The 64089-nt window shown below is 45.3% G+C and overlaps 1 protein-coding gene across 1 annotated transcript; it reads left to right on the top strand.

Moving 5' to 3' along the window:
• Positions 1–20375: 20375 nt before the first annotated feature.
• stpg1 (sperm-tail PG-rich repeat containing 1) lies at positions 20376–48235 on the top strand. The gene is made up of 8 exons (XM_041212269.1): positions 20376–20434; positions 23442–23505; positions 35106–35285; positions 36541–36652; positions 40597–40774; positions 43494–43684; positions 46073–46075; positions 48189–48235. The coding sequence occupies exons 1-8, from the start codon at positions 20376–20378 to the stop codon at positions 48233–48235; spliced, it is 834 nt and encodes a 277-aa protein (XP_041068203.1).
• The last annotated feature ends 15854 nt before the right edge of the window (positions 48236–64089 follow it).

A 64089-nucleotide genomic window follows, 5' to 3' on the forward strand; every position in this document is an offset into this window, starting at 1 on the left:
ACCTGATAGTCGCCCAACCTCGGATGGCCCGCTTCTATCTCCTACCCAAAATCCACAAACAGAACTGCCCCGGTAGACCGATCGTCTCAGCTTGCTCCTGCCCCACAGAACTCATTTCCCATTATCTTGACTCCCTTCTCTCTCCCCTTGTCCAGTCCCTTCCCACCTACATCCGTGATTCCTCTGACACCTTACGTCACATCAACAATTTCCAGTTCCCTGGTCCCAACCGCTTCCTCTTCACCATGGACGTCCAATCCCTCTACACCTCCATCCCCCACCAGGATGGTCTGAGGGCCCTTAGCTTCTTCCTCGAACAGAGGCCCGAACAATCCCCATCCACCACTACTCTCCTCCGTCTGGCTGAACTTGTTCTCACGCTGAACAATTTCTCCTTCAACTCCTCTCACTTCCTCCAAATAAAAGGTGTGGCTATGGGTACCCGCATGGGCCCCAGCTATGCCTGTCTCTTTATGGGGTATGTGGAACATTCCTTGTTGCAGTCCTACTCCGGCCCCCTTCCACAACTCTTTCTCCGGTACATCGATGATTACTTCGGTGCCGCTTCATGCTCTCGTCGGGACTTGGAAAAATTTATTAATTTTGCTTCCAATCTCCACCCCTCCATCATTTTCACGTGGTCCATCTCTGACACTTCCCTTCCCTTCCTTGACCTCTCTGTCTCAATCTCTGGTGATAGACTGTCCACCAATATCCATTACAAACCCACCGACTCCCACAGCTATCTCGACTACAGCTCCTCACACCCCGCTTCCTGTAAGGACTCCATCCCATTCTCTCAGTTCCTTCGCCTCCGTCGCATCTGTTCCGATGATGCTACATTCAAAAACAGTTCCTCTGACATGTCCTCCTTCTTCCTTAACCGAGGTTTTCCACCCACGGTCGTTGACAGGGCCCTCAACCGTGTCCGGCCCATCTCCCGCGCATCCGCCCTCACGCCTTCTCCTCCCTCCCAGAAACATGATAGGGTCCCCCTTGTCCTCACTTATCACCCCACCAGCCTCCGCATTCAAAGGACCATCCTCCGCCATTTCCGCCAACTCCAGCATGATGCCACCACCAAACACATCTTCCCTTCACCCCCCCTTATCGGCATTCCATAGGGATCGCTCCCTCCGGGACACCCTGGTCCACTCCTCCATCACCCCCTACTCCTCAACCCCCTCCTATGGCACCACCCCATGCCCACGCAAAAGATGCAACACCTGCCCCTTCACTTCCTCTCTCCTCACCGTCCAAGGACCCAAACACTCCTTTCAAGTGAAGCAGCATTTCACTTGCATTTCCCCCAACTTAGTCTATTGCATTCATTGCTCCCAATGTGGTCTCCTCTACATTGGAGAGACCAAACGTAAACTGGGCGACCGCTTTGCAGAACACCTGCGGTCTGTCCGCAAGAATGACCCAAACCTCCCTGTCGCTTGCCATTTTAACACTCCACCCTGCTCTCTTGCCCACATGTCTGTCCTTGGCTTGCTGCATTGTTCCAGTGAAGCCCAACGTAAACTGGAGGAACAACACCTCATCTTCCGACTAGGGACTTTACAGCCTTCCGGACTGAATATTGAATTCAACAACTTTAGGTCGTGAGCTCCCTCCCCCATCCCCACCCCCTTTCTGTTTCCCCCTTCCTTTTTTTTCCAATAAATTATAAAGATTTTCCTTTTCCCACCTATTTCCATTATATAAAAAAAAACCCCCACTAGAGCTATACCTTGAGTGCCCTACCATCCATTCTTAATTAGCACATTCGTTTAGATAATATCACCAACTTTAACTTTAACACCTATGTGTTCTATTGTACTATTGTCGTTGACATCTTTTGATGATCTGCTTCTATCACTGCTTGTTTGTCCCTACAACCACACCCCACCGCCCCCCCCACCTCTCTCTCTCTCTATCTCTCCGCCCCCCACACACACACCTTAAACCAGCTTATATTTCAACTCTTTCTTGGACTCGAACTCAAGTTCTGTCGAAGGGTCATGAGGACTCGAAACGTCAACTCTTTTCTTCTCCGCCGATGCTGCCAGACCTGCTGAGTTTTTCCACCTTCTGTGGTGATTTTTGAGGAAAGGCTCTATATTTATTTTTTTCCTTTCTGTACCAGTGACCCTCCTCGGCTCAGGCCCAGGTTACAGACCTGCTCCTAAATCTGTGCCAATGCTATTCTACTGGAATTTGTAAGAACACTGGAATCCCTAAGATCACTGTCCTTCAACTTTCCTTCTGTCACATGGGCAGGCACACCACCCCTGCTTGGTGGCTGAAATTGGGAAGTCATTGGAAGGTTATTGATTCTGAGAAATAATAATAGCTTACAGCATATGTTTGACCAAAGTTCCTCTGGTATTGCTTATGTCTGATTAGATGACCACAGTTTGAGAGTGGAGAACTGTCACTATCCTCAGGTACAATATGATAGGCTATGTTCAATCCATGGAGCCTGAGAACAAAGAGATTCACAGGCCTGAGTACCAATGGATTCATTACATGGGAAATGCAGGAAATTATGGTAAAGTAATATTCATAATATTAGTTATAAGTATCTTTTCTGTCTGTATGGCTTGCTTATGCTTTGTGGTTCATGTCTCCACTAACCTATTGATTGAACCTCATGCTGAAAATTCTCAAGACAAAATTGTTTAATTCATCATAAATTGCTTATTTTTCGAATGTACTTTGCCTTTCTCCCCCCAAACTTGTTTTTTCATCTTTTAGGATAATCCATTTCAGATATTGTCCTCCTCATTTCACTAAACCTTTTAATGTCATGACTATGAAAAACAAATCAAAGCTTATTTAAAGTCTTTAAGTAAAAAATATAAAAAATGTTTTAAAATAAATATGGATTAGAAACTGAGGTTTAACATCAACAACCCATTCTACTCAAGAGTTCAAAATTGAAGAAAACCAAAATAGCCTCAGCCTTACACGTATGCTACAGTCTACTGCCTTTTAAAATCCTGGCTTGGCTATATACCTTCTGATTATCTTACCTTTTTTTCCTTTCTCATTAACCTTGGGAATGTCTTGTGCTATGGCCCTTCTTGGACCTCCACCTGGATTTCTCAATTCAATTAATAACTTGTTAGTTAATCTGTGTGTTCTTCCCTGTGGTTTGTCCCCAAAATGTATTTTCTATTATACCATATATGACACCATTTTTCACAGGACTGTTTTAACATTACTGGTACAGTACAAGATTACAGGTAGGTTTCCATTCTTTCTGATCTACTTGATCTATTCTTTTTCTAAAATTTCATGTATGGATTTTCACAGCAAAACATACGCCAAAAAAATACAAAGCAATGATCATGACATAATCAGAACTGAAAGAGATGGCACTGTGTCAGTTAGAATATTAAAATACTGTGTTCTACTTTCATTTACTTAGTGCTGCTTTTGTAAAAATAAATTGCACCTTCCAAATGGGTGAGGCCAGCATCAAACAGGATGTAAAGGAAGCTATGGCTGAAAGGGTAGACTCTTGAAAAGAGAAAAATAAGTCGCAAGGTAGTGATCTTGGAAGAGCACTGGTTTAATAGCTGAATGATTGCTCTATGATAGTGGATCAGAAAGAGTAGGGAATAAGCAGTAGTCAAATCAGAGAAAAAGAGGGTTAACAATTCATTCTCTCATGTTCTTCTCACTGGGCTTCCCATCTCCATCTTTCATCATGGTCGAGCAGGTGAAGATTTCCCAGATTGGTTGGAGTGGGAACAGTGAGAGATTTGAATATGAGGACAAAGGTCTTGAAATTGATTGTCCAAGTCACAGAGTCCTACTGGAAATTGACGAGGATGGAGTGAGGGGTGTGCGGGACTTTGAATGAAAGATTTAAGCACAGTGTTCTGAGTTGGCTGGAGTTTGTGAAAGATGTAGATGTGGAGGCAGGGGAACATCTGAAAGTCACACCTCAAGATGATGGATTCATTTTGCAAGGTCTATAGGATTGGTTTGTGCAAGCACTTGAATTTCACCTAGAGGGACTGCCAACAAATTAAGCTGCTCTACCCAGCAATCAAATTTAATGTTCTACAACGGGTGGAGATGTTCAACATTTTATGCATTTAATTGAGTAGCTGATCTGATCTTTGGGCCTGAAGACAACCATAAGGTAGAAGTCAAAAACCAAGATCCATCAAAAATAATCACTTCAGACTTGTCACAGGATTTGTCGAGGTTCATCACATTCAGAGCAATGCAAATCATAAGTGATATCTAAATCATTGAATAGCCTTAAAAGATTCCTGGTACTGTGATCTGTGCAAACGCCTAGGCAGTAAGTTCTGAAGGAAATTTTCTTATGTAAGATATGACATTCTTCTTGTTTAATAAAAGGTCAGTGTGAGTATGAAAAGGGGAATCCCATTTGTACTCAACTCTTAACTAAAATGATTGATGGCAATTCAACTCAATGGAGATTATATTATACACTCAGAATTTTTTTATTCATTCATGAGATATGGGTGTCACTGGCTAGGCCAGCATTTATTACCCACCCCTAATTGCCCTTGAGAAGGTGGTGGTGAGCCACCTTCTTGAACCGCTGCAGTCCATGTGGTGTAGGTACACCCACAGTGCTGTTCAGGAGGGAGTTCAGGATTTTGACCAAAGTGACAGTGAAGGAACAGTGATACATTTTCAATTTCCTCTCAACATTTAAGAAGTATGTAGGTGAGCACTTGAAACACCATAGCATACAGGGCTACGGACCAAATGCTGGAAAATGGGATCAGAATAGATAGGTGCTTGAAGGCCGGCATGGATAGGCCGAAGGGTCTGTTTCTGTGCTGTATAACTCTATGACTCTACGTTAGGATGGTGCGTGGCTTGGAGGTGAACTTCCAGGTGGTGGTGTTCCCATGTCTCTGCCGCCCTAAAGCTTCTACGTGGTAGTGGTCGTGGGTTTGGAAGGTGCTGTCTAAGGACCCTTAGTGAGTTCTTGCAGTGCATTTTGTAGGTGATTGACCTCCAACACTCAGAGTTTGATGCATTGCATAGCATTAGTATCCAAGCAAAAAGTGTTACAACACAGGAGTACACCATTGCACGACACAACACAGCAGGGCGATTAATCAACCAACTCAGAACCTAGAGGCATGTTCCAAGATAGTGATAATGAAAACTCTCTGGTGAAATGAGAAGGGCTGGAGATCTGATAGAGCAGTTATATTGGAATGCGTCCATAGCATTGTCTTACTTTCACTCATTCTTCACACATGATTTTACTGCATGGATTTACTGCATAATACAAGCAGGCAAGAAGGTGCAATGCAGGGATAGAGAGTACAAGGATATTAGTGTCCAGAATGCTGAATAGTTCATACCCTTGGCAACTATGTGCTGGATTAGCTGTTTTCAGTTCAAAACTGATTCCTTGTTTTATGTTCTGGTGGGACAAGAGTTCTGCCTGCCTCAGTTTTCTGAGTTGGAGGTCATTTCACCTACCTGGCAAGCTACCATCAAGAGAGAACCTGTGAATGCAACTCAGGAAAATTCAGTTGGTTCTACAGTGAGGCTGCCACTGTTGCAATCAGAAGGTGTAAGACCTTAAATGGGTTCAGATCCAGGTCTAAGCAAGTGAGGCTTTTGGGGCAGACATGGAGGAAAAGAAGGTCTCTGCTAGCCTTCTCCCTCCATTTTAGCCCTCTCCTTCCATTTAAAGAAGTTTAGAACTTTCCTGCTACTACTCCAGGCCCACCATAACCTTCCACTAGGCCTTGTCCATGCAAGAAGTGGTGAGAGCAGGTGAAAGAGGGCCCTGAGGCAGTAACCAAGTAACCACCACCCAGAAAAGCCAGGGGGATGGTGGGGGGGGGGTGAGGTGGTGGCAGGATGATCCAGAGGCAGTCACCACCACCTAGAAGAGTGGGTGGAAAGAGGACCTGGAGGCAGTAAGCACCGCCTAGAGGAGCTATCCAATCCAATCCAGTCTATGGCTCCAGAGTGGAACAGTCATGTTATGAGAGAAATCAAAGTGTGATATCACTGGAAAACAGAGAAGTGATTTATTGGTGAATATTTTGCTCGCTTATTTTCAAAACCCATGTAATTTATCAGTAATTGTAAGGTTTTACTAGCAGTAGTAATGGTTATTGGGAGTAGCAGTGCTTAATAATTATACATTAATTAAAAAATAATTAACACATAATAAGGATGGCAGGACAGGTGATGTGTTGTGGCTGCAGAACATGGGCTTTCCTGGAAACTGGGGTGATCCAGGGCAAACACATCTGCAGTAAGCGTCTGCGGTTTGAGGAGCTTTGGTTCAAAATCATTGCGCTGGAGGCTGAGCTATAGACACTGTGATGCATCAGGGAGGAGGAAAGTTACCTGGACACTTTGTACCAGGAGGCAGGCACACCTCTTAGGATAGGGCCTTCTGGTTTGGGTCAGGGACAGGAAGATGTGGCTGCAAGTGAGGCAGGTATAGGGAACCAGAAGGTAGGAGTGAAGGAGCATCAGCCCTTGCAATTTTCCAACAGGTTTGAGATTGTGCAGCCTGAATGAATAAAAGTGGAGGCTACAAGGTGGATGAGCAAATTGACCAGGCACTATGGTACAGCAAGCCATTCAAGCAGGGGGTGGGGTGGGGGAGTTAATAGGAATGTAGCGGTAGTTGGGGACAGTATAGTCAGAGGGATAGACATAGTTCTCTGCAGCTGAGAGCAGGAGACCAGACTGCTGTGTTGCCTGCCCTGTGCCAGGGTTCAGGACATCTGCTGGAGAGGAACTTACAGTGGGAAGGGGAGGATCCAGTGGTTGTGGTCCACGAAGGTATGAACAACATAAGTCGAACTAGGAAAGAGGTTCTGCTGAGGGAGTATGAGCAACTAGGGACTAAATTAAAAAGCAGAACTTAAACCGTAATAATCTCTGGATTACTACCTGAGTCATGAGCAAATTGGCCAAGGATAAATCAGATTAGACAGTTAAATGTGTGGCAAAAATTTGTGTGGGAGAAATGGGTTTTGAAACATGGGGCATGAGCACCAGTACTAGGGAAAGTGGGAGCTTTACTGTTGGGACAGTCTTCACCTGAGCTGTGCTGGGATGAGTGTTCTGGCAAGTTGTATATCTTGGGCAGGAGAGCTTGCTTTAAGCTAAATAGTGGGGGCAAGGAATCACGTTTGGGAAGATGTATTAATTAAATAGAGAAGACAAGGCAAAAGAGGAAAATAGGAATAAGGAAATAAACATGGCAGGAAGGGATAGCCTACAAACCTAAGAATGCGCCAGCAGATAAGGCTAAAGATTACAAAAAATAATAAGACAGAACTAAAGGCTCTGTATCTGAATGCACATAGCATCCATAACAAAACAGATGAATTGACAGCACAAATAGAAATAAATATGTGTGATCTGATAGCCATTACAGAGATATAGCTGTAAGATGACAAGGAATGGGACTTGAATATTCAAGTGTATGTGACATTTAGGAAGGACAAGAAGCTAGGCAAAGATGGAGGGGTAGCTCTGTTAATCAAGGATGGATTGGCACAATAGAGAGAAATGACCTTAATTCTGGACATCAAGATGTAGAATCAGTTTTGGTAGAGGTGAGAAATAATAAAAATAAGAAGTCACTTGTGGGAGTGGTTCATAGGCTCCCTAACAGTAACCACACTGTAGGACAGGGTATACAGGAAGAAGTAATGGGGACTTGTGAGAAAGGTAAGGTGAAAATTATGGATGATTTTAATCTACATATAGATTGGACAAATCAAATTGGCAAAGGTAGCCTGGATGATGAGTTCATAAAGTGGTTTCAGGACAGTTTCTTAGAGCAGCATGTTTCAGCACCAACCAGAGAACATGCTATTCTAGACCTGGTAATACGCAATAAGGTGCATTGTGAAGGCGTCCCTATGTAACAGTGATCATAATATGATTGAATTTCACATTCAGTTTGAGGGGGAGAGGAGTGGATCTAAAGCTAGTGTTTTAAATTTAAATAAGGGCAATTCTGAGGGCGTGAAGACAGAGCTGGCTAAAGTGAACTGGGAAGTTAATTTAGGGGATAAGCCAGTAGAAATGCAGTGGTAGATACTTAAGGGGATATTTCAAAATGCTCAGAAAAGGTACATTCCATTGAGAAAGAAAGACTCTAAGCCATCTCTGGCTAACTAAAGAAGTTAAAGATGGTATCAAATTAAAAGGTAAAGTATATAATTCCGCAAAGATGAATGGGAGGCCAGAAGATTGGATAGAATATAAAGAACAGCAAAGAATGACTAAGAGATTAATAAGGAAGGAGATTTTAGAGTAGAAGAGAAAGCTAGCTAGAAATATAAAAACAGATAATAAGAGTTTCTACAGGTAGTTAACAGGGTAAAGAATAAGTAAAGTGAGCATTGGTTCTCTAGAGAGTGAGAGAGGGGAATTAATAATAGAAAATAAGGAAATGGTGGATGAATTGAAGAAATATTTTGCATCTATCTTCACTATGGAGGACAAAAATAACATCCCATAAATAATTGTGAATCAGGAGGTGAAAGGGAGGAAGGAACTTAAAACAATTACAATTACCAAGGAAAGGGGATTGAGAAAATTATTAGAACTAAAAACTGACAACTCCCCAGGTCCTGATGGGCTTCATCCTCGGGCCTCAAAAGAAGTGGCTGCTGAAATAGTAGATGCATTGGTTTTAATTTTCCGAAACTCCTTAGATTCTGGAAAGGTCCCATCAGAATGGAAAATAGCCAATGTGACTCCTCTATTCAAGAAAGGAAGGAGACAGAAAGCAGGAAACTACAGGCCAGTTAGCTTAATGTTTATCGTAAGAAATTTGTTGGAATCTATTATTAAGCAAGTAATATTGGGCCACTTAGAAAATCTCAGTACAATGAAGCAGAGTCAGCATGGTTTTATAAAAGGGAAATCATGTTTGACTAATTTATTGGAGTTCATTGAGGAGGTAACAAGCAATGTGGATAGAGGGGAACCTATGGATGTGCTGTACTTAGATTTCCAGAAGTCATTTGACAAGGTGCCACATCAAATGTTACTATGCAAAATCAGTGTAAGTGGTAACATATTAACTTGGAGAGAGGATTGGTTAGCTAACAAAAAGCAGAAAGTAAGGAAAAATGGGTCTTTTTTGGGTTGGCAAGATGTGACAAGTGGAGTGTCACAGGATTAGTGCTGGGCCTTAACTATTTACAATTTATATCAATGACTTGGATAAAGGAACCGAATGTATCATTGCTAAAGTTGCTGATGACACAAAGATAGTTAGGAAAGTAAGTTGTGCAGAGGGCCTAAGGATTCTGAAAAGGGACACAGGTTAAGTGAGTGGGCAAAAATTTGGCAGATGGAGTAAATGTGAACTTGTCCAATTTGGCAGGAAGAGCAGAAAATCAGCATATTATCTAAATGGAGAGAGATTGCAGAACACTTAGATACAGAGAGATCTGGGTATCCTGGTACAAGAATCACAAAAAGTTAATAGTAGGTACAGGAAGTGTTTAGGAAGGCAAATGGAATGTTGTTGTTTACTGCAAGGGGAATGGAATATAAAAGTAGGGATGTTTTGCAACAGTTGTACAGGGCATTAGTGAGACCACATCTAGGGCAGAATTTTGCGGCTGACGTATGGGTGGCGGAGCCTGCATGTTAGTGCTTAAAATGTTGCGCACTGACGTCGCGCGAGCGTCCCGACATCAACTCGCGGCATTGTAATATTTAGGTGAGTGGGCGCAATGAAGCGCAATGCACATCCACCATTAATTAAAGGCCTTGTTAAAGCCCTTAACTCGGTAATTGAAGCTGATTTTGAGGAGCCCGTGCGATCTTCGGCTCGGCGCACGGGCCCAAAGGGCAGGCGGGTAAGTGATTTTTTAACAAACCTGATCCATGGGCAGGATGTGTGGGCTCAGACGGGTTGTTGATGTTTTTTCTGAAGTATTTAATGCAGAAAGTGTTTTAAACTTGTCTGTGTGATTGTTAGCAGTTCAGATCGATTTTCAATAGCTTTCTCTGTACTTTGAAGCTTCAGCTCAACAGTCTGTAGACAGTAATCTTTATCAGGCCTGCAGCTTTCTGGAGGCCTCCACTTAGCCTGGGTATGTGTTCTGACATCTCCACTGGAGGCAGCTCCTCTGAGAAGGAAGGGAGGGATAGAATAAGGAGGAGGCCAGGAGTGGACAATCAGCCTCCAGGGAGCCACTTTTGGGAGGCCAGGTGCAGGCACAAGGGGCGCAGGGCCAAGAGGTAGACCAAGGTGAAAGGGGCCGCAGAAGACGCCATTATCCTGCTGCCAGGGTATACAGGCGGCCAAGCAGCTACCTCAATATGACTGAAATGCAGTGCCGAAGGAGGCTCCGTTTGTCAAGGGGGACAGTCAACTATATCTGTCAGATGATTGGCCCTGAGATCTCCCCTAACTGTGTGGTGGACACCCCATGCCAGCGGCTCTGAAGGTCACAGTTGCCCTCCACTTCTATGCCTCAGGCTTCTTCCAGGGCTCGGTGGGTGATCTTTGCGGTGTCTCCCAATCAGCTGTCCACACTTGTGTCAAGCAGGTTACAGACGCTCTGTTCAGACAGGCATTGACCTTCATCCACTTCTGCTGTGACCAGGCAAGTCAGACACAGCGAGAGAGAGGCTTCGCGGCCATTGCTGGCTTCCCCCGCATCCAGGGTGCTATAGACTGAACACATGTGGCCATCAAGGTGCCAGCAGGTGAGCCCGGTGCCTTCGTCAACAGGAAGGGCTTCCACTCCATGAACATGCAGATAGTGTGTGATCACAGGATGCAGATTCTGCAAGTTTGTGCAAGGCACCCAGGCAGCTCCCAGGTGCCGGGGCTCTTCAGTGCTCCGACTCGGCTGGATGGTTTTCTGGTGGGTGATAAGGACTATCCCCTCAGAAGGGGGCTCTTGACACCACTCCGCCATCCAAGAACAGAAGCTGAGGAGTGCTACAATAGGAGCCAGGGCACCACAAGGGCTGTGGTGGAGAGAGCCATCGGTCTTCTCAAGATGCGCTTCCGTTGCCTGGACCACTCAGGGGGCGCACTCCAGTAACACCCAGATCACGTCTCTGTGATAGTGGTAGCATGCTGCGCTCTGCACAATCTTGTGCTGGAAAGGGGGGATGCAGTTGATGATGAAGACCTTGATACTGTGGATGAGGCTGTACATGATGAATCCAGCAGTGGCTCAGAGAATGAGGAAGCACAGGGCGATGATGAGGGGCAGCATGCCGACCTGCTATTACACAAAGGAGGCAGGGACACCCGGGACAATTTAATCCAGTGAGCCTTCAGCTAGTTCCACACATATGGATCAGCAGGACCAACATTGCCTAGGGCTTCCACACGTGGCACTTAGGTGCTACATCTTCCACCTCATCAGCTGCAACTGAAGGGCTTAGTACAGAAACATCAATGTCCACTCAAACACTCATGAGATGTCTGTGAAACATACAAATGCAGCACAAAGGAAACACCCTCAGCCACGGTCAGAAAAGTGGGCGTTATTCCCACCAAAATAAACCACAAATGTTGATCTGACGTACATAATGATATATTCCCTAATCTAGGGCCAACATAAACTCATCAGTGACAAACCTGTGGAGTGCCTAACGTGCCTGATGATTTCGTTTGCGGGTGCTACGTCTCAGTGCTGCCCCATCGCTCAGAGTGGCTTGTGAGACAGCCTGCTGACTCTGCTGACCTGTTGGCCTCGATGACCTTGGCGGCCGTCCTCTGGCCTGTGGTGCCTGTGCTGGCCTCGCCTGGGAGGGAGTGGCCAGTTCCAGAACTGGCACCTCCCCAGTTGTCGCAGCCTCAACGGATGCAACGTTGACTGGCAGAGGGGCGGAGAAGCTGCTGCCCTCATCCGGAGTGCCCTGAAAGGAGCTCGCAGCGACGACAGGCAGCTGCTGCGCCAACGTGAGGTCACATTGGACCTCCCTGCTCACCGCGGATGCATGGGCACCGAGTGGCAACACTTGGTGCCCAGAACATCTCCCACATTGGGAATGACCACCCGTGGCCATTACCACTGTGAGGGCTTGCAGATCAGAGCGTAACCCAATCAGAAGAGTCTCAATCCGATTGAAATCCCTCTCCATGAGAGTCGCCAATCTCTCAGTGGAGGAAGCCTGAAGCTCTGTCCTGAGATTCATGCCTTCACTTACACTGCCTGGACTCCTCCACCACAGAGACCAAGTGAAGCACACCCTCATGCAACCTTGCCAGATGCTCCCGCGCACCCAGCTGCTTGTCCTGCAGCTGCTGCATTGCTGACATCTCCAGAGGCACATCATCACTGCTGGACTCAGCATGTGCCTGGTTCCCTGCAGTCCTCCGATTGCTGGCGCCATCGGCACTCTCTGTCCGTTCCATCTCCTCCAGCGATTGTGAAGTGCCCTATCCACTGTGCCCCGGGACACTAGCGATGTTATATTCCCCACTGAAGTGTTTGTCTCTGTGCTGATGCCTGGCTCGCTGAAATAATGTGACACAAGTTGCAACTCTTGGCCCTCAAGTGGTGGGGGGGGGCCTCTGGACATGTTGGGGGCGGCCATGTGGTGTTGATGCTGAAATTAACAACAAGGACAGTGCATCAGTTAGCATTCAGTTAGTAACACTTTTCATCCCTTTCCCCCCCAGCCTCATAAGTCGCTCACCCTTCAAGAACCTAAGGAGATGAACATTGGTGGAGCAGTAAATAGTCAAGAGGAGGCCCAAACATTACACGCACATACAGACAGGCTGGTCAGATGGCCTAAGGAATGCCACATGGAATGTTACGTGGATAAGTGTTTGGTTAAGCACTTGGGCAAGACAAGCAAGGTACGGGAATACATGAGTAATGGTAGGACCGTGGGAAGTCACGACGATTACAGGGACTTTGCTGGGCAGACCTGTTAAGGTAGCAGAACAGGAACATAAGGCATTTAACAAGGTCGAAGCCAGACTTGCCTTTATTAGCTGAGGAATAGAATGTAGGAAAAGGGAGGTCATGTTGCAAGTGCAGAAAATGCTGTTGAAAACGCTGCGTTCAGTTGTGACCTCTGCATCATGGGAGGGATGGCATTGGAGTGGGGAGAGTGCAGAGGTACCTGACCTGGATGCATGCTGGCCTGGAGAGTTGTAGTGATGAGGAAACATTGTAAACACTTGCAACATTTGCTGTGGAGCACAGGAGATTGACAGGTCACATTATTGACCTTCATACCGTTATGAGGGGCATAGAACAGGTGGACACAAGGCAACATTTCCCCTTGGCGCAGGGATGACTAACATGGTGGCATTTATTTAAGTTGAGTGCCATGAGGTTGACAGGTGAGGTGCTGAAGTCCTTTTGGACAGAGTAATGTGGGGCGCACTGGCTGAAAGGGTGCTGGAGGTACAAACCCTCCTAAAATGCAATAAGTCGTTGGATGTGCAGCAGCAATGCCATGGCATGTTAGACCATGGGTATAGTGGTCACAAATGGGATAAGGCGACTTTGGAAGGTGCTAGAGACGCACATCCTCAAGGGGCCGAGGGACCTTTGTCTATGACCCACACGTCTGACTGTATCAGTCTGTGAATGAGCAGTGTTGCAGCATTAACGATTGCAGCAACCAGTGGCAGGGAGACAGAGTGGATGGGACTGTAGGCCTTAAATACCTGGCCGCTGCACCCCAGCCTCACCGACACCTGCCTCCTCCCCAGCTCCATGGCCAGCTCCTCATAAGTGCTGAGGTGCTGCAGCACAGCGTGCCCACCACCAGTCCACTGACACTCCTGCATATTGCTCTCAGTTTTTGCCTGCAGAACAGAGAAGAGCATTTATTGGGGCTGATCGCTCATGTACTCTGCACGCGCACACCGCACACCAACCACAGTGGCCCATCTGAGGCCTCTAGCGGCTCCTGTCCACACTACTGGTGATCAGTTCCCAGAAGATAGTGCGGCTGGACCTAACCCCCTCCCCCAATGGACATCTTGGACACATTTGGCGTCCATCACCTTGAATAACACACGGGTCTTAGCGCCTATGGCAAGGAGACACAACTAGGTGCGGCGCTGATGCCAGCAGATGGCTCTTGGCCATGACACCTTATGCTCCCCTCCCACCATCTCACCACCATCAATAAGACATGTGTTGGAGTTCTGAGTATGTGTCTAGCTGCCTCCCCTGCAGGTTGCCCCCAGCCTACTCAAATGCGACAAACACCAACATATGCTGCGGGGAGAACCCATCTGCTCCTCAACCACTAAGGCTGATGTAAGCATGGTCACTATCTGTTTGCCCACCCAGCATGCGCCAAATGCCCAATGCAATAACGACACTAAGACGTGGTGAGGGGGTGGGGGTGTGCCTCAAAGGCTAAGGCTACCTGCTGAGTCAAATGGCCAAGGCTGACATGTTACTCATCCTTCCAGAGCGCAACAAATCATTGAAGCGCTTGCAGTACTGCGTCCCAGTGTGCCGCACATCATCATGGCCGCTTACAGCCACCGCCACCTCCTGCCACGCCTGCCTAGTGATGTGGGAAGCCCTCCTCCTCCCATCCTCTGGAAACAAAACATCCCGATAGTTGGACACCTCTTGGAGGACGACAGCAAGGCAGGCATCTGAGAACCGAGGGGCACAGTGACCCCCCCTGCTGGCCTATCCTGCAGCCTGCCCCCCCTCCTCCTCCTCCTCTCAAATCATGTTCTGCCCTATGAGTGGCCATGGTGAACAGCCTAAAGGAGGCTGCTTGGCCGCTCTTTATACAGACTGCTGGTTCCCCATTGGAACCGGCGGTGTGAACACGCCTGCCACCGATTCAATTTTCCCTTTGTACACAGGAGTCGGAACGCCGCTGGGCGGGCCCTAATTGGCCCGCCCGCGTAAAATGGCGGCGTGGCCCGTTTCGGTGGCGGGGATCGGCTGCCTGCCCACCGCCAAGTCGGTCGGGCCCGCCCACCCATCAAGCGCAAATGTCAGCCCCTAGAGTATAGTGTACAGCTTGGTCTCCTTATTTAAGAAAGGGTATAAATGTGTTAAAAGCAGTTCACAGAAGATACACTCGACTGATGGGGGTCAGTGGGTGCGTTACCTTATGAGGGAAGGTTGGACCGGCTGGACCTGTATCCATTGGAGTTTAGAAGATTGAGAGGTGATCTTATTGATACGTATAAAATCCTGAGGGACTTGACAGGGTGGATGCTGAAAAGATGTTTCCCCTTGTGGAAGAGACTAGAACTAGTTGACACCATTTAAAAAAGGGTTCTCCCATTTAAGACACAGATGAGGAGTTTTTTCTCTCAGCGAGTCGTGAATCTTTGGAACTCTTTTCCCCAGAAAGTGATGGAGCCAGGGCCAATAAAAATTGTTAAGGCAGAGGTTGATAGATTCATGACTGACAAGGGAATCAAAGGGCGTTGGTGGTAGGCGGAATGTGGAGTTGAGGCCACAATCAGATTGGCCATGATATTATTGAACGGCGGAGCACGCTCGAGAGGCCGAATGGCCTACACCTGTTCCTAATTCATGTGTTTGTATGTTCGTAGTCATGGCCATTGACTAGCTGAATGACCACTGCCCTTCACAGAGTTGCATTCAATGAGCAGAGAAGTGACCAGGGGCAGTGCAGTGAAGAGAGAGAGAAATTTTGTGGGTTGATGAGTGACCTCACTTTCTTGTAGCTTCCAGAGAAATCCTATGTGATTTTGTTTGGGATAAGGCAGGAAAACCCAACCTCTAATTTCATAATGTTATCAAATGATCAGGATAATAATTTTTTTAAAGTTGTAAATCGCTTTGTTTCGACACATTAGCTATACAAACAACATTAGTACACTAATCACTAAAAATTTAAATCAAGATCTTTTTCATAATTTAAGAGTATTCTCACTTGAAAATGTGAATAAGTCACATCTAACAGCAATGGATTCAAATCTTTTGAACTATTTATATGAAGATCACACTAATGCTGAAAAAGAGGCAGCAGATTTTCAACTGCAGGCATGGAATTTGACTCTGGGCTTGCAGTTTATAAATGATGACATGCAATTACACCAGGATAAATAGTACAAAGCTCTTACTATAATCGTTCTGCATCTCCATCAATCGATGAAAAATGCAGATATGAGGTGCCTGTGCCATCATAGTCAATCTTTATTTCTTGCTGTATTTTTCTAGTTGGTGAATGGGATAGATTTTCTAATCTCTATACCTAATATTATTGCTATTATGTTCTTGTTGCACTGTAGGATGGAAATCATCAATTGTCCCTGCTTCAATACCGAGCAAGTATCAAACTGTGAGGTATGAAATTCCTGAGAGGAAGGGGTTTGGTTCTCAGGCGAGGAGGTTTGATGATGATTTTCAGGTAATAATTCTTCAAATTTCCACCAAATGATTATAACTACAAACAATTTATCTTAAAATTATTGATTTAAAAATATGTATTGTACAGATATGCTAAAGGTGAATTTCATATCAAGATAAAGGACATCAGTCGGAAAAATGAACCTTTTTTTTGCAATAGTTTAAGCATTAGACACTTCTAGCTCAGATATAGCATGGGTTAGATGCACAGTAATGGGGCTCAGTCACTCTGCCAAACTTCCATTGTGAGAATCAGGCAGAACCCACTAGACAAAAGGCAGGGATCCAGGTGTGCGGGTTGTCTGACATGTAGGGAACCAAAATTCAAAATTCTGCCCACTTTTTACAAAGCAAATGGCATTGGGCAGGAGGAAGAGACTTGCTAGGCAGCGAGTTCCCACTGGAGGCTATTTTGTCCAGTACATAGGAAAAATGGCTTCCAGGTAATTATGGAGGGTGAGAGGGAAATTCAGGCCTGGATTTCCAGATAACAGTATATTTAAAAATTCTTTTCTGTCGGGCCTTTAGACAGGAGACAAAGGGGAAATGGTCAAGATCAGGAGTAAGGTCCAGGTTACCAGATTTTTTTGGCTGCATTGGGCATGCAGAAGTTGGAAATGTGTCTGTAGTGACATGGGTGCCAGCATGCCCCTAGCAAATTAGATACGCTCTAACTGACACTACAGGCTCCAGTAGAGTCAGCATTAGTGGACACTGGCAGGTGCAAACCCAGTATAACCATCAGGATCGTGACTTTAGATTTATGGAAACCAGCTCTTGGTTCAAACAATGTGATTTAACTGCAGAAAATGTTACCAGTGGCATTTTCAAAAAATCACAGAGGAGTCATATCCTGTGTCCTGGTGATCATTTATCCCTCAATCAACATCACAAAAGACAGATTATCTTGTCATTATCGCATTGTTGTTTGTGGGAATTTGCTGTGTTCAAACTGACTGCTGCGTGATCTACATTACAACAGTGACAACACTTCAAAAAGTACATAATTGGCTATAATTGGCTATAATGAGCTTTAAGATTTTCTAAAAACCGCTATATAAATGCAAATCTTTCTTCCTTCTTTCTCCCTCTCTCTTTCTCTTTCTCTCCCTCTCGTTTTCCATACCATAACCATCCAATCTAGATCAAATTTGTCGTAAATCATGTGCAAGTGCTTGGACTCAGAATCAGAATCGCTCAGCCACTGAACACATTTCAACATATCAGTGACGTATTTCAGGGAACATATTACATTGAACAACATTGCCTGCAAGTCCACCTCCAAGTCATAGGCCATCTGACCTGGAAGTGTATCGCCAGTACTGTGGGAGTACGTTGACTACATAAACAGCAGTGGTTCAGGAAGGCAGCTCACCACCATCCTCTTTGGAGATATGGCAGTAAAGGCCAGCCTTGCCAGCAACACCTATTATTGCATAAGTGAATAAATAAAATCAAAGATGTCCAGCAGAAAGGAGACTTTAAACACATAGGTTACCTAATAGTACAACAGTCCTTGCACTTTTTCATTGGCTGTGAATTATTTTGGGATCTCCTGAGGTCATGGAAGATGCTATAGAAATGCATGTTCTTTCTGTTGAATTCAAACCTAGGCCCCAGAGAAGAAAAGACAATGTCTGGATTCTTCTGCCAGGCCCATTCCTGGGTTCTGGCTCCTCTTGAGCCAAAGGTGCACCAGCAGGGGAGGTTTTTGGGAGGCGGCCAATTAGCAGGCTGTGTCCACGGTCGCCATCCAAATAGTCAGCCAGTGTAACAAGGACATGGGAGGATGGCCCAGAGGAATGTGCAGCAAGCAGCCCCACTGGGAGAGGTGAGCACTGCTGAAGAAGAAGGAATACCAGGGGCTGTCTTCTGTTTTGCCTCTCTCTCCTATCCAAAACAACCATCCTCATGTAAATATGGCTGCCCAAGATCAAGGCCCAGAACTGTGAGAAGCCTTACAGTGGAGAGAAAACACAAGAAAGCCTGTTACTATGATTGGACCTCTTCTTGGAGCCTTGTGGATCCCTGACATCAGCATCTCATGTAGCCATCTGACCTCCCACTGAGAAGCTGCCTCCAAAACGTTGCAGGGCTCCCGACACATCCGGGAGGCCTGTCCGATGTTGGTAAAATACTATTAATGTTAGAAATTGGCCCTTGATTCAAGCCTTAATTACGTTAATTGCCTGCTTGTCTCCATTGAATGGGCTGCTGATTATAGTGCCACTCTTCCCTGGGAAATTGCCCAGAGGGAGGTGGGACCACATTAGGGAGCAATCTTATTGCAGTCTTTTGCTACTTCCCTGGCCTCCATGAACTCCAAAACAAGTTTCACACGGCCAGGAAGATTCCGGCCAATGTTTCGACTCTCATCACCCAATGCATGAGAAATGTTCATTTTCAAATTAAACAACTGTTACACTAAAGCTGTGGAGCGTTAATTCCACGTAAAACACTTTTGCCCAAACCTCAACTGAGAACCTGGGGACAAACATGGATGGTGAAAGAAAACACTTTAAAAACTGGAGTGGACTCATAGCTGGGCATTCGGGTTGAAGACCATCTTGACTGAGCTTGGGGGCAAGGTTAGCTTGGCCAAACGAAAGAACTTAAGCACCGTTCTGGCTCATGGCATTTAAAATTGCACTGCCTTGTGCCACAGACAACTTGACTTTCATCCCTGCCCACGGCCTGCTCCTGCCTCAAATTTGTGTCATTTCCGCACTAGAGCACAAAAGGTTTGTGCTACCATATAGCGCAACTCTCTTTAAAACCACATTAAAAGCTTTTCTTGGGTTCAGTGGTGTCAATCATAGCTGTAAAAAAAAAATCCCAAACTTTTACATTTCAGTTGACTCATTATGTAATATCTACTTATATGATGGCATATCCTGAGGATGTAACAACCTGGTCTCCTTGATTAATCAGATATCACATCTTTCGCATGTGCGCATCTGCAGTCTTTGAGTAGGGGACCTGTTTACACTTTTGTCAGGTTACACCAGAATTAAATGTTTAATTTGCTTACCATCTCAGAAAACTAGTGAACGCACAGATCTACAGTTACAATCATACACAAAACTATCTGTCTTCTTCTAACAATGCACAACTCCTGCATAATAACCTTCAAAGTGTGGATGGAATCAGACCTATAGCAGCTTTCTGTTTAAAAGCCTGGCAATGTATATTTCTGTCCCTGTTTTATCTTCCTATGTTCAACAACCAAAGGAGGATGACTGTCAAACAATTCCTATTGAACCCTCAGGACTGGGGAAATCTCAACACCATAAAAGTGAGGCGTCTTTTGATTACTGAGATTGGCTAATAAACTGCTTTCAATTCGTGTACTTGGGCAGGAAATGCCTAGATCTCCATTTTGTCTCAGTTTTCCTTAAATGATGTGAACACAATTTTGGAAAACCAAAAATTAAATGTTTCTAAAATAAAAGCAAAATCCGGCGGACCCTGGAAATCTGAAATAAAAACAGCAAATGCTGGGAAAACCCGTCAGGTCTGGCAGCATCCGTAGAGAGAGGAGCAGAGTTAATGTTTCGAGTCCAAGGTGAAGAGTCATGTCAAAACATAAACTGGATGCTGCCAGACCTGCTGAGATTTTCCAGCACTTTCTGTTTTTACTTAAATGTGTTTCTTTTCCAAATCCGTTGTGTGGGAAATTGGTTAAACAAAAGGCAGCTTGTGCGCTCTGGTATTCCCAGACTTCTCTAGAATTGTGTTACTTTTCAACACGAGTGCACTGCCATTTGGGTGGGCCCAAACAAAAACTTGAGCAGAGTCACTTCAAGGCGACCTAAATGCCTTCATAGTCATCTTTACTGAGCTTGTTGCTTCTTATTTGTGGTGTGGTGAAGTGGTTGTGAATAAGAGCTCAAACAGACATGGGCGGAATAGCTGAAAGATTGAACTGCAGTTGGGGAGCAGAGGAGGAGGGAGATGAGCACTTATCAAGAGGAATGGAAGGTGTGGGTTGGAAAAGATTACTGGGTGAGGCTGGGAAAAGATTTCAAAATGACGATTGAGGATCTTGAAGTTGATTTGGTGGTGCAGGGTCGACAGCGCTTTATGCGGTATGGGACTTGGGCTGCAGAATGTTGGATTAGTTGAAATTTGCACAGGCTAAAAGCTGACAAGGAGAACATTTCAGAAGTTGCACTGTGATGTGTCAAAAGAACAAATGTAGGTTTTAGCACTGATGGCAGTAAGATAGGGGGAGGACAAGCTAGGTACTGGTGGGTTTGAAGACTCAGACCAGGGTGAAATGAACCTTAAGCACTGTTGGACCCAAGTACCCAAGCATCAGGTGGAGGTTGAAGAAATTGTAGCAAGATGGCCTCAACTTTGCCATCATTGAGCTGTAGAAACTTTTAACACATCCAGAACTTGTTAGATATAAGCAGTTAAATTATACAGCAACAGCAATGGAGTGAGTAAGGTGGCAGAGAGGTAGAATTGAGTGTGAACAGTGTATTTTAGCTGACCACATGTAAATGATGTCACTGAGGGGCAGCATGTAGGAGATGAACAGAAGGGACCAAGGATACAGCTCAGGCACACAGGTGACCATGTGACCACGGGAAGAGAAAGAACTTCAAAATGTCCAAACTAAGCGTTAACCGCAGCCTTGAATATTAGTCACAATGTGCAAACAGTTCAGTTGGTTATAAAATTTACATTTGCTGACCAAGCCCAGTTGCTGCTGAATAAATGTATTTGTTCAAAATATGTAGAAGTTAATGAGTTCTAGGATGAGCCAGCAGATGGCAAAACCTGCCAGAAAAGAAAGGAATTTAACAGTCTTTTTCCAATAAAGTTTGGTTAGCCTGTGAGCTGTGCTGGTTAGGGACCGGTAATGTTTGCAATTGAATGAGAAAACATTGCTGCTAAGCCTGTGAAGCTTTTGCTAAAAATATAATCCATCCCTTTATTAGGATTTCCAGCTTGCCAATCACTAAGTGACAGAAGAGCTCCCCGTCAGATCATGACCTCTTGCCCTGGTCCCAGTTCATTTTGACACTCTCGTCTGCCTTTGAGCTCCCATTGGCAGTGTCCCTCCCCCATTCAGGTTTCACACTATCCCCATTCTGCCCTCCTCCTTCAGCACCGCCCCTGGCTCCTAGCAGCTGCCACTGCTGCTCAGAGACATGGAACTCTGTAAAATGCTGTGGGCATGATTTCCTGATCTTGCAAAGCTATCAGCGAATTGCTGCCTACGGCATTCAGCAGAGTTCCACCACCAGAGCACCAGGTGGCAGCCAGAAGCAACAGCAAAGGACAGAGTCACAAACGGTGTTGATGTTCATCTGTGAACATAACTAAACAGATATTGGTTCCAAAATACTGAATGTCATAAGTCCAATTTTAACTCTTTTGAAGAGTGACAAGTTTTGAACTGGAGAAAATGGCAGGTTTTATTCTTTCATGGGATGTGGATGTCACAGGCAGAGTTTGTTACCCATACCTAACTGCCACAACTGAGTGGCTAACTGAGCTATTTCAGATTCAGCCACATTGCTATGGGCCCAGAGCAACATGTAGGCAAGATCAGATAAGGACGACAGATTTCCTTCCTTAAAGGTCATGGTCACTGTTCTTGAGTGTAGCCATCAATTTATGAATTGAACTATATTCCTCCGACTGCAGTGGTGGGATTTGAACCCTTACCCCAGCACATTAGCCTCTGGAGTACTAGTTCAGTGATATTACCACTGTGCCACCCTCTCTCATGTGCTCATGGGACCTTTTACATCCACGTGAGCAGGCAGATAGGCCTCAGTTTAACATCTCACCTGGAAGACAGCATCTCCAACAGTGCAACACTCCTTCAGTACTGCACAGGAGTGTCAGCCTTGATTTTTACGCTCAAATTAAATCCAGGAGTGGGAGTTGAACCCAGACCTCATGGGCAGGATTTTCCCTTCGTCAGGCGGGCGGGCCCAGGATCAGCTGTGAAAGGGCCCACCGCCCGCGATCGGGCCCTGACCATGATTTCATCCTTGCTGGCCAATTAAGACCTGCCCAGGGTGAAATGCAACTCTGCACTGGCTGCCAACGGCTGTGCGGGGGCAGGAGCCTCTCTGCCATTGGGTCCAATGGCGACCCGGCGGCTGGTTTAAAAGTGGACCAGGCAGCCCCAGGAAGGCTGCCACAGAGGACGTTCCCTGAGCCAATACTATAGACCCGAGTGCTGCAGCTGGACACGGCAGGCCGGGTGGGCAAGCCGGGTGGGCACACGGCCCCCCGCTTCTCTGATGTGTGCCTTGCCATCCTCCTGGGAGAGGTGGCTGCCAGGAGGGACACCCTTGCCGCCAGGGATGGGAGCCGGAGGCTACCGCACCTCACCAAGAGGACACGGGAGGAGGTGGCAGCGCTGGTCAGCAGCTATGAGGTGCTGCGGCGCTCATGGGTGCCATGCCAGAAGTGCTCCAATGACCTGCTGTGCTCAGGAAGGGTGAGTACCATGTTGGCATGGGTCAGTTTGTATTAAGGTCTGGCTGTCCCCCGTGGACCTCAAGGGTGCTAGAATCTTGAGTGCCAACTGTCAATCACACCGGAGCTGGCCATGGGGCTGAGCCCTGGCTGCTTGGACTGAGAGCAATGCGGCTCGAGGGCCATGACTTGGAAGAGGCCTGCCAGGTGCTCCTCAGCTGAGGTTAGCCAGGCTGCAATGGGGCTGCAGGGACAGAGTGGACTAATTAATGCTCCTTTGTTGTTTCAGGAGAAGATTGCCCACAACAATATTGAAAGGTCATGGACCAGCCTCCCAATCCTCTCAAGGTATGAGCAAGATGCCCTGGAGCTTGAGAGCTGGCATGCCACACGTGCAACCGGGCATGGAGAGGTGGGGCTGCCAGACGAAGGTAAGAGCGGCAGTGCACAGAGGTGGGAATTTCAGCTTGTGCAACCATTCCAGTGTAATCTCTCCATTGATGTGAGCCTCGAACCTGGAGTCCCCATTGATTATTGGAAGATGAGGGCACCGAGCTGCAGATCTCCATTGTCTCATCAGGGTGCCTGATATGCACAGTAAAAGTGTGATGACTTTAACTAATGACATGTCCTTCTTCTCCCCTTCAGGTTTACCAGCAGGCGTCGATCTCCAGAGCTCAAAGGGCCACCCCTGACGCCGGAGGAGCACCGGGCATCATTTTACCTGCGTCACACCCACTCCCTGAACCAGGCACCAGCACAGATACCAGCACCTTGGTGGGCATTAGAGCGGAGGCTAGTATATCGTAGTATATATATGTGCGAGTATAGCACATTGATGAGGTCACTTCACAGTTGCCTGAGGTGCAGGTGGAGGCAGAGTGTGCCCAGGGCGACGGCAGTCGGAGGGCTGCTGGGGACCAGGACGATGCTCAGTCGAAAGCTGATGATGGGCCTCTGGAGTCATCCATTAGGCTGCAGGTGGTGGATGTCCAAAATGTGCGGGAGGATCTGGCGGAGATCCATGACGGTGTGCGTGCCATGGTTTCTGTGATGGGGGAGTCCATACGGAGCGTGAGCACTGTGATGGCCATCATGGTCTCTTCCATTGAGAGAGTGGCAACTCTCGTGGAGAGGCAGCTCCATGGACAGAATCAGGAGTTCCTGGGGTTACGCTCAGACCTGCAAGCCCTCATATAGGCGCTGACCTCAGGTGGTCAGTGTCAGTGTGTGAGATGGATGAGACACCCAGTATCCCAGCTAGGTGCCCATCCATCAATGGTGAGCAGGGAGGTCCACAGCGACCTCACCTTGGCGCATGAGTTGTCTCCGCGGGCTCCTGTCAGGGTGCTCTGGATAATGGCACCACCAGTGACCGTGGCATCGCATGAGGCTGTGGCGACTGGGGAGATGCCAGCCATGGCACTGGCCGCTCCCTCCCAGGCTGGGACAGCACAGGCTCCACTGGCCAGAGGACAACCACCGAGGTCATCAAGGCCAATAAGACAGCAGAGTCAGCAGGCTGGCTCCAATGCTGGTGCCAGCGAAGGGCAAGCACCTAGACGTAGCACTCACAAAAGTAAGTTAAAGGCACCATGAGCACAAGAGGGACAGGTCACAGGTGATTTTATGTTCATTTTTGTTAACTTTATGTATACTAGTCCAATGTTGAATACCAGAAATGCTTCTGTTGAGATTATTGAATGGTCAGAATTACATAAATTATGTTTTTGTCTTCATGGCCTCAGTATGCTTCACCTTTTTATTTCATTGTTGTGGGGAATGCCAGTATCTAATGCTAGATGTAGGTGGCTCTGAACCTTTTTGCACAGGCACTGAGTGTTCTTTGTGTTCAAATAAAAGTGTCCTTTCAGACATCCAGGATGGAGGCGGCAGCCCTGGCATGCATTTGAAGCTGATCTTTGTTAACCTAGCTGAAGGAGCATTGGATCAAGGCATCTCTGTTGTCCCTGCCTCCCTGCAGGTTACTGAGGTCTGGCTTCATGCCCTCAGCGTTCTCCTCACCTGCTTATCTTCAGACTCAGTACTGGACTCATCATCTGTGGCCTGTGGAGCTGCCTTAAGGTCCTCTTCCTCTAGTGGGTCCCCCTTTGGCAGTGCCAGATTGTGGAGAGTGCAGCATGTAACCATGATCAGTGACACTCACTCCGGGGGGTATCGTAGTGCTCTCTCTGAACGGCCCAGGCATCGGAAACACATCCTGAGAAGACCTATTATCCTCTCTACCACCGCCCTTGTGGAGGCATGACTCCTATTGTAACGCTTCTCTGCCTCTGTTCTTGGGTAGTGGAGAGGCGCCATGAGACACACTTCAATGGATAGCCCTTGTCACCCAGCAGCCATCCATCCAGTCGGGCTGGAGCACTGAAGAGCCCCAGCACCTGGGAGTGTCTCAGGATGTAAGCATCATGGGAGCTGCCTGGGTACCTTGCACAGACTTGCAGAATCTGCATCCTGTGATCACACACTATCTGAACGTTCACGGAGTGGAAGCCCTTCCTGTTGACGAAGGCACCGGGCTCACCTGCTGGCGCCTTGATGGCCACATGCGTGCAGTCAATGGCACCCTGGATGTGTGGGAACACAGAAATCGCTGTAAAGCCTCTGGATCGCTCAGCCTGTATGGTAAAGAGTAAAAAAAAACAAAGCTTCTGTCACCAGCTTGACGCAACTGTGGACAGCTGATTGGGAGACTCCACACTGAGTCCTGGAAAGAGCCAGAGGCTTAGGGGTTGATGGCCGCTGTGACCTTCAGAGCCACTGGCATGGGGTGCCACCCACATTGTTGTATGTGATCTCAGGTCTAATGATCTGGCAAATGGAGGCCATGCTCTCCCTTGAGAGATGGAGTCTCCTTTGGCATTGCACCTCGGGCATATTAAGGTAGCCGCATCGCCACCTGTAAACCCTTGCAGCAGGATAGTGGCATCTTCTGCCTTGGACTATCTGCTGGCCCTGTACCCCTTGTGCCTGATACTGTCCCCCCACAGGTCGCTCCCTGGAAGCTGCATTGGGACACCTGGCCTCCTCTCTCTTCTGCCCCTCTCTTCCTCCTCAAAGGAGGTGCCTCCAGCGGAGACCACAATTCCCATTACCAAGGTAGGGGAAGTCTGTCTGATACCTGGAAGGGTCCATACCGTCTGAATCTTCCGAGGGCCTGGCAGACAGCAATGAGCCCTGAAATGAAGCCTGGAAATGCTAAGAATGAAGCCCCGAACAGAGATGAAGCTGCCGAGTACCAATAAGCAATCAGCTGCAAACTGTCTCCAAAGCTCCTCAGTACTCACATTGGCAATGATGCTGATCCTTTTTATCCCGCCCTTGGATGAGGTTTGTGAAAATGTTGACTGGCTGCCTGACTATTTTGCCAGTGTGACGAGCAAAAAGCCGCACGGACAAGGAAAAATCACAGTCAATTGGACTGTTAAGGACCTTAATAAAAACAAAAAAACTGCAGATGCTGGAAATCACTGCTGTTAAGGACCTTAAGTGGCCGCTCCAACGCGCGAGTGCGTGATGATGTCGGGACATTCACCCGACATCATCACGCACTATTTTATTCCCGTTTGGGTCAAGCACGCGCCCGCCTGGGGGGACAAAAAATTCTGTCCCCTGATTCGGAGGCGAGAATGCTATCACCTGAGCCACATTACTTGGTATAGCCATGATAACCTTGGTTGCAATGGATGTCCTTGGTTCGATAGAATCCACTGGTCCATTCTGCCTATCCCTTCAAACAATGTTGGTGCAGCAGACTGACACAATACGGTTACTCTCAGGGTATCGTACATTCGCTTGCATAATTCGATTTTTATTGTCCAACATTCAACTTAGAAACTTCCTGCATCTAATGACACGTGGGGCAGGATTTTGAGGTCACCGGGCTGGCATGGTAGGCGGGGCCGGGAGCGGCTGGGAAATGGCCCACCACCCGCCATTGGCCCCTGGCCGTGATTTCACGTTGGCCGGCCAATTAACGGCCGGCATGAAATGCGCGCTGAAAGACTCAGCGTTGCCGGGATGGGGGCAGGAGGAGGGCGAGCGCTAAAGTCAGCGTGGGCACGGGGGAGCGCGGAATGAAAGCTCTCTAAAGGCAGAAAGCTGCCTCACGGAGCTGAATAATTTTAAACCATGAAATAAAGATTTGGAAATGCAGGAAAAAATGTCCGCACATCAGACTTCCTCATATGAACATATAGATTATAAAAAACATGTCAAAACATTTAAAAAAAATTAATATTGGAAATCTCATCCCGCCCATGGATGAGGTTTCCTCAAAAATCCAAAGGCCGTCTGGCCAATTTGCCCACCTGCCTGGCAACTGTAACATTGGATGGGTAGTGAAAAATCGCACTTAATGTATACATTAATGGCCTTAATAGGCCCCTTAACTGTCGGGGGGCGCGCTGCCAGATCTCTCACGTGCCTGCCGACAGAAATATCAAGCAATGATGCCAGGACGTTCACCTGATGTCATTGTGCGCTATATTATATGCCCGATCAGGTTGGGTGCGCGCCCACCCACCCATCCACAGGATGTAAAATTCTGTCCATGGTGCAGACAAAGCACATGTTTATGGCAGTTTCCATAGCTAGTTTCTGTCATGACTTGGATACATGGTACGCAGAGATCTAGCTAGTTTAGCAAATATCTTCATGGTGGCTTGTAGGCATTAGTAAAATGCAAATTCAATGCAATGCGATGGTAATGTTTACAGTTATGGGCAAAGCTGTTGTGTGGGGCAATTTATCTAGAAGTTGTGCTTAAGGAAACAGCATCACTGTGTCAACCTCCCCTATGAAACACAAATTACTAAGACAGGTTTCTTCAGAGATACCCAAGTAGGTGTGCCCAGGCCTCACAAATGGCTCCTAGGACAAGGATGGGTGGATCCCAAATGCCTGAGGTTATAATTGTACATGCCTCAGTTCCATCCACATGAACTCCCATTCCTTCCCCAAAATCAATGACTGCCATAGGAATGTCCAAAGAAATTTCCAGACTGGACAATTTAGTTACTGCCTGCTGTATGTTTGGTAGATCTCACAAAAAGGATCTGAGTCATATGGATGGTTGAATACTAAGTGTTTATTGATACCACATAACTATGTACATATATACACATATATATACAGGATATAGCCCAAGCTATGAGCTAATGCCTAATCAACAACCCTCTCTGGTCTCAGATGATGTGTCTCCTTACATTACACTGGGGCCATTACTGTTTCCCAGTCCCACATTAACCCTTGCTATGACAGATACCCTTATATTACACTGCCAGTATTCTGCAGTGAGTAACTCATCTCTGCTTTCCCAAAGCCTTTCCACCATCTTCAGGGCGCAAGTCAGTAATGTGATAGAATACTCTCTGATTGCCTGGAGTGTATAACCCTCTTCCTGGCCTAAAGGTTCTTGTCTCTACTCTAGATAACAACAGCACTCAATAGCTTGGATGAGGTTTCACCAAGGGTAATACTCCTTTATTAAACTACTAAACAATAGTATAAAACAAAAACAGAATTACCTGGAAAAACTCAGCAGGTCTGGCAGCATCGGCGGAGAAGAAAAGAGTTGACGTTTCGAGTCCTCATGACCCTTCGACAGAACTCCAAGTTATGTCGAAGGGTCATGAGGACTCGAAACGTCAACTCTTTTCTTCTCCGCCGATGCTGCCAGACCTGCTGAGTTTTTCCAGGTAATTCTGTTTTTGTTTTGGATTTCCAGCATCCGCAGTTTTTTTGTTTTTAAACAATAGTATATACTCACTATATACTGATTGCTTAGCTTTCCTGTGAGCTGGAGTCCATGTTGGTGGTCAATCCGCTAACTAATTCTCCATGTGCAACTTCTGAATGACTGACCAAATCACTCTAACTCACTGCAGCAAGATATGTTTGTGGACTCTTTCTTTATACCTAGGCCATATAAGATGCCTGTTTCTAGCCCATTTAATTGGTTTCCAATTACATCAGTATTTTTTCCCTGGCTCTCATGTCCTGGGCCTCTTACAAGGTCATGCTTGAAGGAATAGAACCAGCCTCCCTCTACTTTGTCAACTTTTGCACTGTTATCAATCTCCAGGCTGATATAGACGGACATCTTTATTACCTCTAACGAGCACAAAAAGGGCCTATCTTTTTCACAATCCGAAGCCAGTTTTCCTGCACAATTTAATTCATTTCGCAGGCCTTGCTAAATCTGGCAAGGCTTTGACTTCATTAAATTGACCACCATGCTTTGCGTTTTGAGCCCACAGCGCAGTTCGGACCAGTTCTTCAGATATCTTTGGTCTGGGTTCTTCTTTCACCCCAATGTTCCATGTTACCACCATGAAACAGACTCCACACACAGGGTTACACCACAGCTAGTCTGCATTGATTAATATAAAAGAAATAAAGAAACAATTACATAGTTAAAAAGCTATTGTATTCTTTAATTTTTTAAAGTACATTGGCTTACAGGAGTACTGCTCCAACAACAGATACAACATAATCCAGGACAGTTAGTCTGATTCCTATATTTAAAAAAAGAGATAGAATAAGTCCAGGGAATTATAGACCAATTAAATTAATGCCACTTGTAGGAAAGATAAGGAATCCTTACTCCAAGATGTAATAGAAGAACATTTAGAAACTGAAAATTTAACAGAGAAGTCAGCACAGTTTTCAAAAGGGAGAATCATGCATAATCAATATTATTGACTTCTTTGAAGAACTAACAAAAGGGTAGATTAGGGCAGTGTAGTAGATGATATGTATTTGGATTTTCAAAATGCCTTTGATAAACTACTGCGAAGTAGACTCGTGACTAAACTCAGAATATATGGAGTCAGATCACAAGGAGCAGAATGATAGCAAGCTGGCTACAGAAGAGAAAACACAAAGTAAGGGCACTCAGACTGGAAAAAGGTAGAAAGTGAAAATTTGCAAGGACTGATTGATGCTAGGACCACAGGCCAATATTTAGTGAAATGATTTGGAACTGGGAATCAAAATTCCAAAATTTTCAAATAGCTCTACTTAATACAAAGGAGGACTGCAACGAAATACAGGAAGAGATTTATACATTTGCAGAATGGGTGTGCAATTAGCAAATTAAGTTCAATATAGACAGGTGTGTGGTAGGAACAGTAAGGAGGCCAAGTATTCCTTTGAGAATAAGTGCCTAACTAAGGTAGTTGAACTGAGGAATCTGGGTCCACAGATATATGAATTACTAAAAGTAGTGACAAAGCTTAATAAGGCCAGAAAGAAGCTAACAAAGCACTGAGAATCATTTCCAGAGAGTCGGAATTGAAAAGCAGAGAATTTATGTTAAACTTGTACAGAACCTTGGTTAGGTAAGGCCTGCCTTTCCCATTGCCTTTCCACCTCTGCTAGGATCTTAGCAGAGGTGGGGTAAGTCGTGGGTGCCTTTCACCACCCTTAGGCCCATAGAACCCTTAAATGACCAATTAATAGACACTTAAGGGCATCTTCCTGCTGCTGCCAGTATTTTAATTTTTCTTCTTTTACTGGAATTCCCTCTCCACACCTCTCCGCCTCTGTCTCTCCTTTAAGACACACTTTAAAACTTACCTCTTTTACCAAGCTTTTAGTCATCTGACCTATGTTTTTACTTGGCTCATTGTCAAATTTTGTTTGATAATGCTCCAGTGAGGTATCTTAGGACTTCTTACTATGCTAAAGGCACTATATCAATGCAACTTGTTGCTATTTTTGCTGTTGGGGTCAACGGAAAGGGGATTGCACAAAAGGGCAGAGCTGGAGCACTAATTCTGCGAACATTATCTCACTTTCTGACTCTCCAGCCTGTACACCACCTACAAGGCACAAGTCAGGAGTGCCTGGATGAGTGCAGTTCCAACAACACTCAGGATGCTCGACACCATCCAGGACAATACAACCCATTTGATTGGCACCCCATCCTCCACCTTCAACATTCATTCACTCCACCACCTATGGACAGTGGCAGCAGTATGTGCCATCTACAAGATGCATTGCAGCAACTCACCAAGGCTCCTTCCAAACCAGTGACTTCTATCACTTGGATGGACAAGGGCAGCAGATGCATGGGAACACCAACTGCAAGTTCCCCTCCAAATCACACACCATCCTGACTTGGAACTATATTGCGGTTGCTTCACTCTCGCTGGGTCAAAATTCTGGAACAGCACTGTGGGTGTACCTACACTACATGGACTGCAGTAGTTTAAGAAGGCAACTCACTGCCACCTTCTCAAGGGCAATTAGGGATGGGCAACGAATGCTGGCCTAGCCAGCAACGCCCACATCCCATGAACAACTAATAAAAAAACTAAAATATATCAGGAAGGACATGTGGGAGGTCAGACACATAGGACAGAATCCTTCAAAAATAGTGAATGGTTGGGACTATTTGCAGGTCCTGACCCTGGGCCAGCCTGGGAGATCTTCTCATAGGGCAGATAAATTAGAGGCCAGCTCTGGGCCTGCCATCCAATTCAGAATGGTGGATGGGTTCCAATCAGAGGGCTGCAGCCTTGGAAGGACACAGTCCCACCACTAGAGATGGGACCTGCCATTGCGGGAGGGGACTGTGAGGGCACTTCCATATTGAGGCACCCTCTGAAGAGGTTTTGAATTTAATTAACCGAATGGTGGCCTGTGCTGCCAGGCCACCCACATGGAGGGGCCCTCCAGGCTAGCCACTGGCAAAAAACCTTCAGGCACCTGCCAGGCCTGGCCCTCGTTGGGAGAGGGGGTTGGCGTGTAAGATCCTGACAGGATGTCCAATCACCCCACAAATGGGGCAGTTAAATTTGTAGAGTGGTTACCTGCCACTGCTGGGTAATTAGCCTCTGCCAGTGATGACACGCTTCTGGGAAGATCATCCAGAGGAGGGGACATGTCGGCCCGCTTACCTGACATAATATTTCCAACTTTTCTCCTGCTCCTGCCTTCAAACCCGCCCCCCTGCAGGACCAGGAAGATTCTGTTCTTAGAGAGGGCACGGCCACAAAGAGATTTGAACATGAAGATAAGGAAATTGAAATAGGAAACATGCAGATTGGAAAGTGGGAGTGTTAACCAGCAGAATTCAGTGTGGTGAAGGATAAAGGTGGCCTTTTTTTTGGACAAATTAGAATTTGTAGAGGTTGGGGGACAAGAAAGGGAACATTGGAATAATCGAGACTGGAGGTGGACATTACATACCTAGACAATTTTCCACATTATCAGGTAGGTGCCAGTATTATATTTATACTGGAACAGCTTTGGTAATAGTGCAGTTCATTCTTGAACACAAGTCTTCAGCACTACAGCCCAGAACCCTGTCAGGACCCATAGCCTTTGCTGTATCCAGTACACTTAGCTATTTCCTGAGATCACGTGAGATGAACTGAATTGGATGAATTAAAAGAAATTGGTGAGTGTAAAATATTTACCTTTAACTAGTACTCTATTCTTTATTTTTTATTCCTGTTGCATATCACTTTTGGTTCTCTTCAGTCACTGTGTTCTGCTCTTTATAACTTTGAAAAATTGTTACATGGTCTCCAACATTACCCAAGAACTCTTCACTGTTTCAAACACATTGAAACAAGAGATTGGTTAATACCCTGTCACAAGTTAATGAATCAGGTGAAGGCATACTTCACTTTGCTTTACCATCAACGTAAATGTAAACACTAACAGCAAAGGGTATTGGATTTCTTCATCTCTAAGGTTGACAGCATTGGGCACTTAGCTCTGACACTATCTCATTTGCTTCCAGTCTCTTCTGCAATCACCAATCCAATAACCTGCTCACGGATGCTCAGTTTCAGCTCCACCAGGGCCACTTAGCTCCAGACCTCATTATTGCTTTGGTCCAAATTTGGATAAACAGCTGAAATTTCAGAGTTGAATGACTGCCCTTAGCATCAAGGCAGCATTTGACTGAGTGTGGCATCAAGGAGCCCTTGTAAAACGGAAGTCAACATGAATTGGGGGAAGACTGTCCACTGGTTGGAGTCACACCTATCATGAAGGAAGATGGTTGTGGTTTTTGGAGGCCAGTCATCTCAGCCTCATGATATCGCTGATGGGGTTCTTCAGAGCAGTGTCTTAGGCCCAACCATCTTCAGCTGCCTCATCAATGAGCTTCCCTCCATCTTAAGAACAGAATGTGGATGTTCATTGATGATTACACAGTGTTCAGTTCCATTCATAATGCCTTCAATGTTGTAGCAGTGTGTGTCTGCATATAGCAAGACCTAGACAACAGTCAGGTTTGGCTTATAAGTGGCAAGCAACATTTGCACTAAATAAGTGCCAGGCAATGACAATCTCCAACAAAAGAAAGTGTAAACAACTTCCCTTGACATTCAATGGTACTATCACCGACTCCCCCACCATTAATGTCCTGATGAGCTACCATTGACCACAAACTGAGCTGGACCAGTCATATAAATACTGTGACTACAAGAGCAGGTCAGAAGCTGGGTAATCTGTGGTGAGTAACTTGCTTCCTGACTCCCCACATCCAGTCCACCATCCACAGGGCAAAAGTCAGGAGTATGACAGAATACTCTCCATTTGCCTGGATGAGTGCAGCTCCAATAACACTGAAGAGGCTCAACACCATCCAGGAAAAAGCAGCCCACTTGATCGGACCCCGTCCACCACCTTCCCCATTCACACCCTCTATTATTAGCACACTGTGGCTGCAGTGTGTATCATCCACATGATTCACTGCAGCAACTCACCAAGGTTCTTCAACAGTACCTTCCAAACCCGTGACCTCCACCACCCAGAAGAACAAGGGCAGCAGACACATGGGTACACCGGCCCACCTCCTAGTTCTCTCCATGTCACAGATCATCTGGGCTTGGAATTATCATTACTGGGTCAAAATGTTACAACTCGCTACCTAACAGCACTGTGAATATACCTACACCACATCCAGAATTTTATGTCTTGTAGGTGGGCACGCACCCGATCCGAGCGGACATGAAATAGCACAAGGTGACATCCGGCCAGTGTGCTGATGTCATCGCGCACTCGTGCAATATTTCGCTTGGTGGGTGTGCTTCCGACTGCCGCACTTGCCCACCGAGCAAAATATTGCGCGGTGATGTCAGGGCACTCGCCAGACAATTAAGCCGGCAATTAAGCCCATTAACGATGCAATCATAAGTGATTTTAGGTGGCTCGTCCACATTTAAGGTTGGCAGACAGGCCATTCTCCCAGGCGGCATTCATATTTTTGCTCAAACCTCGATCCAGGGCGGGGTGAAATCTCCATGGAGAAATAAAATAAAAAGAGATATCTGGGTACTGGTCGTTTATGAGGAATGCTTTCCAGTGCTTGATTGTGCTGCATGGACATGTTTTGCAACATTTTTGTCCTGTCCTTTAGCCTGTGGAAATCTGCAGCTCCCAGGGGCAGCTGTCTGCCTTCATGGTGCCCTCTCGAAGCATTCACCCACACCCTTGGTTACGTCAGTGCCCGCCCTCTTCCTGCCCTCACCCCAGCAGTGCTGAGCATTTCAGCACGCCTTTCACGCTGGCTGTTAATTGGCTAGTCAGCGTGAAATCGCCGTTGTGGGCCAAACACAGCTGGTGGCCCATTTCCCATCTGCCCAAGGGCCTGCCAATCGTGCATGCCCGACAGCCGAAATATTCAGGCCCACATGGACTGCAGAGGTTCAAGAAGGCAGCTCATCAGCACCTTCTCAAGGACCCTTAAGGACGAACAATAAACACCGACCTCATCAGTAACATCCACGTCATGAATGAATAAAAAAACCCCAGCTATGGTAGTGATGGTCACCAATTACTACACTAAGATCATATGTTACTGTTTTGATGAATAAGCTTTTATACAGGCATTCCTTTACAGAGTGAAAACCCAGGACCAGGTTCTTATGATTACGCTCATGTATCAATCGAAACTTTCAGCACCTCTCTCTCCAAAAGAGGAATAGGCGGACTTGCATCCAAAGTGAGTTTTTATATTTTCTTTTCATAATGTAATTGTGATATTAAGGAACATATTCAGCTCTTGTTTGGTGAAGCTTTTGCTATATATATATGCTAATTGTTCGGCAAATGGTTAGGTCTTTATGCAAATAACCTCCGTGAAACAGAAAAATAACAGAAACTGCATTTTACAGATCATCAAAGGTTTGTGCAGGAGACGTGTTGATCAGTCCCAGATAAATCTAAATCTACAGTAGTTAGAGTCTGAAATGCATTGAGTCCTTTCCACATTGTCCTCTTCCTTGTCCCTATGATAAGATCTCCTCCTTTTCCCCCACTGTTTAGGCACCCCGTCATGAACGGAAAAAATTTTCTCAGACTCCAGGAGCAAATGCGTACAACATTGCATCTCCACTTTTATCAAAGGTGGATTATCACTTGGGGAACAGCAGTATGTTCCAGCCTCCCCTTGCCATGAAAGTGGATGATCTCAAAAATGCAACACCTGGTCCCAATGAATATAATGTGAGTAGCGAAACTTAAGATAATTGAAAGGTCACTACAATTGGAGAAAGAACCAGAGAGTTACCGATTGAGTGAAGCAGTCTGAGTCACGTTGCGCTCCAAAAGGTGTATATGAGTTTATTGTTCATTATAGTGATTTATTTGAGCTGTTTTTTACTGCTCATTGTGAATATTTATCATGTGTGTGCAAAATCTGTGTTGGTAACAACCAGAAGTAATGTTATTGTTCAAGTAAAAATGGCATTGTTGCTTTTCTGATAGCTGATACACTGTGTGATGTAACTGAACTATACAGACAGAAGTGCAGATAGGGACACGTGTGATTATAGTATCAAGTGCATCTAACTTGCAGTTTCACTGTTACAATCCCTGGGTCACATATCACGACCATATATTGGGTAGGAAAGGTAATACCCTGATCCTAAGTGACGACTGATACCTCAGTGCAGTCCTTCGGGTGTGTCACATTGTAAGAGGCACATCTTTTGGAATACTCCAATGCTCTTTCAGGTAGGCACAGAAGTTTCCATGGCTTTATTTGAAGAAAAGAGGGGCTCGTCTGCTATTCTGACCAATATTTATATCTTCTGTTTGTGGGATGCGTTGTGCACAAATCGGCTGTTGCGTTTCCCATCATTGGAATAGTGATTGAACTTGAAAAGCACTTCATTGATTGGGAAAGCAATTGGGACATTCTGAGCATGTGAAAGATGCTGGGTTAAAGTGAGGACAGTGAATCTGGTACTGGGAGCTAGCAGCAGCACTAACCCGCAGAGAGCAGGCCTGAAATCTGTAACAGCATGCATATGATTTTGCAACATGAAACCTCTTGGGCAGCCATGTTTGCTGTGTGCAATTATCCATGTTGACTTGAGGAAAACTTGACAGGCTGCTTTCCCAGAGTCAGTATTATTTCTGAAGAAAAAAAATGGCATAATGCCATTGTTCTGATGTGCAGGAGCGGGGTGAGGAGGGGGTGTTGGTGGGGGAGGGGAAGATTCTCTGCAATTCTTGTATGAATAGTTTGTATAGATAAATGCAAAGTGAACATGGATACTATTTCCAATAATTCATTTAATGCTTTTTAATGTATTAATTGATGAAAATTCAATCTGGCGCAATTATGCCTCAAAATAACAGATGATGGGGTGGGGGTGGGGAGGGGGGTGGGGGGGGCGTGGGTGGGGGTGATGGATATGTCATATGACAGATGTGCAGAAGGATTTCAATCTATTATTTACATCTCCTTCCACAGATTTCTAATGTTTACCTTGGGAAAGCTAACAATGTCTCTGCAGAATCAGCATTTTTATCCAAAACCAGCAGGAACATGATCCCAACAGGCACTCTGAAGGGACCCTCCCCTTGTAAGTACATCTTACAAATACAAGGAAATAGTCTGTGTTTAGTTGCTTTTTGCATATAAATATGACAAGACTCACTGGAGAAATGAGGTCAGTAATTGAGTAAATCGAAAATAATGTTTAAGCTTTGGTCCTCTGCACTTGTTCCTGTACTGCAGCCGAAGTGTATAGGCCTGATTTGCCTGTTTTTTTTGCTTTGTCTCGCCATCTTGCTCATCAGCCTTGCTAAAACTGAGGCACATCTTATGTCACAAAATGGTTATTACTTCATAGCATCATTTATGTGTAAAAACAAATCACTCTTACTTGTGTTAATGCTGCTGTACTTAACTTTAAGTTCAGTGAAAGGAGTTGAGCTGTGTGGAGAACCGAACTTAGCACAAAGATCCAATTGGTCTCTTTCCACTGAGCGACTAAATTTCACTGTAAACTTCCAATAAAAATATGCCTCCGCAGAATTTTTAAAAAGTGACCGCTCAGGACAGGGCAGTGAAGTGTGTTAGACACCTTTCTTTTCACCTCCAGGGCCTCAGTAAAAATCTAAGCCTCACTAACAGGTTGGAGCCTTTGCTCTCTCTCTCTTATGCTAATGCGGTTTGGAGCAGTTTCAGACCAGTCCTTTGTAGGTAGAAGCCAACAAAAGGAGAACAAAATTGCTGGTAATTTGGTGCAAAGTGGTACTAAGTGAGCAATGTTACATCTGACTCTTTCATCATTGCTGCCAGGTTGTTTATACATGGATTATAGCATTATTAATCTGTATTATTGGAAGGTCAATAAAATATCTCAGGAAAACAGTGCAAAGTTGCTAGTTTTATTTCTGTTTCCTTTTGGGATGTGGCAATATTGGGCAAGTCTGAATTTAGTGCCTATGAATTTTACGGGAGGGTGTGGGCTACAAAAGTTGGCCACGAACCAGTTGACTTAAAAAAAAAAAGCCGCCCCGCAGTGATAATGCGCTGTCGGCGGCCTAAATAAGCTGAGGGTCGAACTTCCACCCCTCAGGGATTGATCGACTGGCAGCTCTGGATGTCCCAGCAGTGCTAGAACTCAGTAGTGGGCGCTGCAGGGATTGCAAGTAGCCCCATGAAGTAGACAGAATAGATCCTGGTGACATGTAAGTCAGGCCTTTTTGGGCAGGGAGGGATTGAGCCCCATATAGAGGGGGAGGGGGCGAGAGAGTTCGGGAGATGGGTTTTGGACCTCAAACAGGGAAGCACAGAGGGGAGGGGTGTATTATCTTGGGGAAGTACCCCCGTCATGCACAGGGTACCCCCTCAAAGAGCTTCTGCTCTTTGCTCCTGGCTCTTTGTGTATCTTTGTTTACTTTCCTCTGAGCTGACACCCTGGCTTAACCAATCAAGAATAGTAAGCATCAATTGTAAACAGATCCACATAATCAAACGTGGAACAATTAAACACTACAGTACCGTCCACAGGTATACAAAACAAATGTTCTTCACCATTTATTGACCCTGGACAACTGCAGCAAAAGAAGCTTGTTGTACAGAGAACTATTATCAAAACTGGGAAAGCTCATTTGCCTATTACAATGCTTTACCATTGCTGCAGTTGTATAGAGTCTTGACATACCGCACCTGGATTACTGTGTGCAGTTTTGGTCTCCTTACCTAAGGAAGGATAAACTGGCTATAGGGGCAGTGCATCAAAGGCTCACCAGACTAATCCCTGGGATGGTGGGATTGTCCTATGAGGAGAGATTGAGGAGTCTGGGCCTGTAATCTCTGGAGTTTAGAAGAATGGGAGATGACCTCATTGAAGTGTACAAAATTTTTACAGTGCTCGACACCATAGATGCAAGAAGGATGTTTCCCATGGTTGGGGGGGTCTAGAACCAGGGTACACCATCTCAGGATAAGAGGTAGGCCATTTAGGACTGAGATGAGGAGGAATTTCTTCAGTCAGAGGCTGGTGAATCTTTGGAATTCTTTACCCCAGAGAGCTGTGGAGGCTCAGTCATTGAGTATAGTCAAGGCAGAGGTCAATAGATTTCTAGACACCAATGAAATCAAGGGACATGGGGATAGTGCAGGAAGGAAGGGGGATGCATCCTTTGTGGGAAGGATGCCCTGTGTGTATCGGGAGTTCCGGAGTTGGTGATAAAGCTGACTTCGCACTCTTGCCGTCATCACAACTGATTTCACACGTGCACGGGACATCAGCAGTCCCAATTGGCAAGTGTAAAATCCTGGCCAATGTGTCAATGAAACAATATGCTTGTTGTGCAGGGATGTCTACTTCTGGTCTCTTAATGGGGACAATTTTCTCCCTGTCGGGCGGGCTGGTCAGGAGCGGGGGCAGGCAGGTGCCCGCGATCAGCTGAGCGCCGCCATTTTACATGGGCGGGCCAATTCAGGCCCGCACCACGTGACATGCACCCAGAAGCACTCAGCACTACCTGTGCGGGCGGGGGGAGGAAGCTGAGTCAGGGCCTGAGCTCTTTCACGCATGCACACGAAAGAGAGCAGAAATCTCCCTGAGGCACCTCCATGCCTCCGGGAGATTAAGCTCACTGCCAAAGATGTCAAAAATAAAAAAATAAAATTATTCAGACAGTAGTGTCACATGAGCCGGGACATGTTTATCAATTTTAATTTTTTTTATTTAAGTTATAAACCCTTCATGAAACCTCATCCCGCCCAATGAGGTTTCATGAGAAATGCAAAGGCTGCCTGGGCTCTTTGCCTGCCCGCCAACCTTAAGGTTGGATGGGCAGCCCTGACAATTGCTTTAGTTAGGTTATTAATGGCCTTAACAGACCTTTGACAGCTTGGTGGGTGCACAGCCAACTCCGGTGTGTGCCCGCCGAACGGAAGATCAGAATGACGCTTGGTGACATTGGGACACGTGCCCGAAGTCACTGCGCATCATTTTACGCATCAGCATGCAGAGCCTACCCCCGCACACTGACCAGAAGATTCTGCCCAATGTGTTTCTGGTAACAACCTAGGAAGATAGGAGGAGTAAGCCATTCAGCCCCTTAAAGCCTGGTCTGTCATTCAACTAGATCTTGGTTGTTCTTCTACCTCAATGCCATATCCCTTGATATCATTGATGTATAGAAATCTATTGACCTCTGACTTGAATATACTCAATGACTGAGCCTCCACAGCTCTCTGGGGTAGAGAATTCCAAAGATTCACCACCTTCTGACTGAAGAAATTCCTCCTCATCTCAGTCCTAAATGGCCTACCTCTTATCCTGAGATGGTGTCCCCTGGTTCTAGATCCCCCATCCACAGGAAAAATCCTTGCATCTATGGTGTGGAGCATTGTAAAAATTTTATACACTTCAAAGAGGTCATCTCCCATTCTTCTAAACTCCAGAGATCACAGGCCTAGTCTCCTCAATCTCTCCTCATAGGACAATCCCGCCATACCAGGGATTAGTCTGGTGAGCCTTTGATGCACTGCCCCTATAGCCAGTTTATCCTTCCTTAGGTAAGGAGACCAAAACTGCACACAGTAATCCAGGTGTGGTACGTCAAGACTCTATGCAACTGCAGCAACAGCAAAGCATTGTAATAGGCAAATGAGCTTTCCCAGTTTTGATAATAGTTCTCTGTACAACAAGCTTCTTTTGCTGCAGTTGTCCAGGGTCAATAAATGGTGAAGAACATTTGTTTTGTATACCTGTGGACGGTACTGTAGTGTTCAATCGTTCCATGTTTGATTATGTGGATCTGTTTACAATTGATGCTTACTGTGCTTGATTGGTTAAGCCAGGATGTCAGCTCAGAGAAAAGTAAACAAAGTTACACAAAGAGCCAGGAGCATAGAGCTGAAGCATGGAGTAGACAGGTTAAAGCACTGTATATAAAGCCTATTACATATATGGAAGTTAGTGTCATTTAATCAAAGATCTGAGATATAAAATACATAACATACCATCACTGCTAATATGTCAGATGTGAAATTCTTTCCTAGGTCAATACAGTGTCAACCATTCTTTGACAAAGGAGTCATCAAAGTCCATAGTCTCTTCTTTTAGATCCAAGACAACCCGCCTGAAATATCCAAATGAAACAAGCCCAGGACCAGCAACCTATGAACCATATAAACCAATGGGACAAGAGAGGATGCAATTCGTACATTTGCATCCTTGGTATGTGTAGCTGACTCCTTTTGAGTGGCTATTAGATGAGTGAATACAGCAACCTATGTGTATGAAGGCCTGATTGTGGAAAAAGTTATAGTGCATGGATTCTGAGCTTGCAGAAAGTAAAATGTTTGCGTCCTCCGAGTCGGTTAAATGGAAAGGTGGGGGCTGGGGTCATGTGGCAATTAACACTGTCTGTGCAGAGTAATTTTGGCCCATAGTGGACATGAGTGCCTGAAACAAAGACTTGGTGCATGGTATGAGAATCTAAAACAATTGCATAATGCAGTATGTGCAACTTAGGAACAGGAGTAGGCCATTCAGCCACTCAAACCTATTCTACCATTCAGTTACATCAGAGTTGAATGATACCTCTACTTAATTTAACAGCAGTTGCTTCACAACTCTTGATAACTATAACTAACAAACATCTATCAATCTCTGTCTTGAACATGTCAGTTGACCCATATTCCGAACAAAAATATATAGTGTACTGTGTAAGCATCTGGAACAAATGCATAGTCCAGACTGAGCAATTAAAACAAGATGTGCAGCGCTGTATTTGAACTTCTAAAATAAGCTATACAATGTGTGACAACCTAAACCAATTGAACAATGCAGAATATGAACTTTAAAAACAAATGCAGGGGAGTATGTGAACATCTAAAATATCAACAGTCCAATAAGAGTGCATGTAAAATAAATTACAGCTTAATATTTGGCTTTTAAAAAATTTGGTCATACGCTTCGATGAGTTACCTATTTTTATTTAAAGTTAAATACGACCACCTGCCTTGTTTTAAAGTAACATCTTAAAGGGCCTTGGCCTGTTTTAGTGGAAAATCAAAGCTAGCTTCGGGAAGTATGAATGGTAGGTGTGAAACGGTGGAGGTTAAGGTGCATTGATGGCAGGTGGGCTGCTCTCCGGTAGGCATTGCTGACAGAGAGAAAGACTTTATTTCACAGTGATGTAATTGTCTTTCATGAGCTGGAAGCTTACAAGCACTGTGCACACAAATGAAGGCATTCCGATGGTTTTTACACAATGAAACTTTTTGTTGCTATGTCGGTGGGACATCTTGTTTGTTCATGATTGACCCTTGAAATTTTAGTCTTTAAACATCTTGCAGAAATCAATTCACTGGATGATTACTGTATCATTGATTTCACTTCAATCAGCAAAACAAAGATTCACGTCAACAAAATGAATGTGCTTCCATTGCATATGAGATAATTTATGTGTGTTTACCTTAGGGGATACCTAAATGTACTTCTTCCCCCAATCATTAGTACCTCCCAGGCTGAACAGTCACTGTGTGGGTGCTCCCAGGCTGAACAGTCACTGTGTGGGTGCTCCCAGGCTGAACAGTCACTGTGTGGGTGCTCCCAGGCTGAACAGTCACTGTGTGGGTGCTCCCAGGCTGAACAGTCACTGTGTGGGTGCTCCCAGGCTGAACAGTCACTGTGTGGGTGCTCCCAGGCTGAACAGTCACTGTGTGGGTGCTCCCAGGCTGCTTACAATGCCCTTTTTTATGGTAACAGGCAAGTAAAGATTCCATGTCTGATTTATTTTCCTGCAACAGAGAGATATTCCTGAAATTCCTAGAAAACAATCCTGACAGTGAGCTGGGATCATGCCGATTGATGGCCTGCAGTGTAAGGCCCATGTGCAATTCATGTGGTTAGTGGAATGCCACATAATTTACATGGGGCAGACAGGCATAGCTGCCACAAAAAGCACAACTTTGATGTTTGCCTGTCTCAGTAAGTTAGATAATCTGGTGCCTGACCACCATGAAAGATGGTTGCCCAGCCACCAACCCCAGTCATGATTCCTTCTGTGTAAGAGCCAGTCACAAAAATGTTGGGAAAGAAAACCCTTCCTTTGGAATCCAGATCAATTTCCTGGTCTGCATTCCACTCGTGAGGTCTATGTTCACCCATTTCAAAGCCACTGGCATTGAGAAATATGCCAATTCCTAACATCCATTGAAGGGGGACCTCGTGGTTTCGAGAATTTTCAGCTCTCTGACAGCATCTGCTTTCCAAGAAAAGATTCTGCCATTTATAACACATGTCAGAATCTTCTGTAAATGATGGAGATAGGCAGGACAAGCTGTCTCACCCCTGGATTTTCAAAGCATAGGGCCCTGCTTGACAATTTCCTAAAGAAGCTTGGCTGAGATCAGGAACTCAGTGGAGTGGAGGATTGAACCATTTTGGTGACCAGCATGAACAATATAAATAATCTGCAGCAATATTATGTTGTGTATATACAAATTATGATTTGTTATCTGGAGAACATGCTAAGGCTCGAATTCATTTCACAAATTATATTGCTGAAATGAGAAACATGCTGCCAACCTTTTCATCTTGCATGCATCAGGACAAATGCAAGAATGCCAAATTTCAAATGATCACAACAATTTATATTACAGTAGGAAAGAATGCTGACTGGCAAGTTGACTCTGATTGGCTGAGACGTTGCCATGGAGAAAGCAACAGGGAGCTATCGGTTCCCCAAGCTGCTGGGACAATTTCACACATGGATAAATTTCACAACTGAGGCCTAGTGGCTAGCTTGCAACATCATGAAATGAGTTGTAGTCAACTTCATTATATAAATTACTCAGACTAATTTATTGTTTTTATAATAGATTTATCATCATTTAACAAAATGTTTGTTTACTTCTCATATTGTTCTGTTACGACTTATCTTTTCTAGGAAGAAACATTACTTGTGTATTTCTGCTCCTCCCTTCCCAGTACGCAAAAACCCGACTCCTCCTGGTCCCGGCTATTATGACGTTGTTGATTTTCATGATCCACCCAAGCACTATATGTCCAATGCTGTGTTTGTATCTAACACTAGCCGCTGGACTGGAAATGTGCAAAACAAAGATGCTCCAGGGCCAGGTACGAGACTCTGATGATTCGAGATAAGGAATAGTAATAGCATGATGCTGTAATTTTAACAATAGATGGTTGCCACTGTATTTGAAGGTTACAATGCACACAAAAGCACGCAAATGATGCCAGGGTCTAGTGCTAAACTTTTAATGCCTTATAAATGTAGAGGTGGAAAATCTGCAGACCTTCTAGAACATTTTAGCTGTAAGTCGTGAGTACACCAAAGGCGCCTGAAATTATGATGTGTTCAAGCCTTGTATTGGGACTTCTGCAGGCTTTAACAGTTTTCACCTGTCCTGATGCAAGGAGAGTGGTCATGGACTCCTAAAACAGGCAGTTATATTTGACTCCCACCCCAATACTGCTAAATGCCAGATATTTATCTCCAACCCATACATGTAATATACCATTTTGATGCACATTCTCAGCTTTAAAATTGACAGCTGATAAAATATTAAATGCATTTAGGTAAAGGAATGTATAGAAAATAAAAGCAGCTCAGTTACGGAAGAACGGATGGATTTGTGGAAGTTGACCACCAAAGCAGGTAAACAGGTAAAAACCTTAAAATGCCACACAACAAAACAGACTTGACTTATTCAGTCACCATAAATCAGTGGCTTTAGTGCTATGCTCGACTTGGCATAAACAAATCATCTGGCATAATGCCACAGATCTGCTAGTTATACAATAAGGGCTTAACATAAAGCATGCATTACCTGGAAGTGTTATAAAACTCTGAGTCACTGTGAACAGTACCATGGGAGATTTATTATAATATTTACACTGCTGAGTTCATCCATCTCCTCAGTTCTGCTGAACCTCTGCTGAAACTCCTGGCATCTTGTTGTACACTGTATCCCTGCTGATTCTAGGATTATTGGTCAGTTCTATAAGAGACAGACCTAAGCCCTTCCCTTAAAAAGGGCACTGGTGTAAAGGACAGCACTGACTGCGTTCCAGCCTCCAAATGTGTGCAACGAAAGGTTGAGAGGAGATTTGATAGAGGTATTCAAAATCATAGGTTGGGGGGTTGGGGGGGGGCAGGGGGCGGGGGGGTGGTGGGGGAGGGGGGCTACACAGTAGATAGAGAGAAACTGTTCCCTTTGGCAGCAGGGTGGAGAACCAAAGGGCACATATTTAAGGTGGCTGGTAAAAGAACCAAAGGTGGCACAAGAAACATTTTTTTGCACAGCGAGTTATTAGCATCTGAAATGCACTGCCTGAGAGGGTTGTGGGGACAGATTTGATTGTGGCTTTCAAAGGGGAACTGAATAAGCTCCTGCAGGTAAAAAAAAAAATTGCATGGAAAAAGGCAGGCGAGTGGGACGAGCTGCATTGCTCTTGCAAAAAGCTGGCACAGACTCAGTGGACCAAATGGCCTCCTGTGCCTTAACCATTCTCCCGATACTATAAGTGGACGCAACTGGAGGGGGAGGAAAGGAGACAGGTGAGGGGAGCTGCCTGGATCGTCGTTGAAATTTTATTTTAACGCCCGGGGCAAAGCAGAGACTCTTGTGGCTTAATGGGCAGAGCAGCACCTCATCCCCCCCCTGCCCAGCGTCAGAAATGTACTGTTTCTTTGGGCCAAGCGCAGTAAGCAGATGATGGAAACATGCTTCTAGTGGGGTGTATATATGCTGGGACTGAGCAAATTATGTCCTCTCCTGTTGACCCTTCGAATTGAAGCTGATCCATCCAAAATGAAAGTCAATATATGTTAAACATAATAAAATACAAATTGTAAATCAGGATGATTGTGCTGACTGATCGGGTTTTGGTGGATTTTCTTTATCGATCCCTGGGATGTCAAATACAAATGCAGCACGATTACCAAGCAGTTTTGCTTGCTTCTTTGTAAAACCGCAAATGAACTGTTCGCAGTAAACCCATGAAGCACAAGGAAATGTTAAACCCCAAGAACTTTTTTTGCCAAATTTACTTACTGTTGCTCTCTGCCCGTAATTTGCAAGCTGACATCCTTGTAAATGTTTTTGAAGGTTGAAACACTCACAGGGGACCTCCCTGTGGAAAAATCCAAAGATTGTAACTGTTGTTGATGAAATGGCACAAGGGTCACAAGAGTTTTTAGAAATGACAAGATACTTCACTGTTCCACTTTAACTGCAAAAAAAAACTGCATGACATCTCAACTCAGCCATTTCAAAATGCAATGCAACTGTAAAACTTTGCAGGGTCAATTTGCAAACAAAATACAATAAGCAAATAGTTGCTGTGATAGAAATACACCCTGACATTTCCTTTACATGTTGCCAGCTTTTTAGTAAATATGGGTTTCTGGAACTATGTTCAAGGAAGCGGTTGGTTCTATTTTTAAAACTTCCTGCAGTGTATTTTGTATTTTGGCAAACTTTTAAGTTTTCTGTCTTATAGAAGGTAAGTTTCCCTTTGGGCAGGTTGAGGGGATGGGACTGGAGGTAATGGATCAGCTGCTTGCTATATTCCTAGCTCAATTTTACGATCTACTGTCTATAATGGAAAAGTAAATCAGGCAGCGTACAATCCCACTGAAGGTTGGCATTTCAACTTTTTTCGGGGCAGGGATGAATTTTAACCCCCTCAAGGTGAAAGATACTGGCACTGGGAAAAGAAACATTTTAAATCTCAAACTTTCAGCTCAAGCTGTCTGTAAGTGACCAGATCAGCTGAGGTGTGACCTAATGATTTGCTAAACCCTTAGCAGGTATCATTGTGCAATGACTTGACACACTGGGCAGGTTTCAACAAGAAACAGTTAACTTTATTACAGAGCGTTTTTCAGATGCCACGTGCTTGAACCAGGACCTCGACAAGAAAGCCCCGCCCCAGATTACCTGTGTTTAGAGCTCATTGGCCAGAGCCTCCAAGAATAATCACGTGACCCCCAATAGACAGTAGGAGAGGCTATGCCTTCAGTTACTACATTTCCTCCCCCTTTAGTTTTTTTTAGTTTCTATTTACAGATAACATTTGAATATCCAACAATACATACATATATATATATAACTCAGGTGATTAAAGATTAAGGGCAGAGGTTTCTGTCTGGCGTGGGGGGCGGGGGCGGAGCGAACACGGGCAGGTGATCCAGCGGCTATTGGGTCCGCACCACCATTTTACACAAATGGGCCAATTAAGGCCCGCCTAGCGTGTTTCGCGGCTCCCGGAGACAGCGGGAGTCAGCAGGCGGCAGCGGATTGGCAATCACCTCCGGGTCCAATGGCGACCCTGCGGCCTGTTTAAAGGCCAAGCTTCAGCCGCTCCAAGGCTGCTGTACATGGCCAGAGGTCGGGGCCAGTGCAGATCCAGGCTGGCCGTGCAGGAGGATAGGGCGAGTGGTCAGTGTGCGACTCGGACGAGTGCCTTGCTGCCCTCCTCGAGGAGGCGGCAGCACAGTGGGAGGCGCTCGTCCCTCAGGACGGGAGGAGTGGGCCACCCCACTTGACAAAATGTGCCAGGGAGGAGGTAGCATAGGTTGTGAGCTCCCATGACGTGGTGTGGCGCACATAGATCCAGTGCCGCAAGCGCTTCAATGACCTGCTGCGCACGGGAAGAGTGAGTAGCATGTTGGCATCGTTCACTTCACCCATCATGTAAGTTTCACCCCCCACCCCCCCAAACACTGGTGCCCCACCCATGTCCGACTGGCCTGAATGCAATTGACAGCATATGTCCTTAGCTGGGCGGGCCAGCAGATATTCCCTATGCGTTTGTCAGCCTGAGAGGGTGGTGATGAGATGGGTTCTGCATCCACAGCACATGTTGGACTGACACCCACATGACTGTGGTGGGGGCAACCTGGAGGATCTGTACCCAGGCGCAGTGCTTGAACTCCAGGACATGTCAAAGTCAGGGTGATGACATGGTGGGAGGGGATCTTCAAGGTGGCGTGGCACAGATGGATCTGCTGCCCTCTGCACTCCACCTCATTGTGCCTCCTTGCTAAGGCAGGTTAAACTGTGTGCTCCCAAGTGTGATGAAGGCAGCATGTGGCCGGGGTGGGATGGGGGTGGGAAGGATACACTGGGCATATTTGTGTGAGCATTCGGCAGCAGCGGGGTAAGGATACATTGGACCCCTGCAATGGCCAACTGGGCTTGGGGTGGGCCGGCTGCAAGGAGATTCACGGTACAAATGTCATTTATCAATGCTCTTTTCTCATTTCCAGGAGAAGAATTCTCACAACACCGCTGAGCAGATGAGGGCTAGCGGTGGGCCAGCCCAGGTAGTGCTGCTTAGCCGCTTCGAGCAGGAGACCCGGAGAGGTGCCATGCGCCCAGGTCCACTGGAGCCAGAGAGGCTGGGGTTCCATGGGCAGGTATGTGTGGCCAGCAATCACATCACCAGTTGTCCCCAACAGCCATGGCAGTGCTGATTGTTGAGTGAGTGATGTTACCAACATGGCTGGCCCATTGCGTGTGGAATGATGAGTGCATGATGATCCGGGGGACAGGCATGTACATTAGCATTGTCCACACACTAACTGATTGAATTTCCTTACTCCTCCTTTCAGCATCAGCGGCGCAGGGCCTGGACCTGAAGCAGCAGGAGCCCCTCTGACACCTGAGGGGCATGAAGTTCCAACATCACAAGCATCACACTATCTCTGCCAGGCAGGCAGCAGTACAGATACTGGCACCTCAGTGGGCATTAAATCTTCGGCTAGTGTCCCGGGGCACAGCGGTGAGGGCACTTCACAGTTGCTGGAGAAGCTGGCAGAGACAGAGAGTACCCATGGCGTCAGCAGTTGGAGGACTGCATGGGACCAGGCACATGCTCAGTCCATGGCTGATGATGAGCCTCTGGAGTCGTCCGCGATGCAGCCAACTCAAGATATGCGGCTGGGTGGAGGAGTCTACGCAGACCTTTGCCAATATATTGAGCCTTATGGATGAGCACCAAGCTTCCTTCATGGAGAGAGTGGCGACTCTCATGGAGAGGCAGCTCCAGGGACAGGATCAGGGCTTCCTGGGGTTGCGCTCGGACCTGCAAACCCTCACAACAACATTGACCTCAGGTGATCAGTGCCCATGTGGGTGGTGGTTTGGGCACCAGGTATCCCACCTCAGTGCCCATCCATCTACGGTGAGCAGGGAGGGCCGAATGGACCTCATGTCAGCAGAGCAGCTGCCTGTCATCTGCTGGCACCTCTCAGGGCACTGCGGATGAGGCCAGCAGCTCCTGATGAGGCTGTGGTGACTGGGGAGATGGCAGCCGTGGCACTGGCTGTTCCCTCCCAGGCGGGGCTAGCACAGGCTCCAAGGCCAGAGGACGTCTGCCAAGGTCATCGAGGCCAACAGGACAACAGAGAGAGCAAGCTGTCTCAGATGCCAGTGCCAGAAAGGGGGCACCACAAAGATGTAGCACCCTCAAATGTAAAATTAAAACACCTTAAGCACACCCCAGGTTCATCACTGGTGGTTTTTTGTTGGACCCCCTATGAGTTCCTTCTGATTGTGTTTGCAGTGCAACACCATTTTATTTGTATAAAAGCAAAAAACTGCCGATGCTGGAAATCTAGAACAAAAACAAAAATGCCTGGAAAAACTCAGCAGGTCTGACAGCATCTGCGGAGAGGAATACATTTGAGGTTTCGAGTCCGTATGACTCTTCATTAGAACTAAGAAATATAGAAATGAGATGACATATAAGCTGGTAGATGGGGGTGGGACAGGTAGAGCTGGATAGATGGCCAGTGATAGGTGGAGGCCAAGAAGAGACTGCCAAAGATGTCATAGACAAAAGGACAAAGGGGTGTTGACGGTGGTGATATTATCTAAAGGATGTGCTAATGGGGACTTTAAGGGTAGCAAGCAGGACAAGCTAGTGGCAGATGGCCTTAGAGGGAGTGGGGTGGGGGAATGGATTGAAATGAGCTAAAAGGTGGAGATGAAACAATAAATCGAAATTGGAAGGTGAGGGGAAGATGTGTTTGGTGGTGGCATCATGCTGGAGTTGGCGGAAGTGGCGGAGGATGATCCTTTGAATGTGGAGGCTGGTGGGGTGAGGACGGGGGGACCCTGTCATAGTTCTGGGAGGGAAAGGAAGGTGTGAGGGCGGATGCGCGGGAGGTGGGCCGGACATGGTTTTCCGCAGGGATCATTCCCTCCGGGACACCCTGGTCTACTCCTCCATCACCCCCTACACCTCAACCCTCCTCCCATGGCACCTTCCCATGCAACTGCAGAAGGTGCAACACCTGTCCCTTTACTTGCCCCCTTCTCACCATCCAAGGGCCCAAACATTCCTTTCAAGTGAAGCAGCATTTCACTTGTACTTCCCTCAATTTAGTCTACTGCATTTGCTGCTCTCAATGCGGTCTCCTCTACATTGTTGAGACCAAACGCAGACTGGGTGACCACTTTGTGGAACACCTTCGGTCTGTCTGCAAGCATGATCCAGACCTCCCTGTCGCTTGCCATTCCAACACACCACCCTGCTCTCATGCACACATGTCCATCCTTGGCCTGCTGCAATGTTCCAGTGAAGCTCAACGCAAACTGGAGGAACAGCACCTCATCTTCCGACTAGGCACTTTACAGTCTTCTGGACTGAATATTGAGTGCAGCAACTTTAGATCGTGAACTCTCCCCTCCATCCCCACCCCCTTCCCGATCTCCCCTTTTCCAATAATTTATAATTTTTTTACAAATATATTTTTCTTTTCCACATATTTTAAAATTTATTTTGATCTATTGTTTCATCTCCACCTTTTAGCCCATTTCAATCCCTACCCCCCATCCCACCCCCACTAAGGCCATCTGCCATTTGCTTGTCCTGCTTGCTACCCTTAACGTCCCCGTTAGCACATCCTTTAGATAATATCACTACCGTCAACACCCCTTTGTCCTTTAGTCTATGACATCTTTCGCAGTCTTATCCTCCACATATCACTGGCCCTCTTTGAGCTCTACCTATCCCACCCCCCTCTACCAGCTTATATTTAATCTAATTTCTATATTTCTTAGTTCTAATGAAGGGTCATACGGACTCAAAACGCCAACTGTATCCCTCTCTGCAGATGCTGTCAGACCTACTGAGTTTTTCCAAGTATTTTTGTTTCTGTTCTACCATTTTATTTGTGTTGTGTTGAGAGACTTTTGTGAAAGCATTAAATTAAGATAATCTAACATGGCTGGGGTGCCTATATTCTTAGGTGGTTGGATTCCTGAGATGTTATGAATGATTTGTATGTCATTGATATTTATTGACTGGGCCCATCATCAATGCTCCTATCCTGACAGATTTGGCACTAATGTCTCCAGTATGGAGGCTGCAGCTCGGGCTTGTCCTGGAGGTCCATATGTGCTGTGCCAGCTGAAGGTTCCTTGGATTAGAGTGTCTCAGTGTCCCTGCCTCCCTGGAGTATGCCTGGGTCAGCATCTACCCCCTCAGCATTTCCCTGTGCGTGCTCATCCTCGGACTCAATTTTGGACTCATCATGTTCAGCCACAGCCACTGCGCCTACATCTTCATTGTCCACTGCGTCCCCCCTTTCCAGCACAAGATTGTGCAGATTGCAGCATGCAACCACTATCACTGAGACACGATCTGGGGGGTACTGGAGTGCGCCCCCTGAGCGGTCCAGGCATCAGAAATGCACTTTGAGAAGACCGATGGCTCTCTCCACCACAGCCCATGTGGTGCAGTGGCTCCTATTGTAATGCTGCTCAGCTTCTGTTCTTGGATGGCGGAGAGGCAACATGAGTCACCTTCTGAGGGGATAGCCCTTGTCACCCAGCAGCCATCCATCCAGCCAAGCTGGAACACTGAAGAGCCCCGGCACCTGGGAGTGTCTGAGGATGTAGGCATCGTGGGAGCTGCCTGGGTACCTTGCACAGACTTGTAGAATCAGCATCCTGTGATCACACACTATCTGCACGTTCATGGAGTGGAAGCCTTTCCTGTTGACGAAGGCCCCGGGCTCACCTGCTGGCGCCTTGATGGTCACATGTGTATAGCACCCTGGACATGGGGGAAGCCAGCAATGGCCACGAAGCCTCTGGCTTGCTGTGTCTGACTTGCCTGGTCCCAATGGTAGTGGATGAAGGTCAATGCCTGTCTGAACAGAGGGTATGTAACCTGCTTGACACGAGTGTGGACAGCTGATTGGAATACACCGCAAAGATCACCCCCGACCCCTGGAAAGAGCTAGAGGCATAGAAATGGAGGGCAGCTGTGACCTTTAGAGCCACTGGCATGGGGTGTCCACCCACACAGTTAGCGGAGACCTCAGGGCCAATCATCTGACAGATATAGTTGACTGTATCCCTCGACAGACAGAGCCTCCTTCGACACTGCACCTCAGACATATTGAGGTAGCTGCTTCACCACCTGTAAACCCTGGCAGCAGGATAGTGGCACCTCCTGTGGCTCCTTCTGCCTCTTGGCTCTGCACCCCTTGTGCCTGCGCCTGTCCTCCCAAAGGTGGCTCCCCTGGAGGCTGAATGTGCACTTTTGGCCTCGTCCCCCTTCTAGCCCTCCCTTCCTCCTCAGAGGAGGTGCCTCCACTGGAGAGATCACCTCCCATTCCCAGACTCAGGGAGGCTTCCTGAAACCTACGGGCCCCGAAGCAAATCCTCACTGCAAAGTGCTGACCTGAAGGTTATGAGTCCAGTCCAAGCAGCTGGTATACGTTTTGAAGTTTTCTATCTCACACAGGCAAATATCAGTAACGTTTATGCAATAATTTTTAAATCTGTAGAATCGTGACCTTATTGAGCCCTCTTTTCCCACTCGTGGATGAGGTTCATACAAATCTCTGCTACCCACCTGCCCGTTGCACCCATGCGACCAGTCGAAGGTCACATGGGCGCCGCAAAATCCCTGTCAATTGGAGCCTCAAGGGCCTGTTAATTAATGGCGGGTGTGCAACGGAGATCGTCGCGTGCCTGCCCACTGAAATATTGCGATGGCATGTGGTGATGTTGGGTGAGCGTCCCGACGTCACTGTGCATCATTTTACACGTCAGCGTGTGGGTCCCGCCCCCCACATATCAAACAGAAAATTCTGCCCTAAGTTCCTGAGGCAGTTTCCTTATTCGTTTGGAGTGACGTAGCTCTACCACTTGAGGTTCTTCCACAGGATCGACATGATCAGGTACTGCAGCATCAGGCATACCATTAGAAAGTGGCAGTTCAGGGTTTGGCAACTCTACAGAGACATCAGGCATGTCTATTCTAGGTCGATCTGTCACCACAGGGATTCACGTTTAGATGTTAATCACAGGCAGAATAGCTGGTTGGAATGTCTTTCAATTCCTAAAATGATCCACATGTTTTCGAACAACTCAGTCTTCCGTTTCCACTTGGAAGGACAAAGGACCAGTTTCTGAGACAATTGTACCAGGAACCCTACAAGGTTCACTTCCAAAATTCCAAAAACTGTGTCTCCTTCAGTGAATCTTCAAGCTTTGCTGTGAATATCAAGATTCAATTTTTAATTACTCTGATTCTTCTCTACCTTCGCCTCTAAATTTGGAAACACCAGGCTTAACCTTGTACATAGGCAGTGTTTCATCAATAATTCAGACAGCATTGAACGCATAGTTAAATGAGGTGTTGTGCAATAATTGAGAAGAAAGCAGAAAAGTTGGGTTTCTAGAGTACCTTCTGATAACTTCTTCATTCCAGATTTGGAAGTTCGCACAGCTCTTGTAGCTAAACCATTTGATGAGGGCTGATATAGTGCTGTTTTAATATGTCTGATTCCATATAAACTCATGAATCTCTGAAACTCTGTACTGGTAAAGATTGCATCGTTATCAGAAACAATGACTTCAGGTAGGCCATGTGTACTAAAACTCTGACGCAGCTTTTCGATAGTTACGCTCGATGTTGGTGATCTGACTTCATACACATCCATCTGGTTAGAATGTGCATTAACGATCAATAAAAACGTGGCACCTAAGAATTGTCCTACATAATCAGTTTGTAATCTAACCCAGGGTCGACCAGGCCACGCCCATGGATGCAGTGGAGCTGAAACGGGCAACCTCTGTTGTTGCTGACAATGGAGACAGTGTGTGATCACGCTTTCAATCTCACTGTCTATGCCTGGCCACCAGGCATAGCTTCGAATGAGCATTTTCACCTTCGATATGCTCGGATGCGCACTGTGAAGCTCTGTCAAGAATGGTCTCTTCCTTGCAAAGGGATGACAACTCCTGATCCCCATAACAAGATTCCATCTTAGCAACTTGCCTCTGATTTTCGGACATGGAATGGTCTCAACTCTTCAAACTCTGGTAAATTTGACCAGCCTTGCAATACGGGGTCTCAGACTTTTGACAAAATTGGATTTTGTCCGCCCACTTTCTAATTTGCTTCGCACGTATAGGTGAAGCATCCAAGAAATTCAGTACAAGCACAACTTCTTGTGGCACTGGAGCATGTACAATGCTATTTGGTAATGGGAGCAGACTGAGTGTGTCTGCATTTTCAATATACAAGCCAGGACAGTGCATAAAGGTATACTCATACGCAGTTAATATCAAAGCCCAAAGTTGAATTCTTGCTGATGCTATTGGCGGAATGGCCTTAACCTCTTTGAATAAACCCATTAATGGTTTATGGTCCGGCACAATGGTGAAAGTCGCCCATGCAGGTACTGGTGGAATTTCTTCACTGAATACCACCAATAAACCTCCCTTTTCTAGTTGGGAATTAGCCTTCTCGGCTGCAAAGGGCATTCTGGAGACATAGCCAGTTGGCCTTTCTGATCTAATTTCTGCCTTTTCTTTTTCTGTTTGCCATAGGGTTTTGCCTTGTCCTTCATTTTGACTTCACTGTCGGCCAGATTTCTCTCTGGAGAAATCTTAACTTGGTTTGGTTCAGTGGTTGAACTACCCATGGTGTCATTAACCACTCGCATCTTGGAAAGTTCGACGACTTTTCCTTCTAAGGCCTCTTTTGTTTCATTCAGCTGATTCTTCAGCTCTTCAGCCTCTTTCTTGTATCTTTTGGCTTGAACATTGTTGAGTTTTCTCTGCCAACTGTTTCTTCAGGTTTGTTCAGAGTGGCACTAAATTCATTTTGTTTCTCCTCATGATTTTCCAGAGGAACCAACTCTGACCTGAGGGACATTTGCAGCATGTGATGATCTTTCAGTTGAGCAGTTGTCCTCTCCAGATTCAGTGGCCGGGTACCTTCACTTAGGTATTTAAATGTGTGCCCTCCCACCACTGTGGTCGAGGCTCTCGTATCTACCTCCATTATTAGTGGCTTCCCATTAACTTGGATTGTGACAGTAATACGTTCGGCTTTTACAGCTGTGATGTTGTACAGGGAATAAATGTCAGTATCAGCAGCTTCAGGTTCTGTTGTATTATTCAATTCAGTCATGTTAGTTTGCTGCTTCGTGGGCTATTTTGACTTCGGCCTACATTGCCTTACTACGTGACCTATCTTGGCAGTAATGACATTCTTTCTCTTTGAATCTGGTGTCCAGTACGTGGTCACCCCCACATCTATAACAGATTAACCTTGGAGTCACTGCTGAAATATTTCTACTAGGCGGACATTGCCTCTTGCTTCGCTGCTGTGTCTCTGGTTTTCGCACCACGCCTGGTGGCAGGTTCCCACCCTATCCAAAGAACAGCGCCACGTTGTACATGTTATAAAGTCTGGGAGTCTCTCACAACACTTTCCATGGCTAGGGCTATTTTCATGGCGTGCTTCAAATGGTGCTGAATGGCGTCGTCGTGAAATTCACAGACTAATCGGTCCCGCAGCATATCATTGAGTGTGTCCCCGAAGTCAGTGTTCTGTCAACTGTCTCAACTTCGCTATATAGGTTGCGATGGACTCTCCCAGGGCTCTTACTCTGGAATTAAACTTAAACCACTGCTTTATTACGGATTATTCAGCTGGAAATGCATTTTCATGAGGTCCAATAATTCGTTAAAGGACTTAGAATTGGGTGCATTCGGGGCATCAGGCAATGGATGAGATTGTATGTCTTGCTACCACTTACACTCAAAAGGATGGCTTTCTACTTCTCCTCCGCGGTAGTTTTGTTTGCTACGAAATAAAAACCAAGGTGTTCTACGTACTGGCTCAAGTCTTCCATAGTTGCATCATAAGGATCAACTCTGTTGACGAGTGGCATGACTGGTAAGTCGTCTTTTCTTTTTCTTCAGATTCGATGTACTCACGTCAACCAGGCAAGGTGCAGCTTCGGAGATATCCCATCCTGTCGCCAAATGTAATAACTTGAAGTACTAGACAGGTTTCAAGAAGAAACAGTTAACTTTATTACAGAGAGCTTTTCAGAAGCGACATGCTTGAACCAGGTTGTCGCCCAGAAAACCACACTCCCCGGATTACCCATGCTCAGGGCTCATTGGTCAGAGCCTCCAAGAACAACCTGAAAGACAGTAGGAGAAGTTATACCTTCAGTTACTATACATTGTTCCAAGCCTTTCAACTGCAATTTGCAGTTTATATATTACCCTACTGAAATATAAAAAGCTGTTATGTTCATACGAAAGATTGGGATGGGTGAGCAGGATCTGTGAAACAGGCTGATATGCAATATTTTGTGACATGCCTCCTTGGTCAATGGCACCGTGAGCAGTCGTACCTCACCAGGCTCTTTAAAGCGCTTTGTACCCCCTCATGCCTTTGCCTCATGTAGCAGGATGTCCTGCTAGCCATCCAACAAAAGGGATTGGGGGTTGCACCACTCTGCCACATGCACAATGACTGCTTTTCATCATTCCAGGTTTGGTTTTTTTACAATTGGCTTTTAGCTGCCAGCCCTTTTCCACCATTCAGTGTTTGGAATGGCTGTCAAATATTCAGAAACTATTTTCAGCCAAAGACTGAAAGAAGTTTTGCCTCAATGTGCAGCCACTCACTTTATGTGGTCAATCCCTTTAACTTCTCCTCTAGCTGCTCTTCTGGGATACTAGGTGTTGAGATATTCTCAAATGTGTCCTCCTCGAATGTGCACAGAGAACATCTAAATATGGAAATAAGCTGATTCTGTAAACTCACTCCATGAATACGGCAATTCATTGTAGTCCAGATAGCGTTAAGACATGATTATATACAAGGTAGTTGGCCCTAATGTCACCATGGCAAAAAGAAAAAGGACAACAAAAGAGGAAAATGCTGGAGAGACAGAGAGAGAAATGAGACCCAGAGAGAAAGAGCAATTTGTCCTGTGCAGACTGAGCAACCGATATCAGAAATGTTTGCATTTTCAAGTTTATTTTCCCTAGCTTGCAGTACGTGTTGGGGAAGGGAATGCACCACATAAGGCGAGGCATAACCAAACACTCTGCATGGGCAAGCGCATTGTTTCATAACTTTTCACCTGGATTCCGGCCAACCTTTTAACTATGTTGTCCAGTGATAGGCCTTCCTTATCCCTCTGGACTACAGTGTGTTGGGAAATTTCAGGTGCTCCTTGGGAAAGCACATGGTGATTGTAGCAGTATTTGTCTTATTGCAGGGTATTATAAAATCACAAAGCATATTTCATGGCCGTATATCACTAAACCAGCCAAATGTTCAGTCCACTTGCCCACGCAGAGTGTTTGGTTATGCCTCGCTCAGCAGTTACTGTAGAAACTTGATGAACTGTTGGTACTCGTCATTGCCTCTAAAGGCACCTTCCTGTTGTAAGGAGTTCAGTTTTGGGCCAGTTGCCTTCTCAGCAGTGATCTTGAGGTGTGTCCTAGGAGGGAAAGGAAAGGACAATGGCAGAAGGACCGGATCAGTTTTCGAGTGTGCTGTAGATCTAGGGGGAGCTCCGAAGCATTTTTAAAAAACTTCAGTAGTTGATTGTTGCCTCTGCTTATGCTGGTGCTAGCTCTGCATTACACCAACCGACTTAGTGCACAGGTTCTAGAATAGGCAAGGGACTTATGCACAGGCACCTGGGCAGCCATTCATACCAATATTGCAGTGCCCATTCCCTTGGTGCTGATCAAGTGCAGGACATTGCAGATTAAGATTGATCTTCATTGTAAAACAGGCACATTTGCAATCCAAATTCTGCCTGTCCACATTTTAATGCTGCATTTCTATATTATATAAATCGTATAAATATACTTTTATAATTCTTATTTATCTCTAAAATATGAAACAAGTTAATTAATGGTGAGGTATTGGTTTTTTTCATTTTTGTGGTCATGGACTCCCTTTCAGTTGAGGTTTCTGTTCAACAAATGCTGCCAAATATATATCACTAAACCCCAACAAAACACGTTAAAATTTCGCATTCCTTATTAACATATTTTAATAAATAAACATTTCATGGTTCTCCTTGTGGATGATAAGGAGGCTGTTTCCAAAGTTCGGTCATGGTGAGAAAGTGCGGACAGGCTAAAGTCAGGGAGAAAATGAAGTAGGGTAGAGTTGGATCATGTGCATCACATCTGACAGCCAATACACAATCAGGCAAGCACAAACTATAGCTGTGAATTATACCCTCATCAGTAAAACTCATTCAGCGGAGCCAAAGAGGCAGATCATCATGGCTCTTTTGCTTTTGATAGCATCAGGATATAATTGTTTGTTAAATCCATGAAAGCTTATACTATATGGTTAGCTAGCCCTAGCAGATAGCAAATTGGAATTTTATGTTTATTTATTCATATAGACACAAATTACCAATTTATATAAACAAATTCTTAATACATCCAGCTAAATGAATTATATGATCCAATGACCTAAGGATTGTTATTCTCTTTAAGTTGGAGAGGATACTGAAAAGTGGAGAAATGGACTCTGATATTTTCCCGCTCCCTTTCCCTAAAATAACCCAAGACTGTCAAACCTGAATTCCTTGCAGAATTTAAATAGGAAAGTTGGTCTGTACTGCGATTCAAACTCAGTTCTCTCAGATGGAACTCCAGTACCTTGAAGTTGTAACAATCAGAGCAAAAGTATTGTCCAATTCATTATGTATAGTATCTGCCAAGCTAGAAATAATTATTAACAAATCTTAATCTAAATGCTATTTAAACCACCTTCCAAAATGCTATAATGTGGTGTTGTTTCTGTTCCCCACCCCACAGCCTCCTATGTGCCGGAGAAGAAAGGAAAGCAGTCATTTCTGTGCAACAGTGGTGGAAAGTGGGTGCCACTATAGACATTGATGGAGAAACAAGCAATGACATATGGGATTTTCAGTGATTACACTTCAAATCAGCTTATGTTGCACATCCGAAGATGTGAGCTGTGCTTTGGGTGGCACTGAACACAACAGCATGGATTCATCATAGATTTTGTAAGAATTTTACTGTAGAAAAATATGATCATAATCAAGTTTTTGAATTTATTGTTAACCTTGGATTAGGGGCAGTTTCACTTGTATGTATCATGTACTGAATGTTTCCTCATGAGGTATAAAAGCTTCTCCTCCAAAAGAAGAAAAACGTATTGTTTTCTGTAGGAATCTGTGCTGTCAAATTTAATAATGAGTCCATTTTTATTTAAACTATTACTTATATCATTCATGCATGTATTAAAAGCATAAAGCATCTAGTTTAAATATTTTTAATACTTATTTATTTTCATTTCAACCAGACATCTTATAACACTTATTTTCCAAGGTAAAACCACATCATTAAGGCAGTAAGAAATTGGGGAGCATGTGGTGATTGGTAACTGTGCAGGGTAGCATTTTGTGTCAAATGTATTAGTAGTGAGTCAACTGAACTATACATTGTTGATATATATCCGAATAAAACCTGAACTGGTGTGGTAATAACAAGCTACTGTATTATTTAAAATCTACCTCTTTGACCAAGCTTTTGGTATCTGATCTAATATCTTCTTACTGTAGATGATGGAGATCTGAAAATACACAGTAGGTCTGACAGTATGGGTGGAGAGAGGACCAGATTTCAAGTCTGTGGCCCTTCATCAGAATCCATCTTGCAGATTAGTCGAAACATCAGTTTTGCTGAAAAATCATTGGTCTGAAGTGTTAACTCTTTTTTCCTCCACAGATACTGCCAGACCGGCTGAGTATTTCCAGCATTTTCTGTTTTTATTTCTAATACCTATTTCAGTGGCTCAGTGTCATCCTTTGTTTTATAATGCTCCTGTGAAGCACCTTGGGATGCCTTATTATGTTAATGTGTTGGCATCCTTCCATCTGTGAGAGATGGTGGACTTGCAGCAAACAATCCATTTAGGTGGGTGTCTTCATTAGTGCACCTTTACTGATGGCTGTGAAGGCCAATTCGTGAGTAGCAGATTCTGCCATATTTGGCACACATGGAGCTACCAAGTGACATTGTGGGTTATTGTTTTCAGCATTGGTGCCTGTTGCCAAGCTGCGATAGTCATTGGTCATCATGGTAGTGCATGCCAGCCAACAGGAGGTGTTGCCATTTCCCTCTTTTGACAGCTCGTGACTCCCAGGTGCAACAGTCAATGTTTAGGGCCTTCATGTCACACTCGCAAGTATTCTTAAAGCAGAGCCTTGGGTCCCCTATTGGTTATCTGGTTCTGGCTAGCTCACCAAAAAGAACATCCTTGGATATATGATGGTATTCCATCCTGTGGATGTGCCCGAGTCACTGAAGCCACCACTGTTTGATTAGTGCCAACACACCTGAAGCCCTGCCTTTGAGATGACTGTTCATTGTGTTGGTCACATGACCTATCTTGACTAACTCTGCTCTGACTCAGGTAGGTTACTTCAAACTAGTTTACTAACACTATATACAAGATAGGCTATAGAATAGGTACATCTCTCTTGAGTACAGACTGTTCCATCTATTCAACTGAGTCTCTAGCACATGACTGCTGATGTTACTGTTACATCATGATACCCCATCACTAGCTCATTACCATAACTATTAACCCATTATACTACAAGGACTGCTGCATTTGTGATTTTGTGCTGCCAGGATATACCCATAATGTGCAGCAGACAGCAAGGGTGGAAGTTATTGACCTTTTCCTGGTAGATGTGAGTCGTCCATGTTTCACAGCTATAGCAGCTAGGAAAGTAAAGAGGGTTTTAAATTAAATAGTGGGAACAAGGGATCAAATTTGGGAAAATGTGGTAAGTCAAAGAGTAGAGACAAGGCAAGACAGAAATGTATAAATATAGAAAAGGATAAACAGACCGTGACAGGAAGGGATAGGGAGTACAAATCTAAGAGTGGATCAGCAGATAAGGCTCAAGGTTACAAAAATAATAAAAGGACAAAACTAAAGGCTCTGCACCTGAATGCATGTAGCATTTGAAACAAAATAGATGAACTGATAGCGCAAATAGAAATAAATAAGTACGATCTGATAGCCATTACAGAGTCATGGCTACAGGGTGACATAGCTTGGGACCTGAATATTGAAAGGTACATGACATTTAGGAAGGACAGAAAGCTTGGAAAAGATGGAGGGGTGGCTCTGTTAATTAATGATGGTATTATCACAATAGATGATTAGATGACCTAAGTTCAGGAAACCAGGATATAGGTGCAGTTTGGGTAGAGATGAGAAATGATAAAGGTGAGAAGCCAGTTGTGGGAGTGGTGTACAGACCCCTTAACTGTAACCACATGGATGGGATATAAAGGAAGAAATAGTGGGGGTTTATCAGAAAGGTATGACAATAATCATTGGGGATATTAGTCTACATATAGACTGGAAAAATCAGATGGGCATAGTTAGCCTAGATGTGGAATTCATAGAATGTTTTCAGGATAGTTTCTTAGAACAGCACCAACCAGAGAGCCGGCTATACTAGACCTGGTTTTCTGCAATGAGATAGGATTGATTAATGACTTCATAGTGAAGATACTCCTATGTAGCAATGATCAAAATGTGGTTGAATTTACATTCAGTTTGAGGGAGGGAAGAATGGGTCTATAACTAGTATTTTAAACTTAAATGAAGGCAGTTATGAGGGCATAAAAGCAGAACTAGCTAAAGTGAGATGGCAAATTAGGTTAAAAGATGGATCAATAGAGATGCATTTGCAGACATTTAAGGTGATATTTCAGAATATACAAAATATATACATTCTAATGAAAAAGAAAAATTCCAAGGGGAGGACCCATCATCCATGGCTACTGAAAAAAGTTAAAGATAATATCAAACTTAAAGATAAAATATATAATTGACAAAGGTGGGTGGCAGATCAGAAGATTGGGCCAAATATAAAAAACAGGAAAAAATGACTAAAAGATTAATAAGGAGGAGAAAATTAGAGTACGAGAGAAAGCTAGCTAGAAAGATAAACACAGATAGAGTTTCTATAGCTATTTAAAAAAGAAAATAGTTTACAAAGTGAGCGTTGGTCCTATAGAAAGTGAGTCTGGGGAATTAATAATAGAAAATTAGGAGATGGCAGATGAATTGAACTGGTAATTTGCATCAGTCTTCACTATTGAGGATACAAGTAACAACCCAGAATTAGCTGTACATCAGGAATTGGAAGGAAGGGAGGAACTCAAGAAAATTACAATCACCGGGGAAGTGGTACTGAGCAAATTGTTGAAGCTGACTTCATCCTCAGGTCTTAAAAGAAATGGCTAGTGAGATATTTGATGCATTGGTTTTAATTTTCCAAAATTCCCTAGATTTGGTGAAGGTTCCATTAGATTAGAAAATAGCAAATATAACTCCTTTATTCAAAAAGGGAGCAAGACAGAAAGCAGGAAACTTCAGGCCAGTTAGCTTAATATCTGTCATTGAGAAAATGTTAGAAGCTATTATTAAACATATTATAGCAGGGCACTTTGAAAATTCAAGGTAATCACACTGAGTCAACATGGTTTTGTGAAAGGGAAGTCTTGCTTAACCAATTTATTGGAGCCCTTTGAAGAAGTAACATATTGTGCATAAAGGGTAATGAGTGGATGTACTGTACTTAGATTTCCAGAAGGCATTTGATAAGGTGTCACATCAAAGGTTATTGCGGAAAATAAAAGCTCAAGGTGTAGGGGGCAAGATCTTGGCATGGATAGAAGATTGGCTAACTAACAGGAAATAGAGAGTAGGCATAAATGGGTCATTGTCTGATTGGCAAGATGTAACAAGTGGTGTGCCAAAAGAATCAGTGCTGGGGCACTATTTACAATTTGTATAAATGACTTGGAGGAAAGGACCAAAAATATGATTGCTAAATTTGCTGATGACATAAAGATAAGTAGAAAAGTAAGTTGCGAGGAGGACATAAGGAAGCTACAAAGGGATATGGACAGGTTAAGTGACTGGGCAAATATCTGGAAAATGAGTATAATGTGGCAAAATGCGGAATTGTCCATTTTGGCAAGAAGAATAAAAAAGCATATTATCCAAATGATGAGAGGATGCAGAGGGGTCTGGGTATCCTAGTACATGAACCACAAAAGGTTAGTATGCAGGTACAGCAAGTAATTAGGAAAGTTAAAAGAATGTTATCATTTATTGTGAATGGAATTAAATACAAGAGTAGGGAAGTTATGCTTCAGTTACACAGGGCATTGGTGAGACCACATCTGGAGTACTGTGTCAACATAGTTTGTGAGAGGGAAATCATGTTTAACCAATTTATTAAAGTTCATTGAAGAAGTAACATGTGCTGTGGATAAAGGGTAAAGTCTTGTATCCACTGGAGTTTAGAAGTGTGAGAGGCTACTTGATTGAAACATATTAGATTCTGAGGGGTCTTGACAGGGTGGATGTGGAAAGGATGTTTCCTTTTGTGGAAGAATCTAGAACAAGGGGTCATTGTTTAAGGATAAGGGGTTACCCATTTAAGACAGAGATGAGGAGAAACTTTTTCTCTCAGTGGGTCACAAGTATTTGGAATCTCTTCCTCAAAAGGCAGTGGCAGCAGGGTGGTGAATATTTTTAAGGCAGAGCTAGATAGATTCTTGATAAGCAAAGGGGTGCAAGATTATCAGGGGTAGGTTGGAATGTAGAGTTGAGGTTACAGTCAGATCAGCCAAGATCTTACTGAATGGTGGAACAGGCTTGAGGGGCCCTGGCCTACTCCTCCTAATTCGTATGTTCTATACAACAAGGTGCTGGCTGAAGGTGGTATCTGCATTCTCTATGTGTGTGTCGAGCTCTGCATCAAGGGACAGATCGTCTGTCACCTTGGATCTAAGGTAGCAGAATTTGCTAACTACTTCCATTGGAGTGTTATTTAGTGTGATCAGAGGCAGAGATGCAACACCTTGCCCCATGGCCACAGTTTTCTTGATGTGTAAGTCAGAGAGAGCAAGGTACAGGCATGAAAGAACCAGTCCGCGAGTCTTTGTAGCTGAGTTGCTGTGTGAGCAATTAACTCAGCATCACCAATGTGGAGGAGCTTCCTTTTCAGGACACAAATGGGCAGAATTTTGCCCCTGATGGGCGGGCTGGCCCCACCGGCTCGGCAGCAGGCGGGCAGCTGATTGCCACCGCCGAAATGGGCCCCGCCGCCATTTGAAGTGGGTGGGCCAATTAAGGCC

This window comes from Carcharodon carcharias, chromosome 19, assembly GCF_017639515.1.
Source record: "Carcharodon carcharias isolate sCarCar2 chromosome 19, sCarCar2.pri, whole genome shotgun sequence".
NCBI lineage: Eukaryota > Metazoa > Chordata > Chondrichthyes > Lamniformes > Lamnidae > Carcharodon > Carcharodon carcharias.

Excerpts from the sequence above, each read along its gene's own strand:
- stpg1 (XM_041212269.1), top strand. The coding sequence starts at position 20,376 with ATGACGATTGAGGATCTTGAAGTTGATTTGGTGGTGCAGGGTCGACAG. Across the intron at positions 20,435-23,441 it reads GGTCGACAGCGCTTTATGCG|GTTTACCAGCAGGCGTCGAT; the intron begins GTATGGGACTTG and ends TCTCCCCTTCAG. Across the intron at positions 40,775-43,493 it reads TTCGTACATTTGCATCCTTG|GAAGAAACATTACTTGTGTA; the intron begins GTATGTGTAGCT and ends TATCTTTTCTAG.